At 45.6% G+C, this 66,328-nt stretch overlaps 1 protein-coding gene across 1 annotated transcript; it reads right to left on the bottom strand.

Annotated features, from left to right (window-relative positions):
• Positions 1-18,650: 18,650 nt before the first annotated feature.
• Positions 18,651-21,915, bottom strand: LOC125554222. Its single transcript, XM_048717808.1, has 6 exons — positions 21,272-21,915; positions 21,075-21,188; positions 20,427-20,507; positions 19,466-19,638; positions 19,291-19,387; positions 18,651-19,033 (listed from the first exon to the last, which is right to left on the bottom strand). Exons 1-6 carry the CDS (start codon positions 21,575-21,577, stop codon positions 18,920-18,922), a joined length of 885 nt encoding a protein of 294 aa, XP_048573765.1. The 5' UTR covers positions 21,578-21,915; the 3' UTR covers positions 18,651-18,919.
• Positions 21,916-66,328: the final 44,413 nt, after the last annotated feature.

Here is a 66,328-nt window from a genome sequence, read left to right as displayed (position 1 = left end):
GGGAGGTTACCGGAACCCCCCGGGAAAGTTATTGGGCGTTTTCCACTAAGGCCCATTGAAAGGATCGAGAAGAGGTGTCTAGAGGGGGGTGATTAGACACTAAGTGCCAAAAGTTGTAGTTTTTAATATTCTTAAGTTTAAGTGGAGTTTAAGAACAAGTTTAACAAACACAATACATATCAAGCAAGCATGCAATGAGTATATGAGCAGCGGGAAGTAAAGCATGCAACTTGCAAGAATGTAAAGAGAAGGGTTTGGAGTATTCAAACGCAATTGGAGACACGGAGGTTTTTGTCGTGGTTCCGATAGGTGGTGCTATCGTACATCCACGTTGATGGAGACTTCAACCCACGGAGGGTAACGGTTGCGCGAGTCCATGGAGGGCTCCACCCACGAAGGGTCCATGAAGAAGCAACCTTGTCTATTCCATCACGGTCGTCGCCCACGAAGGACTTGCCTCACTAGCGGTAGATCTTCACGAAGTAGGCGATCTCCTTGCCCTTACAAACTCCTTGGTTCAACTCCACAATCTTGTTGGAGGCTCCCAAGTGACACCTAGCCAATCTAGGAGACACCACTCTCCAAGAAGTAACAAATGGTGTGTTGATGATGAACTCCTTGCTCTTGTGCTTCAAATGATAGTCTCCCCAACACTCAACTCTCTCTCTCACAGGATTTGGATTTGGTGGAAAGAAGATTTGAGTGGAAGCAACTTGGGGAAGGCTAGAGATCAAGATTCATATGGTTGGAATGGAATATCTTGACCTCAACACAAGTGTAGGTGGTTCTCTCTCTGAAAATGTGTATTGGAAGTGTAGGTATGTTCTGATGGCTCTCTCCACAAATGAAGAGTGGGTGGAGGGGTATATATAGCCTCCACACAGAATCTAACCGTTACACACAATTTGCCAAACTCGGTGGGACCGAATGGTTAAACTCGGTCGGACCGATTCAGCAAACCTAGTGACCGTTAGGATTTTCGGTGGGACTGAGATGCAACTCGGTAGGACCGATGTGCTAGGGTTAGGGTAAAACCAAAACTCGGTTTGACCGATTACTCAAACTCGGTGGGACCGATTTGGGTAATAAGCGAAACAGAGAGTTGGCCAAGCAAACTCGGTGGGGCCGATTGCATATCTCGGTGGGACCGAAAATATTGCAACAGGTAACAGAGAGTTTGCAAGCCCATCTCGGTGAGACCAAGATCCCATCGGTGAGACCGAACTGATTAGGGTTTCTGGTAGTGGCTATGTTAACTGAACTCGGTGGCTCCGGATAGAAAGAATCGGTGGGGCCAAGTTTGACTTTTGGTTTAGGTCATATGTGGATGTGGGAAGGTAGTTGAGGGTTTTGGAGCATATCACTAAGTACTTTGATCAAGCAAGCCATTAAGCAATACCTCATCCCCTCTTGATAGTATTGGCTTTTCCTATAGACTCAATGTGATCTTGGATCACTAAAATAGAAAATGTAGAATCTTGATCTTGAAGCTTGAGCCAATCCTTTGTCCTTAGCATCTTGAAGGGGTTCCACATCCTCTAGTCCATGCCGCTCCATTGTTGAACTTATCTGAAACATACTAGGTAAAAGTGTTAGTCCAACAAGAGATATGTTGAGATTAATTACCAAAACCACCCAGGGAGCACTTGTGTTTTCAATCTCCCCCTTTTTGGTAATTGATGACAACATACATCAAAGCTTTAAATTAAGATATAGAGAATAGCAAGTAAAGGTTTGGAAAGACATGTAACATGCATAGGCTCCCCCTACATGTATGCAATCATGTGAATATTGAATATAGGAGCATGTGAATGCGTAAACATGACAGAGTAAGCAATGTGTTACATGTATCTTAGCTATATGCATCAGAGCAAATGATGTGAATGTGAGAAATGTACCTTCATGCTCATGAGTCCTTCTTGCAAACAGTATGTACATCAGCAAGAACTTTTCATTCACATGACTGTGATGCATATACTTACCTTGTGGTCTTGAGTTGGCTTAGGATGGGATGAACCTGCGCAAACAAGGTTAAATAACACAGATATACCTACTGACCAGAGCAAACAAGAGAAACCACAAGAGAACCAAGACTTGGATGACATGTAGAGTGAGTACTAAGTACCACATTGGATATAGACATGCCCCCCAAAGGTAAAGATATGCAATAAAATCAGAGATTTCCTTCCCTTAGATGTCTTGCTCCCCCTGAATCTGCATGGGATATTGGGAGAAGATAGGGAACAGAAAATCAGAGCAACAAAAAAGAAACAACAGAGCTTGAGCTAAAGCAAGCAACCAAACATGTCTTTCCCCTCTTAAAGACATGTGACATCTCTCCTCTTGAACACCAAGCATCTGGGGTCTTTGATGATATTACTTTCTCCTAGTTGAGAAACTCTCTCCCCCTGAGTACTCTCTCTTTCTCCCCCTATAGGAAGGATTAAGCTTTGATGTGATCTCTCTCTCCCCCTTTGACATCAATTTCCAAGAAGGGCTCTTCTGGACATGTGATACAAATGGGTTGGTCCTCGAGTCACAGAGCAAAGCAGCATGTCTAATATGATGCTGGCAGAGGACAAGAATCATTGAGTGGAGCTGGAGCAAACAGAAATCAGGAATAAGTGGCAAGTTGGTTTTCCTGTGATGAAATCGGTGACTCCGAGTTGTGTGCTTCGGTTGCACCGAAGGATTTCGGTTGGGCCGAAGAGAACAAACCGGTGTGACCAAGTTCATCAGAGTGAAACCACTTGTCACCTCAGCTCACTAGACAAGTAAGATCTCACAAGGATATGCAATGAATTAACTGAAAGATTTGCAATGAATTTGATGCAGAAAATGCAGAACAAAAAGGAAAGAAAAGAAAGTAAAGGTTCTAGATGAAGTTTTTTTTTTGAAAGGGGAAACAAATATGCAAATGCAAAAGCACGGAGAAACACTAGAGAACTTCATCTAGAAATGCTCGGTGACAAAGTCACCTATGTTAGAGTATATTGACTTAGGAGTCAAGTAAGAGCACTTGATCATAGATCATACTCATCGTTTAAGCTCAAAATGGGGTTACCATTTTTCGTTTAAGCCTTTTGATGTATTCACATCTTGTCGAGTTGCTTTGACTCATGACTTGGAGTAAATCTTCTTTAAGATGGAATAATATACCTTGGGTGGTGGTGTTGATCTTGTTCATGTAGTTGAACTTGTGTGGGTTGCTCAAGGTTGATGTAGTTCATCAAGGGTTGGGAGCACCACTTGGAGTTTGAGTTCATCTACCTACATGGGTTAGCTTTGCAAGGAAGAGCACTTGTGTATCCAAGATGACAATCATGAGACTCAACATGAAATTTGCCAAAGGATATGTTTGAATGGTTTCGTGCTTCCTTGTCTTCAACCACCATTGTGTAGAAACTTGGTGATGTAGAAATTGCTCAAGATGTGAGTGAGTTGCAATCTCATAGATTTAGATTCAACCAAGTACCTACACGGGTTAGATAACATGCAAGGTACAAATATATCCAAGACATATGAATAGCATCATAAGAGAAATATCGAGGATTAGTCATAGGTTCATGCCCCGCATGTATCAAATGGAGTTCCTACTCCAAGTTTGACGCATCAATGATGTTCAATTCACCTCTCAACCTGCAAAACACTTTCTCATCAAGTGGTTTAATGAATATATCCGCCAATTGCTTATCGATGCGAACATGCTTAAGGTTAATGTCCCCTTTTGCAACGTGATCTCGAATGAAATGATGAAAAACTTTAATATGCTTAGTTCGAGAATGTTGCACGGGATTGTGAGCTATCTTAATAGCACTTTCATTGTCACATAGCAATGGAACATGTTTCACATATATCCCATAATCTTTAAGAGTTTGGGTCATCCAAAGTAATTGAGCGCAACATGAACCAGCGGCAATGTATTCCGCTTCGGCGGTGGATAAGGATACCGAGTTTTGTTTCTTGGAAGACCAAGACACAAGAGATCTACCAAGGAATTGACAAGTACCCGAAGTGGACTTTCTATCAACCTTGTCTCCGGCATAGTCCGAATCGGAGTAGCCAACAAGATCAAAAGAGGACCTCTTAGGATACCAAATGCCAAAATTTGGTGTATGGATTAGGTATCTCACTATCCTTTTCACAGCCTTAAGATGACATTCTTTAGGAGCAGCTTGATATCGTGCACACATGCACACACTTAGCATAATATCGGGACGAGAGGCACATAGATATAACAATGAACCAATCATAGAGAGATAAACCTTTTGATCAACTGGTTCACCATCTTTTGTCAAATCAAGATGTCCACTAGTAGGCATGGGTGTAGTCATACCTTTGCATTCTTGCATATTGAACTTCTTGAATAATTCATTGGTGTACTTCGTTTGAGAGACAAAGGTACCTTCCTTAGTTTGCTTGATTTGCAAACCGAGAAAGAATTTGAGTTCACTCATCATAGACATCTCAAACTTCTCCGACATTAGCTTTCCAAACTTCTCACTAAAATGAGGGTTAGTTGAACCAAATATGATATCATCAACGTAAATTTGGCACACAAATAGTTCTCCATTAACCCTTTTAGTAAAAAGAGTAGAATCAATTTTACCAATTTCAAAGCCTTTTTCAATAAGGAACTTGGTCAAGCATTTATACCATGCTCTAGGAGCTTGTTTAAGACCATAAAGGGCTTTGTGAAGTTTGTAAACATGATTAGGTTTCTTAGGATTGACGAAGCCGGGAGGTTGCTTAACATAAACTTCCTCTTCGATTTTGCCATTTAGAAAAGCACTCTTAATGTCCATTTGGTACAAGGTGATATTATGGTGATTAGCATAAGCAAGTAAGATGCGAATGGACTCAAGTCTAGCAACGGGAGCATATGTCTCACCATAGTCCATACCTTCAACTTGTGTGTAGCCTTGGGCGACGAGACATGCTTTGTTGCGAACCACTTGTCCATCTTCATCTTGCTTGTTGCGAAACACCCATTTGGTACCAATGATGTTGTGGTTGTTGTCGGGTTTCTCGACTAATGTCCACACTTGATTTCTCTCAAAGTTGTGTAGCTCTTCATGCATAGCGTTTATCCAATCCGGATCCTCCAATGCTTCTTCAACCTTCATAGGTTCAATGCTAGAGATGAATGAGTAATGTTCACAAAAGTTAGCTAAACGAGTTTTAGAGCGAGTGATTCTCCCGGTTTGGATATCATTGTATATTTGCTCGACGGGATGATCCTTAGCAATTCTTGCTCGAACTCGTGAAAGATTTTGCTTGGGTCGGGGTGGAACATCCTCTTCATCTTGTTCTTCTTCTTGGCCTTCTTCATTGTTGACGTTGTCATTCTCTTGTCGTGGTTGAGAAGGAGGTTGTTGATGTTCATCTTGGTGTGCTCCCTCGTTTTCTTCATCTTGGCGTGTCCCACTTGTGGATGCTTCCGTATCAACTCTTGGTTCACCTTATCGTGAGGTAGAAGCTTCCACTTGGATGGACGAGGTACTCTCCTTCACTTCCGTTGGACGAATCTTACCAATGGACAAGTCTTGAATTGCTTCCGAAGGGTCTTTGTCTCCTACATCAATTGGCAATTGCTCTACTTGCGAGCCATTAGATTCATCAAACTTCACATCTACCGTCTCTTCAACCTTTCGGGTGAAATTGTTGTAGACACGGTAAGTGTGAGAGTTTGAGCCATAACCAAGTAGGAAACCTTCATGAGATTTAAGAGCAAATTTAGAACAACGATGCTTATCAAGAATGTAGCACTTTGAGACGAATACTCGAAAGTATCCAACTTGGGGTTTGTTACCGGTGAGGAGCTCGTATGCCATCTTGCCAGGTAGCTTGTGAAGATACAAGCGATTTATTGCATGGCAAGCTGTCTCAACTGCTTCCGCCCAAAAGTGCTTTGGCGTTTTGTACTCATCAAGCATCGTTCTTGCCATCTCGATAAGAGTCCGGTTCTTCCTTTCAACAACTCCATTTTGTTGAGGTGTGTACGTAGCCAAGAATCGTGTGAAATCCCTTCTTCGTCAAGAAAGGTGTCCACATTTGCGTTCTTGAACTCCGTTCCTTTGTCACTCCGAACCTTCTTGATCTTCACATCAAACTGATTTTGGGCCTTCCTAGCGAAGTTTTTGAAGATCTTTTGGACCTGCGATTTGTCATCAAGAAAGAACACCCACGTAAATCTTGAAAAATCATCAACTATGACTAGACCAAATGAGTTACCACCGAGACTCTTGTAGGCATTTGGACCAAAGAGATCCATGTGAAGTAGCTCGAGTGGTCTTCTTGTGGTCATGATGTTCTTCACGCGGTGACTTCCTCCAACTTGTTTCCCTGCTTGACAAGCACTACAAAGTCTATCCTTGTCAAATATGACATCTTTTATTCCAAGGATATGATCACCTTTAATAAGCTTATCAAGATTTCGCATACCAACATGACCTAGTCTCCTATGCCACAACCAACCTTTAGAAGATTTAGCAATTAAGAAAGTTTTAGGTTGAGCCTTTTTAGTGAAATCAACAATGTAAAGATCTCCTCTACCTATACCGGTAAAGACCATTTTATGATTGTCTCTACGAAACACTTGGCAATCTACTTCAGTGAATAAGACATTGAAACCGAAATCAGCAAGTCTAGATACTGAAAGTAAGTTGTAGCCAAGAGATTCAACGAGCATGACATTTTGTATGGAGCTATCATGTGAGATGGCCACCTTACCAAGGCCAACCACCTTACCCTTTTGAGGGCCGTCATTTTCAGCAAGCTCACGGAACATGTCTTTATCTCCGGTCATATGATCAGTACATCCACTATCAAGGACCCATTCCTTTCCTCCAGCCATGTAGCCGCGAAGATTTGCCATAAGACCAAAGTGTCTCATCGCATCATCGAGATCATAGTCACTATCATCATCCTCAACCAAGTATTCATATTCAACATCATCTTGTGATTGATCAATTCCTAGAGAGGGCAGTTCATTAGATAAATGATCATTTCTATAGTTATCTTTATGAATTCTAATAGCTCTGGAAATGATATTGCAAATGATTCCAACATCTCCTTTGGCACTCGTAAGATCAGTAAGCTCAAATAAGTAGTCACCAAATTTGGGATCATTGGAACTCATCTTAATCAAAGCAATAGACTTATGGAGGATTTCATCTAGATCTTTCAAGGAATGATTTGCAAAGAGTTCCTCAAGAAATTTCCATATGGTGTAGGCACACTTAAGAGTAGGAAAACATCCAATCAAGTTTCTAGGCAAGCCTCTAGTGATAAGATTAACAGTTCTAAGATTGCGAATCATGTCAATATCTTCATCTAGGGTAGGGTGCAAAGGATCAACATGAGGTGCACAAGGGCTAGTAATGTACTTGTTCAAATGATATTCATTGAAAATCTCAAGCATTTCATTTTTCCACTCATGAAAATACTCTCCAGCAAGAATAGGCACTCTATGTCTAAGACTCCCCAAAGTAGACACATCCATCTTCCTCCAATGGTGTTTAAACCAAGGCAATGGAGACCAATGCTCTGATACCAATTGAAAGGATCGAGAAGAGGTGTCTAGAGGGGGGTGATTAGACACTAATTGCCAAAAGTTGCAGTTTTTAATATTCTTAAGTTTAAGTGGAGTTTAAGAACAAGTTTAACAAACAGAATACATATCAAGCAAGCATGCAATGAGTATATGAGCAGCGGGAAGTAAAGCATGCAACTTGCAAGAATGTAAAGAGAAGGGTTTGGAGTATTCAAACACAATTGGAGACACGGAGGTTTTTGTCGTGGTTCCGATAGGTGGTGCTATCGTACATCCACGTTGATGGATACTTCAACCCACGGAGGGTAACTGTTGCGCGAGTCCACGGAGGGCTCCACCCACGAAGGGTCCACGAAGAAGCAACCTTGTCTATTCCATCACGGCCGTCGCCCATGAAGGACTTGCCTCACTAGCGGTAGATCTTCATGAAGTAGGCGATCTCCTTGCCCTTACAAACTCCTTGGTTCAACTCCACAATCTTGTTGGAGGCTCCCAAGTGACACCTAGCCAATCTAGGAGACACCACTCTCCAAGAAGTAACAAATGGTGTGTTGATGATGAACTCCTTGCTCTTGTGCTTCAAATGATAGTCTCTCCAACACTCAACTCTCTCTCACAGGATTTGGATTTGGTGGAAAGAAGATTTGAGTGGAAGCAACTTGGGGAAGGCTAGAGATCAAGATTCATATGGTTTGGAATGGAATATCTTGACCTCAACACAAGTGTAGGTGGTTCTCTCTCTGAAAATGTGTATTGGAAGTGTAGGTATGTTCTGATGGCTCTCTCCACAAATGAAGAGTGGGTGGAGGGGTATATATAGCCTCCACACAGAATCTAACCGTTACACACAATTTGCCAAACTCGGTGGGACCGAATGGTTAAACTCGGTCGGACCGATTCAGCAAACCTAGTGACCGTTAGGATTTTCGGTGGGACTGAGATGCAACTCGGTAGGACCGATGTGCTAGGGTTAGGGTAAAACCAAAACTCGGTTTGACCGATTACTCAAACTCGGTGGGACCGATTTGGGTAATAAGCGAAACAGAGAGTTGGCCAAGCAAACTCGGTGGGGCCGATTGCATATCTCGGTGGGACCGAAAATATTGCAACAGGTAACAGAGAGTTTGCAAGCCCATCTCGGTGAGACCGAGATCCCATCGGTGAGACCGAACTGATTAGGGTTTCTGGCAGTGGCTATGTTAACTGAACTCGGTGGCTCCGGATAGAAAGAATCGGTGGGGCCGAGTTTGACTTTTGGTTTAGGTCATATGTGGATGTGGGAAGGTAGTTGAGGGTTTTGGAGCATATCACTAAGCACTTTGAGCAAGCAAGCCATTAAGCAACACCTCATCCCCTCTTGATAGTATTGGCTTTTCCTATAGACTCAATGTGATCTTGGATCACTAAAATAGAAAATTTAGAGTCTTGATCTTGAAGCTTGAGCCAATCCTTTGTCCTTAGCATCTTGAAGGGTTCCACATCCTCTAGTCCATGCCACTCCATTGTTGAACTTATCTGAAACATACTAGGTAAAAGTGTTAGTCCAACAAGAGATATGTAGACATTAATTACCAAAACCAAGGAGCACTTGTGCTTTCAAGTACTTGTCAGAGGTCTCATACCTCTCGACACGGGCATGAGTCTGAAATACCAATTTCAACTCTTGGAACATCTCATATGCTCTGCGGCGTTCAAAACATTTTTGAAGTCCCGGTTCTAAGACGTAAAGCATGGCGCACTAAACTATCAAGTAGTCATCATACCGAGCTTGCCAAATGTTCATAACGTCTGCATCTGCTCCTACAATAGGTCCATCACGTAGTAGTGCATCAAGGACATAATTCTTCTGTGCAGCAATGAGGATAATCCTCAGATCATGGATCCAGTCCGCATCATTGCTACTATCATCTTTCAACTTATTTTTTCTCTAGGAACATATCAAAGATAAACGGGGAACTATAACGCGGGCTATTGATCTACAACATAATTTGCAAATACTATCAGGACTAAGTTCATGATAAATTAAAGTTCAATTAATCATATTACTTAAGAACTCCCACTTAGATAGACATCCCTCTAGTCATCTAAATGATCACATGATCCATATCAACTAAAGCATGTTCGATCATCACATGAGATGGAGTAGTTTTCAATGGTGCACATCTCTATGTTGATCGTATCTACTATATGATTCACGTTCGACCTTTCGGTCTCAGTGTTCCGAGGCCATATCTGCATATGCTAGGCTCGACAAGTTTAACCCGAGTATTCTGCACATGCAAAACTGGCTTGCACCCGTTGTATGTGAACATAGAGCTTATCACACCCGATCATCACGTGGTGTCTCGGCACGACGAACTGTAGCAACGGTGCATACTCAGGGAGAACACTTATACCTTGAAATTTAGTGAGAGATCATCTTATAATGTTACCGTCGTACTAAGCAAAATAAGATGCATAAAAGATAAACATCACATGCAATCAAAATATGTGACATGATATGGTCATCATCATCTTGTGCCTTTGATCTCTAAAGCACCATCATGATCTCCATCGTCACCGGCTTGACACCTTGATCTTCACCGTAGCGTCGTTGTCTTCTCGCCAACTAGTGCTTCTACGACTATCGCTACCGCTTAGTGATAAAGTAAAGCAATTACATGGCGATTGCATTTCATACAATAAAGCGACAACCATAAGGCTTCTGCTAGTTGCCGATAACTTCTACAAAACATGATCATCTCATACAACAATTTATATCTCCTCACGTCTTGACCATATCACATCACAACATGCCCTGCAAAAACAAGTTAGACGTCCTCTACTTTGTTGCTGCAAGTTTTACGTGGCTGCTACGGGCTTCTAGCAAGAACCGTTCTTACCTATGCATCAAAACCACAATGATTTTTCGTCAATTGTGTTGTTTTAACCTTCAACAAGGATCGGCCATAGTCAAACTCGATTCAACTAAAGTTGGAGAAACAGACACCAGCTAGCCACCTGTGTGTGAAGCACGTTGATAGAACTAGTCTCATGAACGCGGTCATGTAATGCCGGTCTGGGCCGCTTCATCCAACAATACCACCGAATCAAAGTAAGACATTGGTGGTAAGCAGTATGACTATTATCGCCCACACCTCTTTGTGTTCTACTCATGCATATATCATCTATGCATAGACCTTGCTCTGATACCACTATTGGGGAACGTAGTAATTCAAAAAAATCCTACGATCACGCAAGATCTAACTAGTAGATGCATAGAAACGAGAGGGGAGAGTGTGTCCACGTACCCTTGTAGACCGAAAGCGGAAGCGTTTAGTAACATGGTTGATGTAGTCGAACGTCTTCACGATCCAGCCGATCCAAGTACCAAACGTACGGTACCTCCGTGTTTAGCACACGTTCAGCACAATGACGTCCCATGAGCTCTCGATCTAGTAGAGGGTCGATGGAGTTCCGTCAGCACGACGGTGTGGTAACGGTGTTGATGATGTGATCCGTGCAGGGCTTCGCCTAAGCACTACGACAATATGACCGAGGTGGTAAACTTTGGAGGGGGGCACCGCACACGGCTAAGACAATTGATGTTGTGCCTTTGGGGTTCCCTCTACCCACGTATATAAAGGAGGAGGGAGGAGGAGGCCGGCCAAGGGGGAGGCGCACCAAAGGGGTGAGTCCTACTAGGACTCCAAACCTAGTAGGATTCGCCCCCCCCCACCCCTTTCCTTCTAACAGAGAGGGGGAAAGGGGGAAGGAGGGAGATGGAGAAGGAAAGAGGGGGGCCGCGCCTCCTCCCCTTGCCCAATTCGGATTTGGGCAACGGGGGCGCGCCCCACCTCCTGTGGCCTATCTTCTCTCCTCCACTATGGACCATTAGGCCCAATAACTTTCCCCGGAGGGTTCCGGTAACCCCTCCGATACTCCGGTATGTACCCGATACACTCCGGAACCCTTCTGGTGTCCGAATACAATATATCAATCTTTACCTCTCGAACATTTCAAGACTCCTCGTCATGTCCGTGATCTCATCCGGGAATCCGAACAAATTTCGTTCACCAAAACACATAACTCACAAATACAAATCGTCATCGAGCGTTAAGCGTGCGGACCCTACGGGTTTGAGAACTATGTAGACATGACTGAGACACCTCTCCGGTCAATAGCCAATAGCGGAACCTGGATGCTCATATTGGCTCCTACATATTCTACGAAGATCTTTATCGGTCAAACCGCATAACAACATACGTTATTCCCTTTGTCATCGGTATGTTACTTGCCCGAGATTCGATCGTCGGTATCATCATACCTAGTTCAATCTCGTTACTGGCAAGTCTCTTTACTCGTTCCATAATGCATCATCCTGCAACTAACTCATTAGTTACATTGCTTGCAAGGCTTATAGTGATGTGCATTACCAAGAGGGCCCAGAGATACCTCTTCGATACACGGAGTGACAAATCCTAATCTTGATCTATGCCAACTCAACAAACACCTTCGGAGACACCTATAGAGCATCTTTATAATCACCCAGTTACATTGTGACGTTTGATAGCACACAAGGTGTTCCTCCGGTATTCGGGAGTTGCATAATCTCATAGTCAGAGGAATATGTATAAGTCATGAAGAAAGCAATAGCAATAAAACTTAACGATCATTATGCTAAGCTAACGGATGGGTCTTATCCATCACATCATTATCTAATGATGTGATCCCGTTCATCAAATGACAACACATGTCTATGGTTAGGAAACTTAACCATCTTTGATTAACGAGCTAGTCAAGTAGAGGCATACTAGGGACACTCTGTTTTGTCTATGTATTCACACATGCACCAAGTTTCCGGTTAATACAATTCTAGCATGAATAATAAACATTTATCATGATATTAGGAAATATAAATAATAACTTTATTATTGCCTCTAGGGCATATTTCCTTCAACTTTGTCACTGGGATATAGAGCACCACAAGATTGAACCCATTACAGAGCACATCTCCAGTTGCAAGATAAATCAATCTAGTTGGCCAAATCAAACAAATAGATCAGAGAGAAATACAAAGCTACAATAATCATGCATAAAAGAATTCAGAGAAGACTCAATTAATATTCACAAATAATATGATCGTAAACCCACAATTCAACGCATCCCAACAAAACCCATCGCAAAAGAAGATTACATCGAATAGATCTCCAAGAATATCGAGAAGAACATTGTATTGAAGATCAAAGAGAGAGAAAAATCCATCTAGATACTAGCTATGGACCCTTAGGTATGTGGTAAACTACTCACACATCATCGGAAGGGCAGCAAGGTTGATGTAGAAGTCCTCCGTAATTGAATCCCCCTCCGGCAGAGTACAAAAAAGGCCTCCAGATGAGATCGCAGAAGAACAAAAACTTGTTGCGGCGGAAAAAGTATTTTGGGTGCCTCTCTGTTGGTTTCCTAATTTTAGAGAATTTATGGAGGTGGAATCACGGCACGCCCTGTTGCCTTGTTGTCTCCTCATTTGCCTTCTGGTCTCCTCCCAAAGCTCCTAGGGTCTCTCTTGTCCAAGAAAATCATTAAAAAGTTCAGTAGCATTTCGACTTGTTTTGGTACTACTGGAAAACCAAAAACAGGTAAAAAACAGCTACTGGCACTTGCACTAGGTTAATAGGTTAGTCCCAAAAAAGATATATAATTGCATATAAAACACCCAAGATTGATACTATAATAGCATGGAACAATCAAAAATTGCAGATGCGTTGGAGACGTATCAAGCATCCCCAAGCTTAATTCATGCTCGTCCTCGAGTAGGTAAATGGTAAAACCAAAATTTTTGATGTGGAATGCTACCTAACATGTTTATAATGTAATATTTCTTTTATGGTAGGAATATTTAGATCTGAGTGATTCAAAGCAATAGTCTATAATTTGACATAAAGACATCAATACTCAGGCATACTAACAAACAATCATGTCTTTCAAAATAAAAATGCTAAAGAACGCTATCCCTACAAAACCATATAGCCTTGTCATGCTCCATCTTCTTAACACAAAATGTAAATCATGCACTACCCCAGTGTTAGCCAAGCAATTGGTTCATACTTTTTAACACGCTTTAGTTTTTTCAACCCCCACGTAATACATGAGCGCAAGCCATGGATATAGCACTAATGGGTGGAATAGAATACGGTGGTAGAGATTAATATGAAGAAGACAAAAACGGTAGAAAGTCTCACATCGATGCGGCTAATCAACAGGCTATGGAGATGTCCATCAACTGATGTCAATGCAAGGAGTAGGGATTGCCATGCAATGGGTGCACTAGAAGCTATAAGTGTATGAAAGTTCAGACTGAAAACTAAGTGGGTGTGCATCCAACTTGCTTGCTCTAGAAGACCTCGGGCATTTGAGAAAGCCCATCATCTGAATATACAAGCCAAGTTCTATAATGAAAAATTCCCCCTAGTATATGAAAGTGACTACATAGGAGGCTCTATATGAAAAATATGGTGCTACTTTCAAGTACAAGCATGGAAAAATATAGTAACATTGCCCCTTCTCTTTTTTTTGGTGAGCTCTTTTTGGCCTCTTTTTTCTGGGCTCTTTTTGGACTCTCCTTTTCCTCACTGGGACAATGCTCTAATAATGAATAATGATGATTATCACACTTCTATTTACTTACAACTCAAAATTACAACTCGATACTAGAACAAAATATGACTTTATATGAATGCCTCTGGCAGTGTACCGGGATGTGGAATGATATACTCCCTCTGTAAACTAATATAAAAGCGTTTAGATCACTACTTTAGTGATATAAATGATCTTATATTAGTTTACAAAGGGAGCATAAAAATGATGAATGGTGGCTGAGCCACAAATACTATGTCAGTTATATAATCATGCATAGCAATATGAAAATGATAATGTGTGTCATAATAAACGGAACAGTGGAAGTTGCATGGCAATATATCTCAGAATGGCTATGGAAATGCCATAATAGGTAGGTATGGTGGCTGTTTTGAGGAAGGTATAAGGAGGCTTATGTGTGATAGAGCGTATCGTATCACGGGGTTTGGATGCACCGACGAAGTTTGCACCACATCTCGAGGTGAGAAAGGGCAATGCACGGTACCGAAGAGGCTAGCAAATTGCGAAATGCAAGAGTGCGTATAATCCATGGACTCACATTAGTCATAAAGAACTCATATACTCATTGCGAAAGTCTATTAGCCCTCGAAGCAAAGTACTACTGTTGTAGGGTGTAACCCTAAGAGGGATCTTTTCGCACTTGGAGGGGAAAAGGGATGAACACCAAGAACACAAAGAGGAATTCACTCCAACAAAACCCAATTACACATCCATTAGAATAGCAAACACATAGATCCACAAGAATATAAGCACAATCCAAGGAAACAAGCACTAGGTAAAGTTCTTCCCACTCCTAAGGAGGTGAGGTCTTGATGATAGTCTTCTCCTAAGAGGAGGTCCTGAAATCCACTTGGGATCCTCTCCAAAGAGGTCTTGATCTCCAAGAGGAGGGGTAGAAGGAGCAAAGCTCTCTAAATATCTCTCATATACTTTGCTAACCCTAACTAATAGCCTAGGTACAAAATATATAGGTTGAGGGGGAAAGGGGACAACTTGAGAGGCAAGAAAGGGTGCCCTCAGCTGAAACCTGGGAGGCCCGTGCGCACGGGATAAGTTGGGCCCGTGCGCACGGGGGTCCCGTAGGCACGTGATACGTCTCCAACGTATCTATAATTTTTTATTATTCCATGTTGTTATATTATCATTCTTAGATGTTTTATATTCATTTTATAGCAACTTTATATCATTTTTTGGGACTAACCTATTGACATAGTGCCCAGTGCCAGTTGCTGTGTTTTGCTTGTTTTTTACTTCGTAGAATATCCGTACCAAACGAAGTCTAAATGCCACGAAACTTTTTGGAGATTTTTTTCTGCCCAGAAAACAACTTGGGAACCAAGGAAGTACCAAAGGGGAGGCCCATGGGGCCCACAAGGCACCAGGGTGCACTAGAGGCCCCTAGCGCGCCCTAGTGGGTAGTGGGGCCCACATGCCCCCTCTCCACCGCCTCTTAGCTCTATAAATACCCAAATATTCCAGAAACCCTAGGGAGTCGACGAAAAACAATTCCAGTCGCCGCAAGTTCTAGAACCACGAGATCTAATATAGAGCCCTATTCCGGCACTTTGCCGGAGGGGAACACGATCGCGGAGGGGTTCATCATCCTCATTGGTGCTCCTCCGATGATGCGTGAGTAGTTTATCACACACCTACGGGTCCGTAGGTAGTAGCTAGATGGCTTCTTCTCTCTTTTTGATTCTCAATACAATGTTCTCCTCGATGTTCTTGGAGATCTATTTGATGTAATGACTTTTTGCGGTGCGTTTGTTGGGATCTGATGAATTGTGAGTTTATGATCAGATCTATCTATGAATATTATTTGAGTCTTCTTTGATCTCTTATATACATGATTATTATAGCCTCGTATTTCTTCTCCAAAACTTTGGTTTGGTTTGGCCAACTAGATTGATTTTTCTTACAATGGGAAGTGGTGCTTTGTGATAGGTACGATCTTGCGGTGCTCAATCTCAGTGATAGAAGAAGTGGCATGCATGTATCGTTGCCATTAAGGATAAAAAGATGGGGTCTATTCCTACATGAATAGATCTTGTCTACATCATGTCATCGTTCTTATTGTATTAGTATCGCTGCACTAATTTCATCCAGAATACATGCGTTTGGTATCAAAAAAGCAAAAGAAGTAGTGTGTTTGCCATTGTTGCATGTCAATTGTTACCTATTGTGAGACTTTTGCCTTGATTTCTTGGTACTCAAAAGATATACTCCTACATTTTAATGTTTTTTCACAGTGAGAGCAAGTTGCACGACCAATTGTTGTCATATGTTTTAGAATTTCCTATGTTGCATGCTCTGCTACCTGAAATGTTGCATACTAATATGATATTTATTTGCATGTAGGTTCATAGACTAGAATTTGTGTGCCTCCTAAATCCATATGCTCTCATAACTTCATAAGCATGCATGTGTATTTTGCTTATCTGTTACCTTCACCTCAATGTGCTACTTGGCACATGCTGCCAATATGTAAGTGGATATTGCAAATTGATGATTTCTTGTATGTGGTACTATAACCCAGGATGATCAAAGAAGGACATAGGAACAAGTCTAAGTATGCTTTCATCGTTAGAGGGATAATCAGTAGTATGGGAGAAAGGAGTTCTTGCGTTGCTCATGCTCGTCGAAATTGTAATAATGTTAGTCATGCCTTGGCTAATTTTGGTAAGGTGTGCCGTCGGACTATGGTTTAGCTAGGCTCCGGACTAGATGAGGTCATGGAACTTGTAGGACGAGATTGTAACATTTAAACTCTGAGTAATGAAAGAATTTATTCGCAAAAAAAACTATAGGCTTCTGCCCATGCGCTCCAAGGTTGTGAGTTGTGATTTTTTTTATCAACGGAAAGGAGGAGGATTGTTTGGTGCAACGGCAATAAAAACCACACCAATGACTAGTGAAGTTGCAGACCAACATACGCTACTAGAAGGGCCTTATAAAGTCACTGAAGAAACTTGCCACCGTCTTTTGTTCTCACCCACCCGCAAAAAAGAAGTATTTTGTTCTCACGGAAGTACACTTTTGTTGAATCCATGCTACTGTGATGTATTTACCCCTACCCCTAAGACACAGTGGACCTACTGTCGGAAGAGGCTTGAATCCATGTTATTTGGTGCAATGGGTTAGATTAGATCTAGGCAAAGAGGCACAAATTAGGCCCACATTGCATGGCACCCTAATGAATATATAATAAACCACTGTATGCCTTTTTTCCCATATTAGCATAAATATTTATAAAAATAGAAGAAAATGGTACAGATTATTGAAAATGATGCTACATATTTTCAAATAATCCTTCTCCTCATTTTTAAGCATTACAAAGGATACAAAATATTACCACGGTGATAAGCACTTTTTAGCAAACAACTCTGGGTTTGAACTAGGACCTTGGGCCATTTGGCGCAACGGGTAATCTAGTAGACTCAATTGATATGCCGCCTCTTTAGGGGCCAAGGGGGTAACAAATTTTTATTGATGTGATGACCAAACCACATATGACATGTATGCATATGACATATTAAATACTTTAGGAATGGACCCTTTTAGCTGGCGAACGCTCGTTGAGGAGGATGGTATTTGCGAACGTTTTTCATGGCAATTTTAGTTATAGGGGTTGTAGCCAATTTTAAACTAACATGACAATTCCTCGTAGAGAAGGCAATGTTTTTCTAAAAACTACCACCGTATATCTCGATCAAATGGCTGTGAAGGCGTTTGTGGGGAGTTTCTTTCCGGCAAACGTTCGCCAGTTAGCATTACCATTAGGAATTATTATATCCATCCGCTTATTCCACTTTCAGTGAGTGCATATAAATTATTACTTTTTTCTTGTTTTTTTACTGCTCTATCATGTGCAGTGATATTTCACGATGTAGGTAGATCACCAGATATATACTTCTACATTCGAAGTTTTCTTGTATATTTTAGTGTGACCAGATTAATATAACATTATACAAATCAAACAACTACGTACCACTAATTCCTAACGATAACGATCCTCCGATCAAAGAGGCACTAAACACCGAAAAGTGCATACAGAGGCTGAGCTCCATAGTGCTCTTTATTTTTTTAGCAAAAATACTATTTCCACATATTGAGAAAAAAGTATATACATAGATGTGTGTGTGTCTGTGTGTGTAAAATTTGTAATATACACATATAAAATTTGATGAACATATATGTTCATATGTAATGTATACAAAAAAGATAAATACACACAGATTAAAATGGGCTTTTTGTTTGTTGTTTTTGGGCTAGATATTTATCTTTTTTTTGTAGCATGCGAATAATCGAATTACCTGATGAAACCTGTACCTACTTGAAGAACATACATATGTGTTTGTACCTACTTGAATACACACAAATTGTCCATTTATTATTATTTCGCAAAACAGGCTCCATGGAGCCCGGCCTCTGCAACGCCATACTCCACTAAACACGCAAATCAACAAAGCTTTCTATATGCTGTACATTCAAAAGTGGAATTGATACAGTAAGCGCTCATAGCCCACAAATTTACAAGATCCGTGTTAATTTCCATACATTCCAATACCTCCACCATTCACATTTCACTCTTTTTTTCATAGTAGATGTAACATCAGTCTGGACTAAGTTCCGTGCTCTAAATACTTCGCTAACAAGTGTTTGTGTATTTGTGCAAACTCTTACTGGCATTGCCGTTTTCTTCAAACTCGCCCTGCTACTCAATCACCTTCAGAGGGGAGCATCGTTGTCGTCCCCGAGGATTGACAGAGAGAATGGTGCGATAGCGATATTGAATGTCGAGGATCCAACCTTGTCAATGTGCTTCATCTCAAAATCACCTTCCTGCAATTCAGAACATTTATTCAGGTCAAGCTTAACTTTTCAGATATGCCGCAAGGCGTAAACATCCAAATGCAACAAACAGCTCAAAACAACTGAGTCGAGGATAAGGTGCCAAGTCTTCGGTATGAGTTCCAGAGATCAAAGAATCATAAGAATCTCTTGTGTGGGTACAAGTGGACCAGTACTGTCTTCTTTAAAAACATGGAGGCATGGGTTGTGAAGAAATTGTGCAAGAAAAGAAACCTGTATCATCTTACCATTCTCCCATTTGGAGTGTTTAGTGGGCATGCGGATGAGTACTCAAAACCCGTCTTTGGGAATATCACAGGTTGCTCTCCCACTACACCAACACCCCTGACAAGAATTGAACAAGTCTTATTAGTGTTTTGATTAAGATAATTACAATGTGGTGATTATATCACAAAGACTAACCAAACATTCTCTGTCCTTCCATTCGCATCAGTGACAATCCAGTGTCGTCTGAGAAGCTGTACAGCACGCTGAGAATTATTTGTAATTCTGATTCTGTAGGCAAAAAAGAACTTCCCCTTTAAGGGTTGGCTCCGGCTTTCAATATAGACACTCCTGACTTGAACCCTTATCCCCTGTAACATCCAAATTTCTCAACAATATTAGGAAATCAAGTTGAAATTGGTCAACGGTGTAAAGAATTTTTTTATCTATATATCATTAAAATGTAGTACTATGACGAAGATTATGAGAAAATAAGTAGTTCTGATCAATTCCTAGGTTGGTTCAGCTTTTCCTTAACAGCGGAACTTCCAAAAAACATATCCTTACAGCCATCCCAAGTTATACATGTGAAATAGCATCGCACAACCACATCTTTCATGTAAAATAGTTCCCTCCAATAAAATGTAATTAAATCAAAGAATTAACAGAGTTGGGAAGTGGTGCATTGCACATCAACCACGGCACATGTAAATTCAACATGCATGCTAACATGTACAAAAAGTTGAGCGGTAGACCCAACACCAGTAAAGGTTGAGATTATGTTAAAAAGAAAAGAGTGCCATAACATGTGGATTGACCTAGTCGTGCACAAAGCGTGCAGTTTTGACCAAGTGGGGTACAAAAAAATTCCTAGACCCTGACCCTGTTGGCCTCTTATGTTTCTTTCGCTTTTCATAGTAGTTACTAAGTTTCCTAGTGAATTCTTGCTCACATAACTAGCTGGTGTCTTTTCAACGCTCCAATGATGTCATAGAAAATTTCAAAATTATAGTAAACCTTAATGCTGAAGTTCAAACAGCCGAATGATTACCTAGAAAACTCAGCAGATTATGTGTTGTGAAAGGGAGATGTCAGAATTCAGTTTTAGAAAAGATAACAAAGTTGCAGCTTCAGAGAATTATTCAACCAGAAGAAATACCAGAGTTGTAGCATCACTAGAACATTTGAGGAGGGAGTGCGGAGCCAAAATCATCAGTTCATCTCTGTACTTGGCAGCATCCTGAAAAGTACAAGTGCAGAAAAAATTTATGAACACCATAGAATGCTAAGAGGAGAACAAAACATGTTTGCTTGAGACCAGTAAGACGACGAAATAGCTCTAAGCCTATAAGAGTGAAGTGGTACAAATTGAGCACTAAGTATTGATCACATTGACAGTTCAAACAATGATAACAGAAAAGGCACAATTTCCAACCATGAGTGGAACAGAGGAGATAGAGTATGGCCGCATGCTTGTTAAAATGTCTGCCTTAAGACTTCCTTTCATTGCAATAGACTCTTCAAACATGAGGGAGAAAAACACTAAGGCATCCAGTTAAATTGTTGAATCAGTGGTCAGCACAGGAATGGGAGATAGAAGCTGTGCAGCATCGTACTTCTATACTAAGCCGCTGCGTCATTTTGGTTTAATCAGCTATTCTTACCGTAGCTGGGCGGTAAGATCCAGCTTTGCCAATGCCTAAAGGGGAATTCTACATTCCTGTGTTCTTGTATGGAAATGTAGCAACTAGAAGCTAGATGTTGCAAAATTGGCAGCAGGAACAATGGCAATGGATGAGTGCAGTACCGCAAACCTCTCCTCCTCGACCGCCTTCTTCAGCGAGCGGCGGAGGCGGAGGACGGGCTCTTCTTCCTCGAACAACCTCAACGAGTCCCTCAGCCTCGCCGCCTCCTTGTAATCCTGCAACAAATTGCAACTTACAGTCGCCGAGCAGCACAGATTTGCATTGGTTGGTAGCAATTTGCGCATTCTGCGGGCTGTACCTCGAGTTGGGCGGCTACGGCGAGCTGCTGCTTGAGCATAGCGTACTTCTGGCTCCTCAACAAGAAGGCCGCCGCCGTCTTGTCACCCTCCGCCTTCCCCGCGGCCTCCTCCGCCTCCTCGTCACTGCCCGGCGAGTTGGAGCTCGAGTTGGCATCGGATGACGGTGGGGACGAGGACGCGGCCGCCACGACCGCCCTCCGTGCGGCGGACGAGCTCCTCTGCGGCCATCTCGTTGTTCTTGGACGCCGCCGCATCCAGACAGCCGTCGGCGCCGCCGGCGGCGAGCTCAGGCCCACCCACTGCATCCTCTCCCACCGCCCAGGAAAAACCAAATCGAATTCGAGTTCGGCGGCGATTGGATAGGCGACAGATCGCCGCGGTTTCTTGGAGGCAGGCGGGCGAGCGGCTGCCTCAGGCTTTTTCCTCCGCGCTGCTGGCTAAAATTAGCCGCTGTTCTCGGCCCCCATTTCTGTGGCTCCGCCCGTCGCCAACGCCGAGAAACCCCAGCCCTGATATTCTTGCGGATAATTCGTGCGGATTAGCGACTAGCGCATCATCATTGGATGGAACAAGAATGTGTTGGAATCAGGAAAGGGAAGATCCCGTCTTGCGGGCAGCACACCCACACGCACGCAGCACGCACAGGGATCCGTCTCCGTCCGTCACTCGCGTCGCCGTCCGTCGGTCACTGTAATATTTACTTCGCCGGCGCTAAAATAATGAATAAATGAAAGGAAAAATAGGTCACCCACCGTTATCGGAGAGGTTGGCTGTGGATAACCCATGGACTAGTAACACATTTCTTGTGAGTTTTCCTTTCCAGAAATTCCCTTTTGAGCTATGTTTGGTTTCATCTTTAACTCATGAAAAAGTTCAAAAAACCATGAATTTACACTGCGGTATTATAAAGAACTAATGTCCATCATATACTCTGTGACGAGCAGATGCCATGGCATGATTCATAGTGGTTCAACCGATAAATATACTTTGGATGTGACACAATCATAGCCACAGATTTCAAAAAGAAAAATGATGCATGTATATCTCGAGGGACGGAAGATGTTGGTTGGTAAACAGTTTTCATGGATTCAAGATTCACATCTTTTCGAAGGTTTTTTTGTTTCGCTCACGCTTCCTCTTGGGGGCAAATTTGCATTCACATTGTCTGGGTCTTGCTCCACTCTTTCGTGCTAGTCATCATCACGATTTTGTCACATTTGCTCATCGTCATGTCATTCTCGTTGGAACCCAACCACACTTGTATTCGGAAGCACTCGTATAATGTATGAATTGACTTCCTATCACCTATTCTCTGTGTGCCTCCCCGTGCTTTTCTGCGAGTCTTTCTGCATTGTTTTCACAAAGGAATTTTGCAAGCTCGTTTAGGGGTGGATGGACGAAGAAGTTGTTGCATGGAGAATATGCACGTTTTTCTTCTTCTTGCTAGAGTGTTTCCTCTTTCAAAAAAACTTCATCTAGATGTCCTTCTCTCTTTTTTTCTAGTTAGATTCTTTGCTTCTAGTCAATTCATTGCAAATCTTTGTGAGAGCTTATTGCCAAGTGAGCGAGTTGACAAAACTTTCTCTCTGCCTTGAACTCGGTCTCTGCGACCTAAACCACATCGGTTCCACCAAGATACAATCAACATTGCACATTTGTTCATCGGTACAACCGAAGAGGACATACTCGGGGCATCGATGTGATCCTTATGTGATAACTCCATATTGGATTCACCGATAGATATAAATAGGAGACACCGATTTCACTACAGAAAGAACTTTCTGTCAAACCCCATTTATTTCTTTTCCAGCTCCACTCAATGATTCTTTCCCTCTACCTACATCTAAAGCTAAGTCATGGCTAGTTGTGCCTCTCGAGTACCACACGTATTTGACCAATAAACTTGGAGCTAGACTCTTCATGGAAACTGGTGTCAAAGGGGGAGAGAAATGCACATGAAAGCTTACTTACAAATCTCTTCCTATAACAAAAGGGATACCCTAAAGGGAGAGATATGCATTTTATAGGAGGAGAGAAGTCTACATGCTTCTAAGAGGGGAGAAACATGTTCTTGATCCTAGTTGGTCCATTTGCTAGGAAGTGCTTCTTCTTGAGCTTGCGTTGGTTTTTCTCTTGAAAAAAAGGGTGATGCAGCAAAGTAGAGATAAGTATTTCGCTCGGTTAAGAACCAAGGTATCAATCCATTAGGAGGCACAAGCAAGTCTCCAATCTATGCACCTGCACAAACTAACACACTTGCACTCAACGCGAAAAGGGGGTTGTCAATCCCTTCACGGTCTCGAACAAGAGTGAGATCTAACAGAGATAGGTATAAAAGATAAATAAAAAGGCAAACTAAAATAAATCTAAATAAATTATAGCAAAGTATTTTTGGGGTTTTTGGTTTATAGATCTGAATATATATGATGGAAAATAGACCCAAAGGCCATAGGTTTCACTAGAGGCTTCTCTCTTGAAAGAAAACATATGGTGGGTAAACAAATTACTGTCGAGCAATTGATAGAAAAGCCCAAAGTTATGACGATATTGAAGGCAATGATCATGAATATAGGCATCGCGTTCGTGTCAAGTAGACCGAAACGGTTCTGCATCCACCACTATTACTCCACACATCGATCGCTATCCAACATGCATCTAGAGTATTAAGTTCATAAGAATAGAGTAACACCTTAAGTAAGATGACATGATGTAGAGGGATAAACTCAAGCAATGTGATGAAAACCCCATCTTTTTACCCTTGATGGCAACAATACAATACGTGCCTCGCTACCCCTACTATGTCACTGAATGAGGACACCACAATATTGAACCCAAAACTAAGCACCTCTCCCATTGCAAGAAAAATCAATCTAGTTGGCCAAACCAAACCGATAATACGAAGAGAAATACAAAGATATTTGATCATGCATAAAATAGTTCAGAAATGACTCAAATAATATTCATAGATAATCTGATCATAAATCCACAATTCATCGGATCTCGACAAACACACTGCAAAAGAATATTACATCGGATAGAACTCCAAGAACATCGAGAAGAACATGGTATTGAAGATCATAGAGAGAGAAGAAGCCATCCAGCTACTAGCTATGGACCCGTAGGTCTGTGGTAAACTACTCATACTTCATCGGAAGGGCAGCAATGTTGATGTAGGTGCCCTCCGTGATCGAATCCCCCTCCGGTAGGATGCCGGAAAAGGCCCCAAGATGGGATCGTACGGGAACAGAGGCTTGCATTGGCGGAATAGTATTTTGGTTGATGCCTCTGATGGTTTGGGAATATTTGGGTATTTGTGGAGCAAAGATTAGGGTTAGAGGACACCCGAGGGGCCCAAAAGAGCCCTCAGGGCGCCCCCCCGGGGCGCGCCTAGGTGGCTTGTGGCCTCCTCGGCCATCTTTTTACCCCCTCTTCAAGTTCCATGTATGTCTTCTAGTCCAAGAAAATTCATCGCGAAAGTTTTATTCTATTTGGACTCCGTTTGATATTCCTTTTCTGTAAAACTCAAAACAAGGAAAAAAATAGAAACTGACATTGGGCTCTAGGTTAATAGACGAAAAATAATGTAAAATAGCATATTAATGCATATAAAACATCCAAAGCGGATAATATAATATCATGGAACAATAAAAAATTATAGATACGTTGGAGACGTATCAAGCATCCCCAAGCTTAATTCCTGCTCGTCCTCGAGTAGGTAAATGATAAAAATAGAATTTTTTATGTGGAATGCTCCCTAACATATTTATCCATGTAATTTTCTTTATTGTGGCATGAATATTCAGATCCATAAGATTCAAAGCAAAAGTTTAATATTGACATAAAAACAATAATACTTCAAGCATACTAATAAAGCAATCATGTCTTCTCAAAATAACATGGCCAAAGAAAGTTATCCCTACAAAATCATATAGTCTGTCTATGCTCCATCTTCATCACTGATGTCTACTACACAACCTTCTTCTTGTAGACGTTGTTGGGCCTCCAAGTGCAGAGGTTTGTAGGACAGTAGCAAATTTCCCTCAAGTGGATGACCTAAGGTTTATCAATCCATGGGAGGCGTAGGATGAAGATGGTCTCTCTCAAACAACCCTGCAACCAAATAACAAAGAGTCTCTTGTGTCCCCAACACACCTAATACAATGGTAAATTGTATAGGTGCACTAGTTCGGCGAAGAGATGGTGATACAATTGCAATATGGATGATAGATATGAATATTTGTAATCTGAAAATATAAAAACAGCAAGGTAACTAATGATAAAATTGAGCACAAACGGTATTGCAATGTGTTGAAACAAGGCCTAGGGTTCATACTTTCACTAGTGCAAGTCCTCTCAACAATAATAACATAATTAGATCATATAACTATCCCTCAACATGCAACAAAGAGTCACTCCAAAGTCACTAATAGCGGAGAACAAACGAAGAGATTATGGTAGGGTACGAAACCACCTCAAAGTTATCATTTCTGATCGATCTATTCAAGAGTCCGTAGTAAAATAACATGAAGCTATTCTTTCCGTTCAATCCATCATAGAGTTCATACTAGAATAACACCTTAAGACACAAATCAACCAAAACCCTAATGTCACCTAGATACTCCAATGTCACCTCAAGTATCCGTGGGTATGATTATACGATATGCATCACACAATCTCAGATTCATCTATTCAACCAACACAAAGAACTTCAAAGAGTGCCCCAAAGTTTCTACCGGAGAGTCAAGACGAAAACGTGTGCCAACCCCTATGCATAAGTTCACGAGGTCACGGAACTCACAAGTTGATCACCAAAACATACATCAAGTGGATCACGTGATATCTCATTGTCACCACAGATAAGCACATGCAAGACATACATCAAGTGTTCTCAAATCCTTAAAGACTCAATCCGATAAGATAACTTCAAAGAGAAAACTCAATTCATCACAAGAGAGTAGAGGGGGAGAAACATCATAAGATCCAACTATAATAGCAAAGCTCGCGATACATCAAGATCGTGCCAACTCAAGAACACGAGAAAGAGAGATCAAACACATAGCCACTGGTACATACCCCCAGCCCCGAGGGTGAACTACTCCCTCCGCGTCATGGAGAGCGCCGGGATGATGAAGATGGCCACCGGAGAGGGATTTCCCCCTCCGGCGGGGTGCCGGAACGGGTCTAGATTGGTTTTCGGTGGCTACAGAGTCTTCTGGCGGCGGAACTCCCGATCTATTGTGTTCCCTGATGTTTTTAGGGTATATGGACATATATATGCGAAAGAAGTCGGTCAGGGGAGCCACGAGGGGCCCATGAGGGTGGGGGCGCACCCAGGGGGTAGGGCACGCCTCCCTCCCTCGTGGCTTCCTCGAAGCTTCCCTGATGTCTACTCCAAGTCTCCTGGATTGCTTCCGTTCCAAAAATAACTCTCTCGAAGGTTTCATTCCGTTTGGACTCCGTTTGATATTCCTTTTCTCCGAAACACTGAAATAGGTAAGAAAACAACAATTTGGGTTGGGCCTCCGGTTAATAGGTTAGTCCCAAAAAATAATATAAAAGTGTATAATAAAGCCCATAAACATCCAAAACAGATAATATAATAGCATGGAACAATCAAAAATTACAGATGCGTTGGAGACGTATCAGCATCCCTAAGCTTAATTCCTTCTCGTCCTCGAGTAGGTAAATGACAAAAATAGAATTTTTGATGTGGAATGCTTTCTAGAATATTCTTCAATGTATTTTTCTCTATTGTGGCATGAATGTTCAGATCCAAAAGATTCAAGATAAAATTTTATTGTTGACATGAAAATAATAACACTTCAAGCATACTAACAAATCAATCATGTCTTCTCAAAATAACATGGTCAAAGAAAGTTATCCCTACAAAATCATATAGTCTGGCTATGCTCTATCTTCATCACAAAAAATATTTAAATCATGCACAACCCCGATGACAAGCCAAGCAATTGTTTCATACTTTTGATGTTCTCAAACTTTTTCAATCTTCACGCAATACATGAGCGTGAGCCATGGATATAGCACTATAGGTGGAATAGAATGGTGGTTGTGGAGAAGACAAAAAGGAGAATATAGTTTCACATCAACTAGGCGTATCAATGGGCTATGGAGATGCCCATCAATAGATATCAATGTGAGTGAGTAGGGATTTCCATGCAACGGATGCACTAGAGCTATAAGCGTATGGAAGCTCAAAAAGAAACTAGGTGGGCATGCATCCAAGTCGCTTGCTCACGAAGAGTTAGGGCATTTTGAGGAAGCCCATCATTGGAATATACAAGCCAAGTTCTATAATGAAAGATTCCCACTAGTATATGAAAGTGACAACATAGGAGACTCTCTATCATGAAGATCATGGTGCTACTTTGAAGCACACGTGTGGTAAAAGGATAGTAACATTGTCCCTTCTCTCTTTTTCTCTCATTTTTTTAATTTTTTTATTTGGGCCTTCTTTTTTTGCCTCTTTTTTTCTTTTCTTTTTTATTTTTTGTCCGGAATCTCATCCCGACTTGTGGGGGAATCATAGTCTCCATCATCCTTTCCTCATTGGGACAATGCTCTAATAATGATGATCATCACACTTCTTTTTACTTAGAACTCAAGAATTACAACTCAATACTTAGAACAAAATATGACTATATGTGAATGCCTTCGGCGGTGTACCAGGATATGCAATGAATCAAGAGTGACATGTATGAAAGAATTATGAACGGTGGCTTTCCCAGAAATACTATGTCGACTACATGATAATGCAAAGCAATATGACAATTATGAAGCGTGTCATAGCAAACGGAACGGTGGAAAGTTGCATGGAAATATATCTCGGAATGGCTATGGAAATGCCATAATAGGTATGTATGGTGGCTGTTTTGAGGAAGGTATATGGTGGGTTTATGGTACCGGTGAAAGTTGCGCGGTACTAGAGATGCTAGCAAATGTGGAAGGGTGAGGGTGCGTATAATCCATGGACTCAACATTAGTCATAAAGAACTCACATACTTATTGCAAAAATCTATTAGTTATCGAAACAAAGTACTACGCGCATGCTCCAAGGGGGATAGATTGGTAGGAAAAGACCATCGCTCGTCCCCGACCGCCACTCATAAGGAAGGCAATCAATAAATAAATCATGCTCCGACTTCATCACATAACGGTTCACCATACGTACATGCTACGGGAATCACAAACTTCAACACAAGTATTTCTCAAATTCACAACTACTCAACTAGCATGACTCTAATATCACCATCTCCATATCTCAAAACAATCATCAAGTATCAAACTTCTCTTAGTATTCAATGCACTTATATGAAAGTTTTTATAATTCCATGTTGTTCTAAAGGACTCTCAAAATAATATAAGTGAAGCATGAGAGATCAATTATTTCTATAAAATAAAACCACTGACGTGCTCTAAAAGATATAAGTGAAGCACTAGAGCAAATGACAAACTACTCCGGAAGATATAAGTGAAGATCAACGAGTGGTCGAATAATTATGCAACTATGTGAAGACTCTCTAATATTTAATAATTTCAGATCTTGGTATTTTATTCAAACAGAAAGCAAAACTAAATAAAATAAAATGACGCTCCAAGCAAAACACATATCATGTGGTGAATAAAAATATAGCTCCAAGTAAAGTTACCGATGAACGAAGACGAAAGAGGGGATGCCTTCCGGGGCATCCCCGAGCTTAGGCTCTTGATTGTCCTTGAATATTACCTTGGGGTGCCTTGGGCATCCCCAAGCTTAGTATCTTGCCACTCCTTATTCCATAGTCCATCGAATCTTTACCCCAAACTTGAAAACTTCACAACACAAAACTTAACAGAAAACTTGTAAGCTCCGTTAGTATAAGAAAATAAATCACCACTTAGGTACTGTTGTGAACTCATTCTAAATTCATATCGGTGTAATATCTACTGTATTCCAACTCATCTATGGTTCATACCCTCCGATACTACTCATAGATTCATCTAAATAAGCAAACAACACATAGAAAACAGAATCTGTCAAAAACAGAACAGTCTGTAGTAATCTGGATCAAACATATACTTCTGAAACCCCAAAAATTGTAAAATAAATTGCTGGACGTGAGGAATTTATCTATTAATCATCTGCAAAAATAATTAACTAAATATCACTCTCCACTAAAAAATGGAAGCAATTCTCGTGAGCGCTAAAGTTTCTGTTTTTGTACAGCAAGATCACAAAGACCTTTCCGAAGTCTTCCCAAAGGTTCTACTTGGCACAAACACTAATTACAAGCATAAAACCACATCTAAACATAGGATATATGAATTATTTATTACTAAACAGGAGCAAAAAGCAAGGAACAAAAATGAAGTTGGGTTGCCTCCCAACAAGCGCTATCGTTTTAACGCCCCTAGCTAGGCATGATGATTTCAATGATGCTCACATAAAAGATAAGAACTGAAACATAAAGAGAGCATCATGAAGAATATGTCTAGCACATTTAAGTCTAACCCACTTCCTATGCATAGGGATTTTGTGATCAAACAATTTATGGGAACAATAATCAACTAGCATAGGAAGGCAAAACAAGCATAACTTCAAAACTTTAAGCACATAGAGAGGAAACATGATATTATTGCAATTCCTACAAGCATATATTCCTCCCTCATAATAATTTTCAATAGAATCATGAATGAATTCAACAATATAACCAGCACCTAAAGCATTCTTTTTGTCGGCGTTCTGGGAACGGGGGTCCCTAGACTTGCCTGCCTGCGGCGTGGCTCAAAGGGGGGCCCAGCGCGGCCCATCTTCATCAACACAGACCCAAGACCCTCGTGAGGGGCCAAGCCTCGCGGGGCGGACGACACGGAGCTTCCTCAGGCACGGCCTCATCAGGCTGGCTCGCGAGGAGGCGAAGAGATCAAGGCGGGGTACCTCACGAGGTGCCCGTGACGCAAGCCATGACGACCAAAGACGCCAGGCGGGCGCCAGCCCGCGTAGTGTCCTCCTTTCCTCTTTGGTGCAAAGGGAGCAAGCGCAGCCGCGGAGTACCGAGGCATCAGGCGAAGGTTGCCATTTCGGTGCAACAAGACCAAGACCAGGAGGACTGCAAGATGGAGGTCATCGTGGAGCCCAAGACGGCGTCACCACTAGAGCTTTGTGCAGGCGAAGACTACTTTTGTCAGGATAGCTAGTACTAGCTGTCCCCTTCAAATTAGCCCGCCATTGTTGGCTCCCTTCCCGCTCGATATTTGGGAAGAGGACCAGGGCCTCTATAAATAGGACCAGCCACCCACAGGGTAGGCAGAGGCTGAGGACGAAGAAGAGAAGATCGAAATTAGAGAGAGAGAGAAGGGTGACTGAACTCCTCCTAGCAGTTCGTCCCCCCAGCCAAGAACAGACCCTCGCGAGGCTGTTCTTCCTTGTAGTGTTCATCATCATCAGCCCAAGAGGCAATCCACCACACCACACACTGGAGTAGGGTATTACACCACAATGGTGGCCCAAACTAGTATAAACCCTGTGTCTCTTGTGTCGTTCTTCCCATAGCTTAGATCTTAGTGAGGCGGAGGGGCGCATGTAGGTAGGAGGCGAAATCTCCGCGCGCACCCCAGTGTTCGAACCTCAAGGGTTTGCCGGAACCCGAAATCCGACATTTGGCGCGCCAGGTAGGGGTGCGCCAGAATCCACCTTCTACCGCTTCGTGCCCCGTCGCGTCGTCATCGCCATGTCCGGCGACCAGGCGGGCAACCCGGATCCATGGGCGGCGTGGCCCGCCCGCGCAGAGCCGCTCGCCTCGGGCGACCCCGTGCCCCATGCAGCTCGCGGTCCGCAGGGCGCTGCGGGCCGCGGGCGACGCGAACAGGCTTCGACAGCTCTCACACTGCGGCAGGCGCGGTCGGCAGCAAGGACCTCCAATCACACCGCGACCACGACACCGTACACCCGCCGGGAGCAGGCGAACTCGAGGGCCGCGCTCACGGTGGCCCGAGAGCTGTTGCAGTACAGGCTGCTGGAGGGCGGCCGCGACGTGCTGCTGGAGCGGGTGGCAGAGCTCCTGGGCTTCTCCGCCTCGGGGGCTCACCCCTTCTGCACCCAGCTCCCATCTCAAGCCCAGGGCGGCCCGCGCAGGGGCTCCGCGCGCGCCCGCAGGCTCCAAGGCTACTCCAACGCCAGCGAAGCTGTCAGTACCGAACCGGCGGCGGCGCTGCCCCCGCTCCCAGTCTGCGAAGAAGGAGGGCGCGACGCGACCCACGGCCCCAGTGGACAGCCGCGCTACCACCCCATGGTGGGTGCGTCAAGCAGAGCTGCGTGGCTCGCGGAGCACCACGGCACGGCCTTTGGGATGATGGCACCAGAAGAATACGTGCCCCTCATGATGGACCAAGGACACCCTCACGAGGGCGAACAAGGCTCGCCCCTCATCCCAAGCTGGGGGGACGAGGCGCTAGAAGCTGAGCCCTTCCAGGAGTCCCGGGACGGTCCCACTGGGCACGCTGGAGGCAACGATTATCGGGTACCGCTAATTCTTCAGGAGCAGGCATACGCTAACCATGGATCACAGGAGGTGCAGGTCGTCACAGCGAGCAGCTGCCCCGCTCCCACAGTCTCCTACCCCTCGGGAGGAGGGCGCAGGGGGCTGTAGGAGAGGGGCCGAGATCCGACATCACCACCGTGGTGTTCGGAGCAAGGTGTTCTCAGGAGGTAGGACCTCCGCTGGGGAGGTGCCTCAGGGCCTGCCCCTGACGGAGGACCCGTGGTCATCGGGGGAACTGCTGGCGACTGCTCTACCCCATCGGCGGCGTCCTGGTTTCCGATTGTCGTTGATGGCACTAGAGTGTGGCGCAAGGCGGGGCCCTCGTCTGGCGATATGAAGTAAGGCCGGTACCTGTGAAGAAGGCCCAGTGCCTGTGATGCTCGCTGCCCCGTGACACTCTCACGTAATAATGAGTGGGGTTGTACACGCCCCGGAGTCTCAGGGGTGCCGGCCTCAGGCCCTGGGGCTCCCTCCCACACCCAGTGGCAGCACTTAGCTCCGCGCTGGTGAGAAGACGTCCAAGACTAGATTAGGTGCCGGACGCGGCCTTTTGTCTGCTTTCGTTGCTTTTCCCTTTGGTTGTCGCTTTCCCCCGCTGGATTCAAGTTGGATTCGAATTTGAGATTTGCGTGTGTTCAGGGAAGGGGTGCTTAGTCTCGTTCGAGCAATTTCTCGTGTTTTGGTTACCACTTCACCTCAGCTGCCTCCCCTCGTGAGCCCCTCGCGAGCCGGGTCAGGCCTAGCTTGCGCGCAGCCCAGACTGCCGCCGCCGCGTCCTCTCAGGAGGGTGTTTTACTGCAGATCCTACGGATTCAATCAGGGAACACTCAGGACCCCGCAGCCTCCCACGGGCTACCTCAGGGCCAGCACGGGACAAAGGTAAACTAGCCGACCAGCGCGTCGCTTAAGCCAACCACTTGGCGCGGGCGCATGGGCAATGTAGCGTCTACTAATACGATGAACACAAGTTTTACATAAGGGGCTCCCCCTCCAAAATTCTCTCACCGCCATCAGGCCAAAACCTGAGTTCTATTCATGCAGGGTAAGGAAGTAAGAACGGTGCACAATTAGTCGGATAAATCCCCCAATGCATCCTCTGGAGCACCACCCGAGCCGTTGCTGGCGTCGCTGAACTCGCCATCGATGTCCGCGTCGCCGCCAACGGTGTCAGGGCCGTTCACCACACCGCCCTCGTCGGCAGCCACGATCACGCCGTCGTTGTCTGAAGCGAAGGCCCTGATAAGAGCATCCACATTGTCTTCCACCCAGTGCACCAGATCCTCTCGGACGGCCTGGGGGACTGGGGCGATGGCGGCGTCGAAATCGAAGTGGGGATCCATGTTCCGGAGATGGCTGAAGACGCGAGAAAAGGCGCGCCCGAGCAGGGCGCGGCTCCTCTCCTCCACCAACCTGTCAGCCCTGACCGACCGCGCCTCCAGCTGCGTCACCACGTCAGTGAAGAACTGAAGATTGCCGGCGTAGTTGACTGCGTGCGGCTCGCCAACAACCGCCTCGCAGATGTTGCCCAAGGCTGCGTTGGCTCTCTCCCGGAGCGTGGTGAGCATGGGGCCGTGCTCATGCTCCAGGATCCACCGCTGACGTATCTCGTCCGTATTCTGGCGCGCAACGACCTCAGCCTCCTCCACCCGCTGGTGGAGAAGGAGCACCTCGGCCTGGGAGGTGGTTAACTCACCTTGCGCCACCTCAAGGGCGGCCCGGAAAGCATCGGCCCGCCGCGTCGCCTCCTCCAGCTTGGCCCTCAAGGCAGCAGTCCTGCCTTCAGCCTCGGCCCGGATCAACCCCAGCTTCCCTTCGAACTCATGCTCGAGGTTCAAATGCGCCATCGCCACCCGGCGTCCGACCTCCTCCAGGACACGAGCTTCCTGTGCAGCGACATCATCCTCCGCCTGCGTCACCAAGCGCTCCCTCGTCTCCAGACGCTCGTACTTGCGGGTACGTTCGGCGGCTTCCAGCGTCAGCGCCTCTTCACGCTTCTGGAGCTCAGCTGAGTCGCCAGAGGCCACCTTCATCGACGCGAGGGCTGCCTCGCGCAGCTCCACCTGCTCCTCCAGTGAAGGGCACCAGGCCAAGATCTCCCGAGCCTGCTCCTCTGCAGCCGTTCGCCGCCGGTCAGCTTCCCGGGCCTCCTCGGTGGCCCAAGATCGGGCCTCCCGAGAGGCCACCAGCGACGCCTTAGCCTCTGCGTCGTCAAGATCGCGCTGACGGCGCGCAAGGGCGATGGCACCCTCCAGCTCGCGCCTCTCTGCAGCCAGGCGCAGGCCCTCGGCCTCAAGGCGCGCGTCTTCATCAGCAAGCTCCTCACCAAGCAGGCTTACCGCATCAGCCACCCTTCGAAGGAATCCTTGGCGAAGAGCGTGACGCTCCCGAGCGCGCTCGAGCACGTCTTCCACACCATCATCTGCCCCAAGCAAGCGCCGGGGGCCACGAACCAGCACTCCCCCTCCGGGCAGGGGGCTGGGGGCTGGCACCCTCGCGATGGCCGAGCACGCCACGCCAGAAGCCCGGCCTGGAGCCAGCCCGTCCCCAGGTGAAGAGCGCAGGGAGCGCCTCAGCCAATCGCAGTCCACGACCAGGCGAGAAGCCCACGGCAGGCTGGCTATGCCACGAGAAGGCCCGCGAAGGAGGATCGCGAGGTGCGCAGGGCCACGATGCGCCTCGGGACGGTTCGCCTCTCCGATCGCCCTCATCGCAAGGGCTCTGCTGCTAGGAGCACTTGAGGACGGTGGAGGGGGCGAAGCCAAGGGGGGCGGCACCTCAGCCGTCTCCGCGAGCTCGGCTGGAAGGGGCCTGCGGAGCAAGGGTCAGTAAAAGCAACAGAAGGATCAGGAGCTGGGAAAGGAGAAGGCTTACTCATCAGTGGCAAAGTACTTCCTACGCTTCAGCAGGCGACAAGGGTAATCGTCGCCCAGGGCCTCCCTTCTCTTCCGGAGGGCCTCAAAGTCCACGCGGAAGCGACCCAAGAGTTGGGCACAGGGATCAACCTGTGACGAAGACGGAGCGTCAAGGCGATCTGCGTTAGAGGCGCCCGCCTGATGCGCGCTGCCAATCGCCTCGCCAAGAGAAGCAGCTGGAGCCTCAGGGGCCTCATTCACAGGCGCTGAGGGCAGCTGCTTGCCACCCTCGGCCTTAGCAGCACGGGCCCCAGGAGCCGCTCCCTCATGAGCATCGCCCTGCGCTGTCACCCCGCCAGGAGCCCCCTCGGCCTCTGGCGCCTCATGCCTCCCTGCTCCGCCGCTTGAGGAAGAGTCGCCGTGGCCGACTAGAAGGGCAGTCACCATCACTGGGTTCTCGCGAGGTCCCTGGAGGCCGGTGGGGCGCGACCCCCACTCATCAAAGATAGGCATCTGCTTCACAAAATCGCCCCTGCTCTAGCAGAGGTACAGCAAGGCCCCTCCCTACTAGATGCTGCCAGGGTTGGGGTCCCCAGTCAGGGTCAAGAGCGCTGTCCTCAGCACTTCAGGCGTCAGGTCCTCTTCCTGGTGCCTCATACGATCATCGCGCCTGCTGAAGGCCCACATCCAGCGGGAGTGGCGTTGGAGAGGAGCAATGCGGCGTAGCAGGAACTCCTTCACCACCTTGGGTGATGTCATGCCAAGCAACCTCAGGAACGCGAAGCGGTGCCAGACGAAGACAAGCCGGGGGCTCTCAAGCGTCTCCTGGCCCCAGCCCGAATTGGGGACAACAGGTGAAGTTGGCTCTGATAGCAAGGGCTGGGTACCCCTGCATCCACATACAGCCACCGCTTGCGGAACCCAGCCGCGGGCAGAGGGAGCTTGAAGTCAATCCCAGAGGCCGCTGTCTCAGACGCGGCAACGAAGCTCACGCACGCCCAGCATTGGGTAGGGTCGACAAGGCACAGTGAGAAGAAGTGGGGTAGCAAGGCAACCAAAGGAAGGATGCCCATCATTGCCTCGCAAACAAAGGCGAAGACCGAAAGGAGGGTGATGGATTCAGGACCCAGATGCATCATGTGGATCTGATAGTGGGAAAGCACGGCATTAAAGAAATCAGAAAAGGAAGGAACCAGACCCACCCACAGGGCGTCGGCGAAATACGGGACCTCGGTGACTATCCTATCGATGGAGAAGTGGGACGCGGGCCAGGCCGTCGTCCTCGCGCATTCGTTGAAGATAGTGGCCAGAGCCGAGCTGACCTTGCCCAAGCCCTCGGCGGGGGCCGCCAATGGCGGCGGGCAAGGCGGAGGCACGGGTTTCTTCCCCCTTCCCTTCTTCGTCGGAGCCATGGCGATGGGAAGGAGGGGGGGGGGAAAGTTCGAGATTGGGTTGAAAACAGAAGCTGGAGTTCGAGCGGAGGAAGGACAGAGGGCGCTCGAGCGACAGAAAGGGGAGCGGCTGTGTACAACTACGAGTCCGCCTAGCATGGCGCAAAATAAGGGGGGCGTGGGGGAACAGTGCCGCCCACGTCCAATCAACCGCCACACGGCGCCCAAGGCCACAGGCTATTAGGGCCCGCGGCGCTTCGCCCTTGCCCTTCCGCCTCCCTACATGGCCAAGTCCGGGCGCGCCTTGGGCCCGGGGGCTACTGTCGGCGTTCTGGGAACGGGGGTCCCCAGACTTGCCTGCCTGCGGCCTGCGGCATGGCTCAAAGGGGGGCCCAGCGCGGCCCATCTTCATCAACACAGACCCAAGACCCTCGCGAGGGGCCAAGCCTCACGGGGCGGATGACACGGAGCTTCCTCAGGCACGGCCTCAATAGGCTGGCTCGCGAGGAGGCGGAGAGATCAAGGCGGGGTACCTCACGAGGTGCCCGTGATGCAAGCCATGATGACCAAAGGCGCCAGGCGGGCGCCAGCCCGCGTAGTGTCCTCCTTTCCTCTTTGGTGCAAAGGGAGCAAGCGCAGCTGCGGAGTACCGAGGCATCAGGCGAAGGTTGCCATTTCGGTGCAACAAGACCAAGACCAGGAGGACTGCAAGACGGAGGTCATCGTGGAGCCCAAGATGGCATCACCACCAGAGCTTTGTGCAGGCGAAGACTACTTTTGTCAGGATAGCTAGTACTAGCTGTCCCCCTTCAAATTAGCCCGCCATTGTTGGCTCCCTTCCCGCTCGATATTTGGGAAGAGGACCAGGGCCTCTATAAATAGGACCAGCCACCCACAGGGTAGGCAGAGGCCGAGGACGAAGAAGAGAAGATCGAAATTAGAGAGAGAGAGAGAGAGAGAGAAGGGTGACTGAACTCCTCCTAGCAGTTCGTCCCCCCCAGCCAAGAACAGACCCTCGCGAGGCTGTTCTTCCTTGTATTGTTCATCATCATCAGCCCAAGAGGCAATCCACCACACCACACACTGGAGTAGGGTATTACACCACAATGGTGGCCCGAACCAGTATAAACCCTGTGTCTCTTGTGTCGTTCTTCCCATAGCTTAGATCTTAGCGACGCGGAGGGGCGCAGGTAGGTAGGAGGCGAAATCTCCGCACGCACCCCAGTGTTCAAACCTCAAGGGTCTGCCGGAACCCAAAATCCGACACTTTTCATGATCTACAAGCATAGAAATTTTATTACTCTCCACATAAGCAAAATTCTTCTCATTCGGAATAGTGGGAGTATCATAAGAAACTCGAATACTATAAATTGTTTCCACATTAAAGGAGTAATGTTCAGAAAAGGGTAATCATAATCATGACAAGTTTTATAAATGTAATCATCACTACTTTTTATAGCATAAGTGTCATCACAATAATCATCATAAGTAGCAACTTTGTTCTCATCACAATCAATTGAAACCTCTTCCAAGATAGTGGAATCATTACTAAATAAAGTCATGGACTCTCCAAATCCACTTTCATAATTATCACAATAAGATTCAACACCCTCCAAAATAGTGCGATCATTACTTACTAAAGTTGACACTCTTCCAAACCCACTTTCATCAATATAATCATCATAAGTAGGAGTATAATCATAATAAATTTGCATATCAAAACTTGGGAGACTACAAATATCATCTTCATTAAACATAGATTCCCCAAGCTTGGGACTAACATTAATTGCATCAAATATATTCTCAAACATGTCATTCTCATCAAACATAGCATCCCCAAGCTTGGGCCTTTTCATATCATAAGCATAATCACTCTCATCATTAATAGTATGGATAACACCAATAGTATAGCAATTATCATCATCACAATGAGTAATAGGGGCAACATCATTTGGGAGGGATACCTTTTTACCTTTACTTCTCTGTCTTTTCTTTTTCTTCTTCACATCATGTGTGGGTTTAATCCTCTTTTCGGAGCTCCTTATTGATGAGATTGGTTGAATAGAAAGCTCCTCCTCGTTACCTGATTCATCATAAGAAATAATAGGAGGATATTGGGAAGCCTCTTCCCTTTCATTAGTATTCTCTTCATCCTCTATTTTTTTCTTTTCTTTATGTAATTGGCAATATAAGGATTTTCAATGCAATTCACCACACAATACATAAGAATTTCTTCTAGGTCAATATCGAGGAATTTCTCAAGGTTATATTCTGGAATATGCTTAGTTATACGTTTCATTGCTTCATAACCCAAAAGCAAACTAAGTTCATTATGATGTGCAAGGGAAATCAAATCATCACAATTTTTGGACACGATACGATTATGAAACAATTTGCATCGGAGATTTAAATGACCATGTTCATTGCAAAGTTCACAAGTATGGTGAAGAAATATTAAATTTTCAGCACAATCATCTAGCCTTTCTTGCAACCATTTAGTTTCCAAATACTTATGCCTCTTGCAAAATCTATCTTCCCTATTTGGTGTGTACTTGCAAACTCTATGCACTCCACAAAAATTGACATGCTTATAAGAGACATTTTCATTATGACTAGTGCAATCATCATTAGTACTATGGATATTCAAGGAGTTCATACTAACAACATTGCAATGATGCTCATCTTTCAAAGATTTAGTGCCAAACATTTTATAGACTTCTTCTTCTAGCACTTGAGCACAATTTTCCTTTCCATCGTTCTCACGAAAAATATTAAAAAGATGAAGCATATGGGGCAAACTCAATTCCATTTTTTGTAATTTTCTTTCATAAACTAAACTAGTGCTAAAACAAGAAACAAAAAGATTCGATTGCAAGATCTAAAGATATACCTTCAGGCGCTAACCTCCCCGGCAACGGCGCCAAAAAAGAGCTTGACGTCTACTACACAACCTTCTTCTTGTAGACATTGTTGGGCCTCCAAGTGCAGAGGTTTGTAGGACGGTAGCAAATTTCCCTCAAGTGGATGACCTAAGGTTTATCAATCCGTGGGAGGAACAACCCTGCAACCAAATAAAAAAGAGTCTCTTGTGTCCCCAACACACCCAATACAATGGTAAATTGTATAGGTGCACTAGTTCAGCGAAGAGATGGTGATACAAGTGCAATATGGATGATAGATATGAGTATTTGTAATCTGAAAATATAAAAACAGCAAGGTAACTAATGATAAAAGTGAGCACAAACGGTATTGCAATGTGTTGAAACAAGGCCTAGGGTTCATACTTTCACTAGTGCAAGTCCTCTCAACAATAATAACATAATTGGATCATATAACTATCCCTCGACATGCAACAAAGAGTCACTCCAAAGTCACTAATAGCGGAGAACAAACGAAGAGATTATGGTAGGGTACGAAACCACCTCAAAGTTATCCTTTCTGATCGATCTATTCAAGAGTCCGTAGTAAAATAACACGAAGCTATTCTTTCCGTTCAATCTATCATAGAGTTCATACTAGAATAACACCTTAAGACACAAATCAACCAAAACCCTAATGTCACCTAGATACTCCAATGTCACCTCAAGTATCCGTGGGTATGATTATACGATATGCATCACACAATCTCAGATTCATCTATTCAACCAACACAAAAAACTTCAAAGAGTGCCCAAAAGTTTCTACCGGAGAGTCAAGACGAAAACGTGTGCCAACCCCTATGAATAAGTTCACGAGGTCATGGAACTCGCAAGTTGATCACCAAAACATACATCAACTGGATCACATGATATCCCATTGTCACCACAGATAAGCACATGCAAGACATACATCAAGTGTTCTCAAATCCTTAAAGACTCAATCCGATAAGATACCTTCAAAGGGAAAACTCAATTCATCACAAGAGAGTAGAGGGGGAGAAACATCATAAGATCCAACTATAATAGCAAAGCTCGCGATACATCAAGATCGTGCTAACTCAAGAACACGAGAGAGAGAGAGAGAGAGAGATCAAACACATAGCTACTGGTACATACCCTCATCCCCGAGGGTGAACTACTCCCTCCTCGTCATGGAGAGCGCCGGGATGATGAAGATGGCCATCGGAGAGGGATTTCCCCCTCCGGTAGGGTGCCGGAACGAGTCTAGATTGGTTTTTGGTGGCTACGGAGGCTTCTGGCGGCGGAATTCCCGATCTATTGTGTTCCCTGATGTTTTTAGGGTATATGGACATATATAGGCGAAAGAAGTCGGTCAGGGGAGCCACGAGGGTGGGGGCGCACCTCGCTGCCTCACGGCTTCCTCGAAGCTTCCTTGACGTCTACTCTAAGTCTCCTGGATTGCTTCAGTTCCAAAAATAACTCGCCCGAAGGTTTCATTACGTTTGGACTCCATTTGATATTCCTTTTCTTCGAAACACTGAAATAGGCAAGAAAACAACAATTTGGGCTGGGCCTCCGGTTAATAGGTTAGTCCCAAAAATAATATAAAAGTGTATAATAAAGCCCATAAACATCGAAAACAGATAATATAATAGCATGGAACAATTAAAAATTATAGATACATTGGAGACGTATCAATCACACAAAGTATTTCATCATGCACAACCCCGATGACAAGCCAAGCAATTGTTTCATACTTTTAGTGTTCTCAATCTTTTTCAACTTTCACGCAATACATGAGCGTGAGCCATGGATATAGCACTATAGGTTGAATAGAATATGTTGGTTGTGGAGAAGACAAAAAGAAGGAGAAATTCTCACATCAACTAGGCGTATTAACGGGCTATGGAGATGTCCATCAATAGATATCAATGTGAGTGAGTAGGGATTAAGGATGGCAACGGATCGGGTTCGGCCCGGGTTGAACAATATTAAATCCATATCCGAATCCACGAGGATATTCTTTGCCCATCCATGAAAAAACCCATGGGAAAAAAAATATGTCCATGTACAAACCCGATGGATATCCATAACCAATGGATATCCATCGAGTCCTATAAACACATATACATAATACCTTGAAAAATTGCATAACATGGCACAACATTCGAATGAAGACTCAGATTCTCTTAAAATGGCATTGCACAATAGCACAACATTAAATAAGTTTTCAAATGCTCACAACATAATTTCTCAGTCTTAGTTTCTTACAAAATGACATATGAATAGTCCAACATTAAATAATGACAAGTACAACCAGGAGACATATGTACATCATAGTTCTCATTATGAAAGAAAAAGGTATTTTTTAGGCATCATCTTCTTTCTTCAGCGCATGGCGGACTAATCTTCAGTTATGATAGACTCAGATGCATCCTTGATGTGAACAGATCATAAGAACAATAATTGAAAACATGGAAAAAAACAAATATTGTATCATGTAAAAATCAACTATAATGAGTGGAATATGTCACCATAGTTTCTTCATCATCATCAAGAACACTTTGAAATGCCGCAAAGAGAGGGGAGTTGCTATCCCTTTATGCAACATTTAGGTGATGAAGGAACACTCAGTAAAAAATTCCCAACGATAACCCAGGCATCGCCTTGTGCTCCATCATGAGAAGCCATTGCCCTATACAATGAAGAAAGTCTTCCATTTCAATTAAAATGGAACCACGTTCGTAATGTATGAACCGTACAAATTCTGTACCTAAAATGAAATTTTTACAACCAAATTAAGAAATAGCTAAAGCAAGGGACTGTGAGATCTTTTGTAACCCACTTGATTGAAATTCGAAAATGAACTGACTGATTTGGTAAACAAGAATTATTAATTAAGATGCATATATATATAGATCAGGTCATGCGTAGAAAAGTATAATCGACTGAAATTGACCACTACAATCTCTTGTTCTCTGATTTGCAGTCAGATATTAATTTTTAGTCAGATATGTAGTCAAATCTGACTGAAATTGAATGCAACAGAATACAGATCAGGTCATCTTGTAAACTCCATTTTTTTACTACCACCAACTAACAAACATAAATTGACCACTGCGAATCTCTTAGTCTCTACTCCAATTACTAATAATACAAAGTCATGCAAGCACGTACGTCATGCACATCCATGCACAAGAGGACTAGATGTACACGAGCAGAAGGAAAAAAACTTACCCTGATGGTTGGTTGTTTGGTGTGGTTGTCACCTCCACGACGCGGTCCTACTCCTCGTCTCCCTCTACGTCGGCCTTGCTCCACCTCGGTGACGCCGCCATACTCCTGGCCGTGTGCCCCGCCTCACACTGCATCGTCGCGCTCCACCTCGTTGCCGCACATGTGAACTGGTGGTATCTTGCGTGCTTGGAAATGCTTAGATGGAGGAGTGTGGCGGATCTATGGAGATGGAGATGTGGGGTGGATCTATGGAGATGGACTTGGCCAGCCACCTTCCCGATGAGTGGGTAGCTGACTAGCTGTAGTGCGGCACCACATGTGGATGGCGACGCAGGCTATATCTAGGTCCACAGGAGTAAGAGTCGAGGAGACGAGAAGATATTTAATGATGATTCACAAGTCATTTACCAAGGAGATAAAAATGGGAAGGAGCGGTGGAGTAATTACTAAGTGGGGATTAGTTAAATTTCCTTTGCTTTTTTATTGTAATAAAGAAAAGCTGACAAGGTATATACTTACGGGCCGGGTTCGGGTATATCCATGGGTATGAATTTATGCCATGCCCTATCCACAATTAATGGGGTCGGGTTTGGACATTGTCCATGGGTATAAAATTGTATCCAAACCATGTCCATTCAGGTTGGATATCCGCGGGTATCCATATCCATGGATAAAATTGCCATCCTTAGTAGGGATTGCCATGCAACAGATGCACTAGAGCTATAAGTGTATGAAAGCTCAAAAAGAAATCAAGTGGGTGTGCATCCAACTCGCTTGCTCACAAAGACCTAGGGCAATTTGAGGAAGCCCATCATTGGAATATACAAGCCAAGTTCTATAATGAAAAATTCCCACTAGTATATGAAAGTGACAAAATAGGAGACTCTCTACCATGAAGAACATTGTGCTACTTTGAAGCACAAGTGTGGGAAAAGGATAGTAACATTGTCCCTTCTCTCTTTTCTCTCATTTTTTGTTGGGCTTCTTTGGCCTATTTTATTTTATTTGGGCTTCTTTGGCCTCTTTTATTTTTTATAAAGTCCGGATACTCATCCCAACTTGTGAGGAAATCATAGCTTCCATCATATTTTCCTCACATGGGACAATGCTCCAATAATGATGATCATCACACTTTTATTTACTTACAACTCGATACTAGAACAAAATATGACTCTATATGAATGCCTCCGACGGTGTACCGGGATGTGCAATGATCTAGCGTAGCAAATGACATAAAAACGGACAAGCCATGAAAACATCATGCTAGCTATCTTACGATCATGCAAAGCAATATGACAATGATGGTGCATGTCATAATAAACGGAATGGTGGAAGTTGCATGGTAATATATCTCTAAATGGCTATGGAAATGCCATAATAGGTAGGTATGGTGGCTGTTTTGAGGAAGGGTATATGGTGGGTTTAATGCACTGGCGAAAATTGCGCGGTACTAGAGAGGCTAGCAATGGTGGAAGGGTGAGAGTGCGTATAATCCACGGACTCAACATTAGTCATAAAGAACTCACATACTTATTGCAAAAAAATATTAGTCATCGAAACAAAGTACTACATGCATGCTCCTAGGGGGATAGATTGGTAGGAAAAGACCATCGCTCATCCCCGACCGCCACTCATAAGGAAGACAATCAAAAAAATAAATCATGCTCTGACTTCATCACATAACGGTTCATCATACGTGCATGCTACAGGAATCATGAACTTTCACGCAAGTATTTCTATCAATCCACACTTACTAACTAGCATGACTCTAATATCACCATATTTATATCTCAAAACAATCATAAGGAATCAAACTTCTCATAGTATTTAATGCTCTTTATACGAAAGTTTTTATTATATCCCTCTTGGATGCCCATCATATTAGGACTAAATTCATAACCTAAGCAAATTACCATGTTATTTAAAGACTATCAAAATAATATAAGTGAAGCATGAGATTTCAACAATTTCTATAAAATAAAACCACCGCCGTGCTCTAAAATGATATAAGTGAAGCACTAGAGCAAACTGCCTAGCACAAAAGATATAAGTGAATCACATAGAGTATTCTAATAAATTCACGATCAATGAGTGTCCCGCTCAAAAGGTGTGTACAGCAAGGGTGACTGTGGAAAACTAAAAAGAAAAGACTCATATCATACAAGACGATCCAAGCAAAACACATATCATGTGGTGAATAAAAATATATCCTCAAGTAAATTTACCGATGGAACGAAGACGAAAGAGGGGATGCCATCCGGGGCATCCCCAGACTTAGATTCTTGGTTGTTCCTGGATATTACCTTGGGGTGCCTTGGGCATCCCCAAGCTTAGGCTCTTTCCACTCCTTATTCCATAGTCCATCAAATCTTTACCCAAAACCTGAAAACTTCACAACACAAAACTCAACAGAAAACTCATGAGATTCGTTTGTATAATAAAATAAACCACCACTTTAGGTACTGTTGTGAACTCATTCTAAATTTATATTGGTGTTATATCTACTGTATTCCAACTTCTCCATGGTTCATACCCCCCAATACTACCCATAGATTCATCAAAATAAGCAAACAACACATAGAAAACAGAATCTGTCAAAACAGAATAGTCTGTAGCAATCTGAAAACTTCATATACTTCTGTAACTCCAACAATTCTGAAAAAATAGGAAAAGCTAGGCGATTTGTAAACAATTCAGATCAAAATCATGTTTCTGTTATTTTTTTAAAATTCTGGCAATGAGCGCAAAAGTTTTTGTTTTTCAGCAAGATCAAATCCACTGTCACCATAGACCATCCCAAAGGTCTTTCTTGGCTCAAACACTAAATAAAACACCAAAACACAATTACTATAGAAGTAATAATGTGTATTTACTGAAAAACAGAACCAAACACAAAAAACACAAAATAAAATTGGGTTGCCTCCCAACAAGCGCTATTGTTTAACGCCCCTAGCTAGGCATAAAACATAGATCTTGGTATTGTCATCTTTGGTATTAAACTATTCAATTGCACACTTATAACCCCTAGGAGGTTCTTTGGGTTTATTGGTAATCACACTCCTAGGTAAGAAATCAAGAAATTCACTTGTAGCAATTGGTTCCTTAACAATATTGATAAAGCTAGGGTAAACACTCATCATCTTAAGATCCTCATTCCCTTTACTAGATGATTCACCTTTATTTTTAGGAACATAAATAAACTTAGTAGCCTTGGTAGGAGGAAAATTTGGAGTAGTTTTAATGGAGGCAAAAGCGGAACCCAAGTTGGTAATAATATCTTCTAGCTTATCAATTCTAGTAGACCCTAGATCTATTTTCTCATTAACTATGGGTTCATTTTCCTTTAGATTCTTTAAAGTCATTCCCTCCTTTGATCCAAGTTGAGTAATATGATTGTGGATCTTCATATCCAGATCTTCAATAAGTTCTACGATAGAAATTTTATTCTTGATAATATCAAGCCTTTGCATCACATGTTCCAAAGTTAAAATTGTTTCATTAACTATGAGTGGTGGTTAGCCTACCAAATCTATCAAAACATTATAAGCATCCAAATTATGGCTACTACTACCTCTTGAGCATGCGTTGGTTTTCCCTTGAAGAGGAAAGGGTGATGTAGCAAAGTAGCGTAAGTATTTCCCTCAGTTTTTGAGAACCAAGGTATCAATCCAGTAGGAGATAACACACAAGTCACCTAGTACCTGCACAAACAATCAAGAACCTCGCAACCAACGCGATAAAGGGTTGGCAATCCTTTCACGGTCACTTGCGAAAGTGAGATCTGATAAAGATAGTAAGATACATATTTTTGGTATTTTTGGTTGTATATATTGGAAAGTAAAGATTGCAAAATAGTAAACAAGATGCCATGTAAATAAAAAGAGATGCAATATAATTTTCACTAGTGGTTTCTCTCATGATAGCATGTATTACGGTGGGTGAACAAATTACTGCCGAGCAATTGATAGAAGAGTGCATAGTTATGAGAATATCTAGGCAATGATTATGAAATATAGGCATCACATCCGTGTTAAGTAGACCGAAATGATTCTGCATCTACAACTTTTACTCCACACATCGACCGCTATCCAGCATGCATCTAGAGTATTAAGTTCATAAGAACAGAGCAATGCATTAAGCAAAATGACATGATGTAGAGGGATAAACTCAAGCAATATGGTATAAACCCCATCTTTTTATCCTCGATGGCAACAATACAATACGTGCCTTGTTGCCCCTTGTCGGTGTCAAAACCGGCGGATCTCGGGTAGGGGGTCCCGAACTGTGCGTCTAAGGCAGATGGTAACAGGAGGCGGGGGACACAATGTTTACCCAGGTTCGGGCCCTCTCGATGGAGGTAATACCCTACTTCCTGCTTGATTGATCTTGATGATATGAGTATTACAAGAGTTGATCTACCACGAGATCGTAGAGGCTAAACCCTAGAAGCTAGCCTATGATTATGATTGTTGTTGTCCTACGGACTAAACCCTCCAGTTTATATAGACACTGGAGGGGGCTAGGGTTACACAGAGTCGGTTACAAGGGAGAGATCTACATACCCGAATTGCCAAGCTTGCCTTCCATGCAAAGGAGAGTCCCACCCGGACACGGGACGAAGTCTTCAATCTTGTATCTTCATAGTCCAACAGTCCGGCCAAAGTATATAGTCCGGCAGTTCGAGGACCCCCTAATCCAAGACTCCCTCAGTAGCCCCTGAACCAGGCTTCAATGACGATGAGTCTGTCGCGCAGATTGTCTTCGGCATTGCAAGGCGGGTTCCTCCTCCGAATACACCATAGAAGATTTCGAACACAAGGATAGTGTGCGGCTCTGCAAAACAAATTCCACATACCACCGAGAGAGTATAATATTTCCACAAATCTAATCTGCTGACAACTTTTCATAACGTGACATCACGCCATGGCCCGGTCATTATTCGAACTGTTTTTCTCAACCAGCTACTGCACATATTGTGAGGCGGTCTTCTTGGCATGTCTTGTCGAAGCAGAGATCATGTCCCCTTATCACGGGATTCTCATCAATACGGGTGTGGGTAACCCAACCGCGCCATCAATCACGACGCTTAGGGAATAAGCGAGTTTACCAGGCAGGTGGGGAGGCACATAGTTTCTTCCGCCCTTATAAAGGGACAAGGACTCCTCCTTTTCACCCACGCCTTCTTCTTCCCTGCCCATCCATTCTCGGGCACTCGAGCTCCAGCGCCCAAGTTCGCATTTTCTCCGCAAAACCACTCCAAACATGTCCGGAGCGGGAAGGAAGTGGATTGTCTCCTCTGTTACGGAGGAGAACATTACGAAGCTCCAGGAAGCCGGATACCTAGCCGCAAATATCGTGCACCGGCTCCTAGACGCGGGGCAGATCGTCCCTACCCCCGAACCTCACGAAAGGGTTGTATTCCTTACCCATTTCGTCCACGGGCTGAGATTTCCCCTCCACCCATTTGTCTGCGGGCTCATGTTCTACTACGGGCTGGACTTCCACGATCTAGCCCCCAATTTCATCCTCAACATCTCGGCGTTTATCATCATGTGCGAGGCCTTCCTCCGCATCAAGCCCCACTTCGGCCTGTGGCTGAAGACCTTCAACGTTAAACCGAAGGTGGTGGTCGGCCAACAAGCGGAGTGCGGAGGCGCCATGGTGGGAAAAATGCCCAACGTCACATGGCTCGAAGGCTCCTATGTGGAGACCATGAAGGGGTGGCAATCGGGGTGGTTCTACATCACCGAGCCGCATGACACCAACTGGGTGGCGGCCCCCGAATTTCGATCCGGCATCCCCATGCGGCTCACCTTCTGGAAAGAGAAGGGCCTATCCTGGGGTTCATCAGTGGAGCTGACCGGACTCCAGAACTGTGTTAAAAACATGATAAGCAAGAAAATCAAGCTTGTCAACGTGGTCCAGGTCATGCGCTTCCGCCTGATCCTCCCGTGTCAAAGACGGGCATTCAATATGTGGGAGTTCGACCCGGCTAAGCACCAGACGCTACGAGAGATCTTTGACACGACGCACCAGGACATCTGGAAGGTGATGTTCAAGTCCGCCGAGGTACCTCCTCCCCTTATCGAGGATCGCGGACTCAGCGCAAAGCGCCCTGCCAATCCGGTGAGCTCCTTATATCTCGTAAGATGTTTCTTTCCCCAGTATAATCATGTGGGGGATCTAAGCCTCCACGCCATTTAACAGGACTAGGTCGCGTCAGCGGAGTGGATCGATTGTCCGGCCCCACTGCCTGAAGATCCAACAAGGGCTCTCTTAACGGAGATGCTGGTTCCGGCGCCCTATGAGGCACCGAAGAAGAAGGCCACGGGGACCAGGAAAGGTCTCCGGCGCAAGGTCGTATCGGACTCATCGTCCAATAACACCGAGGTGCCCTCCTCCCACGAAAACGAGGAGGAGGAAGAGGAAAGTTCTCCCCCCAGCCGGGGGAGACAATAAAAGGAAGGCTGCCCCGTCAGGGGAGGCCGGAGGGTCCAAGAAGGGAAGGACTCTCCTTCCGGACTGCTCCACGGCGGCCGCTTTTAGCGACGAGAAGTGGTTACCCAGGGACAAGCCCCCGGCGAAGTCGTAAGTATCCGGATACCATAATAGTTCTTGGTATATTTTATTTTATTGCTTCTTATCATGCCGAACATGATCATGCAGCCCATCCAAAGCCCATATCGACTTATCCTCTTCGGATGAGTCTTTGGGCCCGTCGGAGATGAACAAGGATTCACTCCCGACCGCCTCCTCCCCCTGCCCTACGGACGACGTCGAGGTGTTGTCTTAAAGGGTACTGAACCAAGGGGAGACAGTTCCGGAGGCGCCCCAAGGCGACATTCCGGACGTTGGGTGCACGAGGGGCAAGACTCCCATGGGCTCTAATGCCGGGGGCAGCAAGTCTAGCCCCCAGCCGAATACTGCGCTGGAACCTCCAGTGGTTCCGGATTCTGTCAGGCGACCCCTCGCCAAGGGGGGCAAGCCGTCTATGCCGATGGCCTCTGTCCATCCAGAGGCATCGGACAATTTGCTGGAAGCGCTTCGCGGCGCTTCCATTGACGAAAAGCACCGCACTATCATGGGTGCGGTGGTCAAGAAGGTTCGGTCCGCCAAAAGCGGACTGACTGAAGCCTGTGCCAGCCTCCTAACAGGCTTTGAGGTAAGTAATCAAATTATGAGAAAATGTTACAGCATAGACTATAGCCCTTGATGCTCTGTTTGGTGTTCACAAAGAAAGGCCGAACAGAGGATCAAATAATAATCACATGATCTAATCAGAATATGTCTATGTGAATAAGCAGGCTTGACTGCTGGCCGCTGCTGCTCGCACGGCGGAGGTCTCCGCACTGAAGCGGGACCTTGAGCGGTCCAAGGAAGAGCTCAGCCTTACCAAGAGGCAGCTCAAAGAGAACAAAGGTAAGTAATACCTCGACTGTTTATTGATAAAAAAGTGGTTGTTAGATCACAGGATCGTCATGAATTTTGCTAGGGGCCACGACCGAAGTGGCTGCCCTGAAGAAGGCGCTGTCCGAGGCCGAAGGCAAAGCGGCCAAGGCTCGCGCCGAGCGCGAGAAGCAAGAGGCCCGAGTCGGTGAGGTTCAGCAAGAGCTCCAGGAGTTTGTCAAGAAGTATGAGTCCTTGGAGCATGACTCTAAGACGCAAGGGTCCGAGCTTGCGAAGGCCCTCGAGAACGCACAAAATGCCAAGGCCGAAGCCCAAAAGGCCCTCCAGGAAATTGAGGCGGTCAAGAAGATAGCGGCGGGTAAGGCATTCATTATGCAAAGCAAGCATGTGATGGAAACTTCCCTTTTACTTACCCGAATTCGGAGCTCTCCAGGAGCGTTCGCAGATCTACCCAGCAGCGTGTCGGATGCCACGGAGTTCTACCGGGCTGAGGAAGGGAGCTCGACAGAGAAGTTGTTCTGGTCTCAGTATACTGGGACCGAACATCCGATGCCCTTGAGCGACCAGTTGAAGCAACGGGTCGAGCTTCACAAGGCGGCCAAACTGGCCATGAAGGGCCTCATAGTACGGCTGTGGCCTGGCGAGCCCCTGCCAAGCAGCTATTTCGGCCTGGTAAGGCGGCTTGTGAACGCCTGCCCACAGTTTGAAGTCATAAAGCGGTCTGTCTGCATTGAGGGTGCGCGCAGGGCTTTTGCCCGGGCGAAAGTGCACTGGGTGAAGATGGACGCCGAAAAGCTGGTGAAGGAGGGGCCGCCGGAGGGCAAGGAGCATCGCCACCCCGAAAAGTATTATGACAGTGTCCTGAAGGGTGCTCGCCTTGTGGCAGAGGAATGTGCTAAGGATGTAATATTTGAATGAATGTACTCATGTGATCCTGTAATGTGGAATGAGTTCATGTGCGCTATGTAACGCTTGTTAATTTAAAATATTACCTTCTGTGCGGCTGTTTATAAAATTTGAGAGTTGGCCAGTCGTCGGCTTCTGCCCCCATGTAACTAGTACTGAGGTGTTTGGGGTAAACCTGACCACTCTTTATCCCAGTTTTGGGTCCTTCAAAGGAGGTGTTCAGCACAACGAACCAGGCAATCAGACTATAAAGCTTTATCACTCTCACTTAGCCATAGAAGTCTACAATTTTAAATTTCAGCGAAGCCCCTAGTATTCGGAAGGACGAACTTGGGGCGCTATGTACGCCTAAATCGGACAAGGCTGACTCCTTGCCCGAAGCGGAAAAAATATTTAAGGATTTCAGACCTCTCGAACAGCGACCAGCTATCGCCACATCATGACAGTCAGTTTTCAGCTTTCTCTACTAAGGTGCTCATCCGGAAGAACTGGGACACAATCGCAGTAGTTCTCCCAGTGCTACCTTAGACGATATAGCGGAATGTAAGGTACCAAAACATGGGAGCTGGGCAAACCCAACTATTGACCCAAGACATGATTCAGAGCTGATGCATAAATGCTATAAGTTCGGGATGCCGCATTGTCGAAAGTGTTCGACTTTTCATGCCATGTTATGGGGTACACTGAAGCCCCTGGCGCACTGGTCGTATCAGAATGTACGGATGCGATTTGTTGTAAATAAGCAGACAGGGAAAAAAGATAAATGAATGCAATAATGAGCTAATGTTGTACATTCACTACAAAAAAGACACATCCGTGACATTTTGGGCCGAACGAAATTTTTTTCTGTCATACACATGACACTTCTATGACGATAATTGTAACAGAACCCAGTATCATCATAGATGTGGTGGGCTCCTACTTCTATGACAAAAAATCATGACAGAAAATGGGCTTTTCGTCTTGGGCGGGCCGGAGACGCAGCTGCATGACATTCTTTGGGCCGTCCATGACGGAAAAAATCGTGGTAGAAGCGAGGGGGAGGAAAATTTCGGGGAGTTCCCGGTTACGGCAGGAGGTCGGGGGCCAAGCAATGCGCGTTTCTCTCGTACACGTATGTGTGTGTGTGTGCGAGGTGTTGGCTCTAACTGAACCCGAGCGAGGCGTTGGGCTCTAACTGAACCCGAGCGATTGCACTGCAGGCTACACGTTACTAAACCCAAGCGATCGATCGATGGCTGTTAACTAAACCCGATCGAGCGATTCCTTCGCTACTGCTGCTAATTGAAGCCGATCGATGCTGCCTCTGGGATGAACAGTGAGCGTTGCGGGGGGGGGGGGGGGGGGTTGGATGAACAGTGAGCGATGGCGTTGCCTCTGGATGAACAGGACCCCGTGGTGTGGTGGAGGGCTAGATGAACAGTAGACGGTGGAGGGGTGGTTGAACAGGACCCCATGGTGTGGAGGGCTGGATGAACAGTAGACGGTGGAGGGGTGCCCATGGAGGGGTGGTTGAACAGTAGCCGGTGGACTAGCGCGCGGTGGAGGCTGGATGAACAGGAGCCCGTGGAGGCTGGAGGAGGTCGACGGTAGCCCGTGGAGGCTGGAGGAGGTCGACGGTGGAGATGAACAGTATCCCATGGAGTCCTGTTTTGTGGTACGCCACACCCCTCCCGATGAACAGGACCCCCGTTTCGACCGTAGCGCTCCACACAAGTCCGTTTCCTCTGTTTTGTGGTACGCCACACCCCTCCCGATCAACAGGACCCCCGTTTCGACCGTAGGAGGTCCGTTTCGTCCGTTTTGCGGTACGCCACACCCCTCCCGATCAACATGACCCCCGTTTTGACCGTAGGAGGTCCGTTTCCTCCGTTTTGCGGTACGCCAGACCCCTCCCGATCAGCAGGACCCCGTTCCGAACGTAGGAGGTCCATTTCCTCCGTTGTGCGGTACGCCAGGCCTCGTTATTCCGTTCCGACCCAGCCGGTTGGCTCCCACGCGTTCCGTTGCCTCCCGATGAACACGACGCATTCCGTTGCCTCCCCATGAACATGACGCATTCCGTTACCTCTCCATGAACACGACGACGACGCTGTTTCTCCGTTCCGACCCAGCCATGTACACGAGCCCTGGCCGTACGTATGCGCGAGTAGGCGTTCGAGACCCCGCCCGTATGTACACATACATGGCCATATTTTCTTTCTTGCACCCTGGCCGCTGTACGTACGTGTACATGCTACATGCGCGCCTCTACTACGACACGTACGTGCCTCTACTATGACACGTGCGCGCCTCTACATCCACCAGTATATATGTACGTATACGTTCGCGACCAGAATGACAACGCTACGTACGCTTCGACCAGGTGGGTCCCGACTGTCAGGCACTTCCTTGCGTGCGAAGATGTAGCTGGTGGGTCCCAATAGTCAGGGGGGCGAATCGGTTTTTTTTCGGACACACTTCCTTGCATGCGAAGATGTAGCTGGTGGGTCCCAGCAGTTAGGGGGGCGAATCATTTTTTTGCCCGAATGCACTTCCTTGCGTGCGAAGATGTAGTTGGTGGGTCCCAGCAGTCAGGGGGAAACATTTTTTTCGCGAAATATGATGGCCCATCCGGTGGGTCCCCGCTGTCAGGTGGAGGAATCATTATTTTGCGCGTAATAAGGAGGCACTTCCTTGCTGCGATCGTGGACCCAGCTGTCAGCCTCTCCACGTACAGTCCACGTCCGATGGAAGTCGTTCCTTGACCATGTTGACCACGCCGCGCCGAGAGCACCACGGCGGTGGACGACGGCGAGGACTAGGAAGGGGACGACTTGGAGCCGGGGAAGACGCAGTAGTGGATGCCCACGCGAAGAGGAGTACGAGGGTTCACTGGTTCGGATGCGGTGTGAGGCTGCTGTCGCCGTAGAATAACAGGGGGTGTGGGTGAGTAGAGGGATGGCCTGGCCAGCGGTGGGAGTGGTAGGGGGCGGTGAGGCCTCCGCGGCATCACAGCCGGCCACGGGAGGCAGGAGCACGCGGCACGACCAGCGCTGGTTTGGGCGGTTGGAGCAAGAAGACCAGAGGTTGAAGAAGCACTACGGCCGTTGGATGAACATCGTACGGTAACAGGAGCTAGAATTGTTCATATTGACTAAGTTGACAAAGCCCTCCGTCCCCATCAACTTGGTAGGCCCACAAGTCAGCCTCCCACTATGTTGGGTTCCAGCTGGCAGGGGGAATATTCATTTTTTTGTGCGTAATAAGGAGGCACTTCCTTGCGTGCGAAGATAGCTGGTGGGTCCAACATGTCAGCGGGGGGCACGTTATTTTCATGAAATACAGAGGCCCTTCCGGTGGGTCCCAGATGTCAGGTGGAGGAATCATTATTTTGCATGTAATAAGGAGGCATTTCCTTGTGTGCGGCCATGGACCCAGCTGTCAGCCTCTCCACGCACAGTGTACTTCCAATGGTGTCGTTCATTGACCACATTAACCACGCCGCGCCGAGCGCATGCAAGGTGATGGACGACGGCGAGGCCCCGGACAGCAATGAGCCAGAGATGGGAAGACGCAGGAGTAGAGTCGCAGACGGAGAGGTGTACGAGGGTTAACTGGTTCTAGTGCGGTGTGGTTCGGTAGTCGGTGGAGAAGAACAGGAGGTGTGGAGGGGTGGAGGGATGGCCTGGCCAATGGTGGAGTAGCGCTTCATAGCGAAGCGTGCTAAGCAGAGCTGCTAGCAGCAGGAGGCGGGAGGTGGTCCCGGCAACGCTGGAGGAAGAAGACGAGAGATTGAAGATGGATGCTGGTCGTTGGATGTAAATCCAACGACTAACATGTCAGAATCATTTGTTGACTAAATTGACAACGACTTGCGTTGGCTTCGACCTATTGGCCCACATTTCAGCCTCCAAAAATGTGGCACGTATTCAACCCATTTTTCAGAATTTACAGTCTTTTTTTTGCGCGGTAGAATTTACAGTCAATTTTATCTTTTTTTGAATTATAGCCATTAGCTGGGCTGGGTGAACAAATAATGTAGCGTCAATGCGGCCCATTTATTTATTTCCTAAAAAATTACAGGCCATTTGCACTTTCTCGAAATACACGATTTTGCTGGGCTGATTCTAATTATAATGTTTGGTTGGGCTAGCAATGTTATCAAAAAATAAAAAGGGGCTGAGCATTTTGTTATAAATATATTTAAATAATAAGTGATATTATTACATTCGTCCTTAAATCTTACCAAGCTTTTGTACACAATCACTAGGATTTTCGTGCCAAAATAATCCAGGATTTTATTTGTTAAGAAATTATTTTTATAAGTTAATAAGATGTGGGATATTGTTTTCTTACATATGTAAGTATCTGTTAAATATATGATGACAATAAAAATAATATATAATAACATATAAAATAATTTAAATATATATAATATAGTTAGAAGGGAAACATAAGTTGGACCTGACGTTCCTATTCTTATATACAAAAATAGAATAGACATCTGCGTTTTCTTAAAAAAATACATAAATTGGGCTGTCAAAAATAAAACCTCAGATGGGAGGTCCATAGGCCGGTCGATAATTGACGGCCCTAAGAAAATACAAACAGGCCTATGGACCTCCCATCCGAGGTCGTGGGCTGTGCATGTTAAAAATAAAAGCCTAGACGGGGCAGCCCAAAACCACATCCAACACTTGCCAAAACTTCGTCCCTCGTTTTTTCTATGTTTCGCACACTCGACATTGTGTGGGCATTTTGACCGTGCATCATATGAAGATGTGCTATGCATGAATGTTGATCAGCATGATGTTAACTGGATGGTAGTTCCATTTTCGACCATGAATAAAACTTCCAACATGATGTTAACCCTGTTTGAAAAGGACGTGTTAATATAAATGCTCTGCCTCTGAAAGTTGCAGTTTCTTATCTGAAACTGAACTTGCAGTTTCTTATCTAAAACTGAAACTTGCAGTTTCTTCTCTGAGAATCACATTGTCTGCGCTTTTATACTCCTATGAAATTACATTTTTTAAGTGCTAAAAATAGATCTCTAGAATTCATAAAATACTTCATATGCTCAATACTGCAAATATGAAATTCAAAAGACATTCATATCTGAAAGTACTCTCAAAATACACAACAAAAAACACAATTCACAACCTGCAAATACTGACAACCCTATGCTCCTCCTGACAATTCACAACCTGCCCGACTATTGGGCTGGGGGGGGGGCAGCCCCCTCCTATTCCTCAGCGGTAGACAGCCGCCCCGTGAGACGATGTGAACGGCGAGGGAGATGATGGCAGGGAAGCGTCGTCGGGCCAACTACTTTTCTCCTCTTGCAGTTGGGTTCGGTCGACGAAGACTCCACCGGCTCGCTCTGGCAGGACACCCTCACAAACGGCACCCTGTAGATGCTTGATCCTTCAATCTCTGGTGGATGCTCCATCTGGGATCGATACTCCCACCACCGCTCCCTCACGATCGGATTCGGTGAATCTGTTTGCTCCATGGCCCAGACGAGCAGCTCTATGTAATCCGGCGTGACTCCCTCCAGGAGTATCGCTGCCTTTTCGCTCTGTTGCATATATTTGGCCATGGATGTCGCCGTCGCCGCTAGTTGGTCCTTGTTGTCAAACCAAGACTGTATCTCCAACATCCTAGCTAGCTTCACAGGGTCGCCGTCTACGATCCTCACATATCGGTTGCACTCCTCCATCGATCTACTTCTCCACAGCACCTTCACTCGCCGGTGGTGGTTTTTGAATGGAAGAGGAGAGGAGCAGCGCTGGTTTTGGATTAGAACGGGAGAGGAGCGATGTTGGTTTTGGACTGGAACAGGAGAGGAGGGGTGGTGGTTTTGAAATGGAAGAGGAGAGGAGCGGCGCTGCATTTAGATTGGAACAGGAGAGGAGCGGCGGTGGTTTAAGAGGAGAAGAGTGGAAGAGCGGCGCTGGTCTTGGAAGTATTTTTTTGTTGTTTTGCGTATTTTGGGTCAAAGTTTGACCACGTACTGTATTTGACAAGAAAAATGTGAATGCATGTCACCAAAAATCGTATCGTTTGGTTCGTATCTGAATGTACTTTCAAATTATATTATTTTTGCAACGTATAACATATATTTTATGTGCGAAAATCATGGTTAATTATGACCCAGAATAAAAGGAAGACTAGTTAATGTGGGGTCGCTTTCTTAATTGAAGGGTAAATTGATTTTTATTTTGATCCAGTAATAGCGCGCCGGCCCTCTCCTCCAATCCTAAATCGCTGTCGCACGCTCCTCTCCCTCTTCTCCATTGCAAAACCACCTCCTCTCCTCTCCATCATCTCCATTCCAAAACCACCTTCTCGCCTCTCCCTCTTCTGATCTTCTCCATTGCAAAACCACCACCTCTCCTCTCCATCATCTCCATTCCAAAACCACCGTCTCGCCTCTCCCTCTTCTGATCTTCTCCATTGCAAAACCACCTCCTCATGCACATGGCCCGAAGGCGCAGTTGTCGTCATTTTGATCTGAAGCGCCGGATTATAACATATAACACGAAAAAATGCCACATGACAAGAAATCATAACCTCACTGCCCAAAGGAGACAACATGAATCCCGACGGACAAACTAGACGAGGAACAAAGCTCAAATTAAAGATAAACTCATAGAAAAGGGGTCCTTCGATAGATGTCCTAATTAACATAGCTGGCTTGACCTAGATGGCAGCCGAGTAGTCACTGTTCGTGCATGTGCCCCCAATGACTAGCCCAACTCAGTTGTCGCTGTTTAACCCTCACAGTGATTCGAAGCACATGACAACTAATTTTGCGAGATGACAAGAAACCTTTTTTTAGATTTCTCACCACAACTACAGCCATGTACAACACAGCCTGCATGATATGTAGACGATAGCCAATCCAGGCGTGTCTGCTGGAGTCTGATCACATGCATGGACGAACTGATCTTCCGTGTCTTGCAGGGATCGTCCAGGCACCAACGTAGTACAACACTTCTCTAGTACTATCGTTCGTCTCCCTCTTCTATTAAGTCACCCGACTTGCGGGGCCGGGGAGTGTACCTATGGTCGGTTCTCAATTGCCGTCCCACATGTGTGTGCAAACACAATATGACGCGCGTTCCATTCGGAGAGCAGCGTGCCAGACCGACCGACCGACCGTCTGGGGTGCGACGCGAACGCGACGGGCGTGCTGTATACTCCGTACATGTGTACCGCCATTTTCTAGATGCTTTGCTCCATGGCGCGGGCGCAATCCATGGATTCAAAATTAGTAGAATGTATACTATTTAAAAGTCGAGGGCGGGGCTTTTCCTGCGCGGTAGGCGGCGGGGCAGTTCCGCCTAGTCGGTTCGACAGAGACGCGAGAAGACGAGGGAGTAGGCTGCTGCAAACGTAGGGCTGTGTGATTTGACAGCGAGTTACTGCTGGACAGGTGGGGCCCCATGATTTTACTTGCCATTATCATTTTAACTGTGGCGCTATGACCGGCGTGAGTCTCCCGATTCCTGACCACCTCCATTACGAAGAAAGAGATAGAGAGGAGTAAAAAATAATACACTTATAGCCAACCTTATAGCCAACCTTGTTGTAGTATGAGTGACTAAGTGATGACTATGTATGACATGCCAACATCAGATAGCCTAACGCACCATGTTAAATCCCCAAGGGCGCGACCGCACGAGCGATGCGACGGTCGTGGTAGGCGCGACCATGATATGGGCTGCTGGCAGCCCTTGGATCTGAGATCAAACGGTCGCATGCTAAGTTGCTGAAAATTTGCAGAATAACCCTCCAGGATAGGATATCACCCATAGGTCTAGAATCACGCCATGCAACTGTTCGATCTCAGATCCAAGGGCTCTCGGAAGCCTGTATCATGGGAGAATGGAAAGCCACTACCCTGCCGTTCGCATGCTGGCAATTCGCTCCTACTCGTCCCCGCACGTCCTTCAATACTACGGCGGTTCGCTCCTAGTCGTCCCGTCCATTCACATTACGGCAGTTCCACTAATCCTAACCCTCCTCCCAAATCCATGGCGTCCCAAATCTCCATGATCGGCGGTGAGTACAAGGTTAGAACCATCACCGGCGATGAGTTCAATGTCATCTACACCCGTTCTTCCGCGATGGTGAAAGGATGCCTTTCTTGCTTCAGACGCATGTTCGAAAACTCAGATGATGAGTGGGTTGCTGGGCTAGATGTTGAGTACACCATAGTCCTGGGACCAGAGAAGGATCTAAAGGACGAAGAGAGGAAGAAGCCCACCGTGATCCAGGTTTGCGTACATAACGTTTGCTTGGTCTACCACATATGCCATGTCGATGTTGAGTGCCAGGATTTTAAGAACTTCCTCAAGGACAAAACAGTAAAATTTGTTACTGTAGACTTTAAGAACGACAGGGATGTCTTGCGTCGGATAGGTCTCATTGTAGGCAACCCCTTCGACCTCCAGAAGAATCGGCTGGTGTCCTCTCGTCAGCCTTCAATGCTGACCCTGGCAGGAGCCATGGTTCATCCTTCGTACGGTAAACTGGAGAAACCTCCATACACGTTTCATCGTCATGCATGGCAGCGGAATGTACTAGATATAGACCACATCCACTATGCTGCAATGGATGGCTACCTTTGCTTCAATATCTACAAGGGTTGGATGAAGAGCAATAGCCAAGTGTGCGGTTCAAGCAAAGAAGTATCGGCCAAGAGGAAGAGGGACAAGGACGAAGTCGAGGACATGGACGAGGACTCCGAGTAAGGTGGCAATGTCGTTGCTCATGGTGGTTCTAATGCAGTGTCTACCGAAATAGTTGCAAAGTTTAATTTCAGGTGCTTAATTTAATTTGAGGGGTGTGTTGTGCTGAGCCCCTAGCAGAACTATGTTATGTTTCTTCTTGTTACTTTAACTCTTCAGTACGTACATACTAGTATTTCTTACATTTCATCTTTTAGTTGGTATAGTACTACCACTCGTCAAAGAATTTCAGGGTGCTTAGTTTTGTCAGAGAATTCCAGGATGGTTAGAGGGTGCTTGGATCCAAGGGACTTATTTTAGTCTGACTAAAAATAGTCTCTTTAAGAGGCTAAAGTTCCAAGCACCCCTGACTAAAGAGGGGATAAAACTAGTCTTGAGACTAAAATTTTTTAGTCAGGGGTACCCCTACTAAAATGTGGATTAGTCATCTCTCTACTCATTTAACTCCTCTCCTTTAACATAGGCGAGTTCTGGATTGGAGGGTTTGGAGGATAATAAATGCTCATTAACTTGATTTTAGCCTTTTTAGTATTTGGATCCAAGCATGGGTGAGGCTAGCATGTTTTAGTCCCACTACTTTTAGTCATGGGACTAAAACGTATCCAAGCACCCTCTTAGTTTTATTTGAGGGGTGGGTTGTGCTGGACACCATTATTGTGACTAGCCTTTTTAATAGTACTATATGCATAATTTGGCGATGAGCGCTCTCTATATGTACCACCTTTTTTTAATTTCAAGTTTTTCTCCATGGCGCAATCCATCGATACTACCATTGTACAAAAGTATACATTTCTTAAAAGGCTAGAGGGCGGGGCAGTCTAGCTTGGTCGGTTTCATGAGAGGCGAGGGCCTTTGTGATTTGACGGCTCATTACTGCTGGAAGGCGGGGCCTTATGATTTGACTGCTCGTATAAATGCACCGATGACCTGATGGAGGAGGAGCAAAGAACCGTGCGGTATACTCAAGTTTTCCACTGGAGTAGTACTACAACGGAGGAGCACGAAACACGGCAGCCCATTGCCCTATGGCGATAAAAATGATCTAATTTGCTAGTCATCTCATTGTTAGTATTGTTCTATTCATTCCCTCAAAAAAACCATTGTTATATTCATGCCTCGCAGAGAACGTGACACGTGCGGCGAAACACCCGAAGCAAAAGATGAAACATAGGAGCAAAATAAGAAGGAAGATTATCACCCCAAATGATCTAATTCGCCACGGAGTCGTAACTGCTTATTCATGGCCTCCACGACCTCCATCTCCTTGCGCGTCTCCTCCACCATCTTCTTCATTCTGTCCATGACGCGGGATTTCTCGACGCGAGCCTTCATCATCTGTTCCACGGCCGCATTACGTACCTTGACAGCAGCCGGGTGCTCGATGCAGAGCTTCGCCAACTCCTCCTTCTGTTCCATGACGAGGGCTTGCAGCATCTTCATCGAGGAACTACTATTCTCATGCAGCTTCTTCCAGCCGGCGTTCTTCTCCTTCAACAGGTCGATCTCGTGGCAGAGCTTCACCTTGTCCTCCCGAAGTCGCAGGATTTCGCCGGTCGCCTTCTTCTCTGAGGCAATACTCTTCTTCAGCAGCATCACCAAGCCGGCGGTCAACTCCCCCTGCTGATTGAGCTCAGCGGGCATGTCGTCGAGGCTCTCCTTCAGCAACTCCATCAAGCCTTGGATGAACTCCTTCTGCTTATTGAGGTGCTTATTGAGCTGATCGGGCATGCCGTCGAGGGATAACGACTCCAGCTTCGTCGGCTCGGCATGTTCGCCTCCGCAGCTAGGGCGCTCCTGGGAGCCATCGCTTGCCCATGAGAGATCTTTCGAGGTCTCTGAGTGGCGGCGAGCCCTCTTTTTTTCCGCAGCCTTGGTTGCCGCTCCCTTGTAACGAGTAGTTCTCGACCTAGAGCTCTGCTCACCGGCCATGTCAACGACGGACGAAGAAGAAGCACTTATGAGGAGGAAAGGTAGAGTAATTTTTGGTTAGGTAGTTCCCCTTTTTATAACCTAAGTACTAGCTCTAGTACTAATACCTGCATAGTGGGAACACGTTCAGGTTTGGTACGTACTAGTAGGTGTGAGCAGGCTTTCGAATGTGATGGGAACAAGGTAAAGATTAATTAATGGTTTTGGTTTCGAGGCCCAAAACGGCTCCCGATGAGTTTAGCGGAACATAAATTTCAAGTACTACATTGCTCAAATGCGTAAATATTATGTTACTGTCAAAAATTGGCAGAAAATACGAAGGAGACCAATGGAAGTACTACTAGCAACCCACGATTTAACTACTCGCATGCGCGCAGTGGAGTAATAATGTCTTTCTTCCGCCCTCACGTCCACTCAATTTGCATGCGCTGTATTAATTGACCATCAATGAAGTGAACGACTTTACACGCGTCAAATTATCACATGGGATGGATCTTGCTACAAAATTGCGTCCGCCCGTGTACCCGCGTGTGCATGCGAGGGAATGAGTGTGTGCGTGGCGTGTGTGCACATCTTCTCTTCGTGCATGTACCGCCAGTATGGCTCAGGGCGGATGAGTACATTCTTCTGGAACCAGCAGCACGTCATTGTGATCAATCCACGCAAGGAGGTCGCGACAACGCCTCCACATGTGCCACGTGGCTTCATGAACTGTAAGAGAGACACTGTGTAGCTTGCCATTGGTATTGTAATTTATGTGTTTTGCACATACTCGAAGTACTAGTAAGGTACACGTGCATTGCACGCATAAGATTTTGCAACCAAATTATGAATAAATACCACACTATAGCATGTAAGATCTGAGTCATATATGCCTGATGTAGCCCTTCGTTTAATTCTTATAGTTCATCTCATTCAAAATCAATTAGTTTTTATAAAAAAGCTAAGAACGCGGGAATAGGAAAAACATGGGATTATAGTGGAATGTCGTCTTGAATCCTACAGGATTGTACGAGTGTTTGATTGTGCATAGAAAAAACACAGAATTCTTTCAAAGAGGTTTGAGTGGATGGGATGTTTCCTATGAAATCTAGTGCAAATGAATCCTATGGAAAAAATCCTATGGTTTACAATCCTACTAATCAAACAACCAAGATAGGAAAAATTCCTAATGATTAGAATCCTCCAAAATTCCTTTGAGAATCCTTTGAATCAAAGAATCCCTTAATCTATTTTATGATTCATGGAATTGTGCGTTGTAAAGCATAAAGTAAAAAACAAATAATGGCAATTCAACTAGAAAAAAAGTTTGGGCAGTTATGATACGGAAGATTCTAGAACAAAAGAGAACCACTATTGTTTTGAGATTTGTGCATTATGCTTAAGTTCAACCATGGGGTCCGCTAGATTGTACATGTGGAAAAATCCGGTGGGGGGCTAGAAGATGGTGCGAGGGGCCAAGCGGAGGGAGACTGTGAAGGAATGCACAAGTGCGAGATCGATATTTAGAGAGAGGGGGCGAACACGTGCGCTGTTGCGCGCAGTGGCGGAGCCAAATGAGCTAGGGGGCCAAGCATTGCTAATCCTTTACGAGGAGGGTCAATTCATGAACTTAAATCATTTTTAGTAGCAATTGTCTAATGATCACATTCATATTAGCCTCGATATATAGTGATGTTAGGGGGGAGGGGGCAGGGCCCTTACTGCCCCCTGTATTCGCCATTGTGCACGCGTCTGAGAGATGAAGCGGAAGGCATGGATGATGAGAGGGGGACGTTGGATATATAATTAATGTGGGTGTATTAGCTATATATGTTAATCCTATATAGAGAGGTATAGATTGATCGATGTGGACGTGGGAAAGAGGGTGAGACCTCACTGGATATATCGATTGATCGGTTTGTGTGGAAAACTATGAAAGACCTAGCTATATACACACATACATAGAGGAACATCGATCGTTGCGCATGCACGCATGAGAGATAAAGAATGCCTGATATGATGTAGAGGGGGATGTGTGTGGGTGTGTGCCTTCATGGGTGACCGGCCTGAAGAAAAAGATTGCATGCGTGCGATGGATAATGCCGACCGGTAGTGTGTGTGCATGCATGCACGAGAGAAAGTTAGTGGTACAATTATAAAGAGAAGACTACTGTGTGGGTGTAAAAGAATAGGTGAGGTCATAATCAATGTAAAGTTGAATTCAAATATTTGAATAAGAGATCCTGATGTTTGAAACCCATGCATGCATGAATATAACGGAGATCTGCGCGGTGTGGTTTGGAAACGAGCATGTTGTAATGTATACACATTGAACAAGGTCAGACTGATTTGAATTTGAGATACCGATGGCAGACATCATTTGGCCACGTCGCATCCGTGCATGGACACACTATTCTAATTGGAGATGATGGGCGGCTTTCGCATCACATATCTATATCTATACCCCTATATATATATTATATTTTATATTTTTTTATATTATGTGCGGGTAACTTTAACTTTGAAAGATGGTCGTTGGATGAGGCGAATCCGATGGTCCAAAGATGGCAAATTTGAGCACTACTGGCCGTTGGATATCATCTATATTCCACCAGATTTCGCCACATGTATAATCTAGAAGACTCCATGGTTGAAATTAAGCATAATGCACAAACATCAAAACACAAGCACTTCTTATTTGTTCTAGAATCTTCCGTATCAGAATTGCCCAAATGTTTTTCTACATGATTTGCCATTATTTGTTTTTACTTTATGTCTTACGACACACAATTCCATGAATCTTAAAATAGATTAGCTTTCTTATAAAAACTAGATGATTTTGAATGAAATGAACTATAAGAATTAAACGAGCATCTACATCATGCATATATGACTCAAAGCTTGCATGCTATAATGTGGTATTTATTCATAATTTGGTTGCCAAATCTCATGCGTGCAATGCACGTGTACCTTACTCTAGTCTAAATGGTGTTTGTCTATGTGTTGTGCGTGTTGAGGTGCAAATTGTCTTTTTTTGGGTACACGTTAAGCTTGTTCTTCCGAAACTTCAAGCCGCGCCTTGTTATGCCGAAAATTCAAGCTAGCGTCTCTGTCTATCGTGCTGCGAAACTCCCGCCTCTTCAACCCACGCCTTGTTAGCCTGAAATATTTAGGATATATCTTTGTCTCGTTGTGCTCCGACAACTCCCTCCATCTCAACCCGTGCCTTGCTATTCCGAAATTACAACGCGCGTGAAAACACCCACCTCCTGTGAAATCCTGACACGCGAAATGCCCGTGGTACCCCTGAACCGAAAGAATCGCCTCAAATCGGTGGGGGTACTTTCGTAACTTACCCCACATTTCGAACAAGCGCGTCTCTAAGCCATGGTTCCCCACTGCCATCCCATCCGCCCACCCATTCGTACACCGAGGCCGCGAAAACCCGCGATGAAACCCCACACCCTACTCCGTCCGCCACCCAGCCGGAGCCTCTTCCCCGACGATGTCGTCCACAGCAACACCTCGACGTCCCTCATCCACCGTACTGGATGGGGATCCGTCGTCGATCTCATCATCCCGCCGGTTCAGCCACCCTACCCTGACGTTCCCCTCGTCTTTCGTGCCACCTCCATTCCCACACTGTCATCTTCACCTGCACCACCGAAAGATCATCATCATCACCATTTCCTCGGATGAAGCCGCGGCCTAATCGGCGCCACCAAAGAGGTTGTACACTAATTGCCGAATTTTCTTCTTGATTTGATCTCACGGTGCTGCCGGCGCTCGGTCCCGAGCCTACACGGCGCGGCTCCATCCACGGCGGTGTCGCCGGCCACTTGCTCCACGGCATCGCTCCCTCGGCGGCGACATCCACATCAGTAGGAGCTGCTGCTGCTTTATCTCTCGCTCGCGCTGCTGCTCTGCTCTTGCTCACGGTCCCCTGCCTATTCTGCTCTTGCTATTGCTCTTGCTCACGCTGCTGCTCTCACTCTTGCTCTTGCTTGTGATGCTGCTCCGATTTAGCTACACTTCAGTCGACTGAGTCGACTTTTGGGTCAGTCGATTTTCAGGGGTGGGGGAGGGGGGGGCTCGCCGGGGTGAAGGAAGAACCAGCCACAGCGGGGAGGGGGGCTCGCCGGAGAGGTACCCCACTATCTATCTTAGGGTTCAGGATGGGGGCGGTAGTCGCCGGCGGTGGCGGGGCGTTGGCGGGGCGGTGGCATGGGGATCGCCGGAGAAAAAGCTCGGCATGGGGGGGGGCTAGAGGGATGGCCGGGGCGGCGGCGGACCGGCGGTGGGGAGTGTTTTCGGGGCGGGCGGGGCGGCGCACCACCGGCCGCGGGCGGCGGGGGGCTACTGTTTGGCCGGTGGTGGCTGGCGGCTCAGGGGGTGGAGGTTGAAGATGAATCGCAGGCCCTTGATTTCGTATCCAACGGCTGCAAAATCGACTGACCAGAGATGAAAAAGTCAGTCGACCACGTGTAGCCTCACCTTGCTAGTGCGTTCAGTTTCGACAGCAAAATTCAGTTTCGACAGTTAAGTTTAGTTTCGACAGTTAAGTTCAGTTTCGACAGTTAAATTCAGTTTCAAAAGTTAAGTTGAGAGATGAGCGGCTGATGTATTTTACATCTAGAACTTTGTGGTTATGTATTTTACGTCATGTATTGGAGATGATATTAGAATTCCACTCAGGTTAACGTTGTTCATTGTCTCTCTTGTCTTGCTTCAGCCTCGGCATCGTACAACTCACCGGAGCTGTTGCAACGACGAAACCCTCCATCACAGCGGAGCAGTACCTCAGGCTCCATCTCCAGACGCCTAAGATCTTCTTCCCCTCCTCCGACAGCCAATTCAGCCGGAGAATCCTCACCTGCCAACCCAATCACGCTGAGATCGACATGGCTTCGCCAAAGAGGGTTGTACACTTGTTGCATCTCTTTTTTACTCTACATGTTATATATATTGTCCACTGAGCACTCGTAGTAACGGGAAATATGATTATTTTATCCTACTATATAACAAGCAGTGAGGTACCAGGCAACTTAGCTATCCGTGATGGACTCTCATGAACGCCATCATTATTTATCTCTGCGCGTTTGAGCTGTGCATTTGTCAATGGGCCTGGGAGTTGAGCTAGTATGGCAGTGGCCTGGGTCCAAAGTAATAGAAGTAGCACAAAAACATTTTTTTA

The sequence above is a fragment of the Triticum urartu genome, chromosome 1 (genome assembly GCF_003073215.2).
Source record: "Triticum urartu cultivar G1812 chromosome 1, Tu2.1, whole genome shotgun sequence".
Taxonomy (NCBI): Eukaryota; Viridiplantae; Streptophyta; class Magnoliopsida; order Poales; family Poaceae; genus Triticum; species Triticum urartu.
The sequence above is the reverse complement of the archived record's forward strand: the minus strand, read 5'-3'. Positions and strand labels throughout refer to the sequence as shown.

Coding starts and splice junctions, on each gene's coding strand:
- LOC125554222 (XM_048717808.1), bottom strand. CDS start 21,577: ATGCAGTGGGTGGGCCTGAGCTCGCCGCCGGCGGCGCCGACGGCTGTC. Junction 20,508..21,074: donor TCGAGGAGGAGAGGTTTGCG/GTACTGCACTCA, acceptor TGTACTTTTCAG/GATGCTGCCAAGTACAGAGA. Junction 19,388..19,465: donor GGAAGGACAGAGAATGTTTG/GTTAGTCTTTGT, acceptor AATTCTTGTCAG/GGGTGTTGGTGTAGTGGGAG.